Source organism: Canis lupus, chromosome 10, assembly GCF_003254725.2.
Source record: "Canis lupus dingo isolate Sandy chromosome 10, ASM325472v2, whole genome shotgun sequence".
Classification (NCBI taxonomy): Eukaryota; Metazoa; Chordata; class Mammalia; order Carnivora; family Canidae; genus Canis; species Canis lupus.
In genome coordinates, this window is record NC_064252.1 from 40,629,481 (window position 1) to 40,701,569 (window position 72,089).

Sequence of the window (72,089 nt, forward strand, 5' to 3'; positions counted from 1 at the left end):
GTCAGTTTTCTCCATACTGATCTATAGATTCACTGCAGTACCAAACAAAATCCCAGAAGGATTCCTTTTTTAAGAAATTGACAAGCTAATTTTAAAATTTATATGGAAGAGCAAATGAAGCAGCATAGCCAAATCAATTTTGAAAAAAGAACAAGTTGGAGGAACTCATATTACCTGATTTCCAGTTTACCATCAAGCCATGTAATCAAGACAGTGTGATATTGGGGAAAAGAACGACACACATGACAGAGTCCAGAAAATGGCCCACACTAAAGGTAAATTGATTTTTGACAAAAGTGTAAAAGTAATTACATGGAAAAAAAAGAGTCTTTTCAACAAAAGAACCTGGAACAATGGGATATCCAAATGCAAGAGAAAGAAAAATTTCTTCCTATTCCTGCATCACATGCAAAAATAAACTCAAAAAGAAACATACAGCCAAACATAAAGCCTAAAATGATAAAACATGTGAAAGAAAATATAGGAAAAGATATTTTTTGACTTGAAAGAGGCAAAAACATTGTTAGATATAACACCAAAGCGTGATCAATAAAAGAAAAAATAATTGATCATTGGACCTCATCAATCTTAAAATCTACTGCTCTTTGAAAGATACTATTAATAAAATGAAAAGATAATCCTCAAGACAGTGAAAAAAGATTTGTCAAGATACATCTACATATATATTCAGAATACATATAGACTATCCAAATATCATAAATAGGAAATCAAATAACCTTGTGAGAAGAATAGTCCAATGATTTGAACAGATGTTTAACCAAATAAGAGATGTGGAGAGCAAATAAACACATAACAAGAAAAACCCCTCAACACCATTATTCATTAGGGAAATACAAATTAAAACTATGAGCTACCACTCCAAACTCTTAGAATGGCTTAAAAAAAAAATAACTGACAATACCAAGTGCTGGTGAGGATATAGAACAATTATTGTAAGTTTGGTGGTTTGACCACTCTGGAAAGAGCTTGGCAGTTTTGTATGAGGTTAAATATATATTTAGCATGCAGTCAGCAGACTCACCTCCAGGTGTATACCAAAGAGAAATAAAAACTCATATTGAGAAAGAAAAAAAAAAAAAAAACTCATATTGGCACAAAAAACTATATGTGAATATTTTGAGAGTTTTATTAATAAATAATCAAAAACTGGAAATAATCCAAATGTCCTTTAATTAATGAATGGAGTGGAGTGTCTGAGTGGTGCAGTTGGTTAACATCTGAACTTCAGTTTCAGCTCAGGTCTCCATCTCATGGTAGTGATATCCAGCCCCCATCAGACTCCATGCTCATTTAGAGTCTACTTGAAATTCTCTTCTCCCTTTGCCCTTCCCACTCATACTCTCTCTTTCAATCTCTGAAATAAATAAATCTTTTTTAAAAAATCAGTGAGTGGAGAGGAACAGAGTACTGACACTCAAAGCAATATGGATATATTGTGAATGTAATATGCTAAGTAAAAAAAAAAAAAGAATTGAGATTGCATCCTGTCTTATCCCATTCATATGACATTCTGGAAAAAGGAAAATTATAGACACATAAAAGTCTAGTGTTGCCAGGACCTTGGGATGGAGAGGGGAGCTTACCCACAAAGGAGCACTTGAGAACTTTTAGTGTGATTGAATGATTCAGCATCTTTTTCTGTGTGCAATGCTGGTTATACAACGTTATACATTTTTCCAAATTCACAGACCAGTAAGCTAAATGGTTGGCTTTTGCTTCATGTAAGTTATACCACAATAAAATAAAAGTGAATGGGTAGAATTTAGAAAGAATTCAGAAGGTAAGAGTAATACCACTCTAGAGGTAAAAGGTAAATTTTAGTTAAAAAAAAATTGACTACACTATGGGACTATGGAGGCAGATTTAAGAAAATTATACAAAATAAAGTGAAATAAATAATGTCATACAAAGATTATCATGATGGATTCTAGATAGATCCAACATGCAAAGATTGGTGTTTCTGATGAATAAAACTGAAAAGAGAAGAGAAAAAAAATTATTAAAACATATTAGAAAAAAACATGTCTTGAATTCCCAGTATGTCTCTATAACCCAAAGAGAGTTTTCTTTTCCAGTTTTTTAAAAAATGGGGAAGTCACTTAATTTCAAATCTACACAATGGAGCAATTAAGCAGAAAAATAAATCACTTCAACTGGCCAACATTATCTCAACCGAAGCTTCTCCACAACCAGAGTCAATTCCTGTATACAGTAAATAGGTCAGTGTCAACAAATATCCAAGCAAAGAATATATCAAGAATTTTATAAGCAGATGAATTTTCCTTTAAGTTAAAAACTGCTAGACTGGCACCAATAATCCTTTCTGAAGAAAATAAAATTAGTATTTGCAGATGACATTCAAGTCGCCCAGTAACGAACTAAACACTGGGAACTCTATGACAGGTGCTGGAAATGAATGTGGACTTGGTAAAAGTGCTAACACTCTGGATGTACAACATAATAGTACTATTAAATATGTTTACAATCTAGGGGTGTCTGGGTGGCTCAGTTGGTTAAGCATCTGCTTTCCACTCAGGTGAGGATCCCAGGGTTCTGGGATCAAGTCCCACATCTGTCTCCTTGCTCAGCCGGGAGTCTGCTTCTCACCTTTCCTCTGCCCCTCCCCACCACTAGTGCTCCCTCTCCCTCTGTCAAAAAAAAAATAATAATAATAAAAATAAATAAATAAATAAATAAATAAATAAATAAATAAAATCTCAAAAAGATGTGTTGACAATCTAAAAATAAATCCACAACTAGTACGAATCAGAAAATATGAGACCGGATTGTATAAGAAAATGTAACAGAATTTATTACTTCATCTTTACTCTCCCTTCATTGTAGGTAGACAGTAAATTCTGCTAAAGTTGAAATAAGTTAAAATTACCAAATAGAAGCAAGTAGCCCTAACCACCAGCAGCCCTCCCCCCAAAAAAATTTTATTTTATTTTAGAAGTATCCTTTGTAAATCTCTCAGGTAAATAAATATCTACTTGTATGCACAACTAGTCCAATTTTATTTTCATTCCTTTTTATGTTATTCACATAAAATAAAATTTAGTATTTCTTATGAAATGCATATACATTGTTTTGTTTTTGCAAATTTTTTTCTATGTATGATTCCACCTGTATATTCATTTATTACTCTTTTTATATACATGAAGGCAGAGATATCTAAAATGATCTGGAATAAATATTGAACATTCTTCTCTGAGTAGCAAAAAGGGTTATTTCTTGGCTTATTGTTTGGATTATTATGCATTGCTTGAATTTTCGGTAATGACCCTAATTTTTTATAAAAATAATATTCTATGTATAAAAATTATAGGAAGTATTTGTCTTTGTATAACATGGAGTTTAAATGAGAGGTTATGTCAAGTGATAATGTAAGACATCTTCATTATTTTGCTTTTGCATTCTTAGGTCTGTTTTTGATTACTATTATTACAATGATTATGCCAGATAATAGAATAAGGCACTAATATCTGACAAATAGTTTTGTTTCCATGTGCCAAAATTTAGGGGTTATTAATGGTAGCCTGCAGTACATTGCTTGGAATGATGGCAAGACAGTATTTGGGCTTATAAAGAAAGAGTGCCTTTATCAACTACACTATTAGTCCTAATTAGGAGAGATAATATACCTGGATTTATTTCAGAAAGATAATACATGTGTATTATGTTAGGGCTAAATTTATAAAATCATTAAGTTTTTGAAAGGATACGTTATTTTGTGAGGGATACTATACCGGTATCAATAGAGCTCACAACAGTTTCAAGTCAATGATGGACCATTAGAGAGAAAATCTGTACGTATCATCTGTATATGATACTTACATTGTCATAAACAGACTCTTAGGACATGATAGGTGCTGGTGTCTCAGAAGAAAGTGAGGAACATGTGGAAACCAAAGGAAGGGAGGTCCTTGTTATATAGTGGCAGAAAGTTTAACAGAATTTTGTCCTGTAGTTATGTGGAAGGCACAACTTGTAAAAGGATGAGTCTGGATAATCAGCTGAGGGTACTTCCAAGAAAAATGTTGAAAGCTTTCCTGGTTTCTTCATGTTTGTAATGAAATGTGGAAGGAGAGAGATAAATTGAGTGAAAAACTTTTAAACCAAAAGTAACCAAGACTTGATTATTTGGGAACTTCTTGGCCAATCCAGATGGCAAGAGACAATGAAATTAAGAGGTTAATTCAAAAACTGTGGCTCAGTGCAAAAGCTAAATTTGTGGCTGGGCCATGTTTTATGAAAACCTCAGAGACATCAAAAGACCACACAACCTGATTCAGACAAAAGGCTCTTTGAGGAGATTAAGGACGTGCCTCAGAGATCCTTTTCATCAAAGCGGAGCGCTGTAGGAAGCTTTAGAGTGTAGACTCTCAGCAATGTCAGCAGAAGCCAAAGATAGAGAAGGTGTTATCTCAGAAAGATTTGTGGACATGGCTTCTGTCTTATGGAGGGAACCTCTGTGAAATTACACAAAGCCCACAAGACTTATGAGAATTTTACACCAGTACTTGCTTGGACTTAAAGGGACAGCAATGAAAGAAGATTGTCAGACCCTCAAAATGCTACTGCAGGAAGCAGGCTAATGAAAATACTCATCTGCAAATATTGGACTGATTATGGACCTTAAGACAGATTCTCTGGGGTTATCTTGGTTGATCCAATCTAATCACATAAGCCTCTATAGGCAGAGAAAGTTCTTTGCTGGAAGTCAGAGAGATGGGAGAGAAGGAGATATCAGCAAGATTGAAAGTGAGAAGGACTCAACCCATCACTGCTGGGCAAAAGCACATGGAAGTCATGGGAAAGAACACAGCTTTTAGGAGCAAAAACGAGTCTCCATCTGACAGTCAGCAATAAATAGGGACCTCAGTCCTACAACCAAAAGGAACTAAATCCAACCAAGATCCTGAGATTCTTCTTCAGAGTCTCTAATAAGGAATTAAATGCTGCCAACGCTGTGATTTCAGCCTTGTGAAAATATAAGCAGAAGGCCCAAACAAGTCCACCTGGACCTCTGAACTACAGAAACTCTGAGATAAAAAACTGTGTTGTTTTAAGCCACTAAATTTATGGTAATATATTACTTTATATCAGCAATAGAAAACTAATACAATCCCATATTTCTTGAAGGAGTAAAATATTATTTAACAGAAAATAGAAGAGCAACATCTCATCCGAACTGTGTGGAAAGGTGTACAGATATGAGATTCTGTACACTATTTTAATCAAGTTTAATCAAATAATGAGGCAATATGGTGAAAATCATTATGTGATTTTGTTTTGTTAAAAAAAAAAACAAACATTGATTGTGTTAGCTACCACAAATAAAAATGTTAAAGTTTTTCTGCATTTAGAAGTATGAAAGCTTTAGGTGTCAGTAGACTCAGGGGTGATCTCCAATGGTCCCTGCCTTCTGGTTGTTTACACCCTTGAATGGGATGCCCTCCCACACCAGACAGGATTGTTTTGTGTGACCAATAAAATATGGGAGAATCAGTGATGTGCCATTTGTACTTTCAGGTTTGAAAAGGCACTGCAGCTTTTTTCTTGGGTCTTCACCTTTGCCCTAGTTCATTTGTTCTGAGAGAAGCCAGCTGCTATATCCTGAGTGGCCCTATGGAGATGCTTATGCAGTGAGGAACTCAAGTCTTTAGCTATTGGTCCCAGCAGTGCACTTGAAAGTGGATTGCCCACCCAGCCAAGCCTTTGATTAACTGCAGCCCTGGCTGACATCTGGACTGCAACCTGGCGAGAACTCTGAGCCGGAACCACCTAGCTAAACTAAACTTGCATTCCTGACCCACAGAAAGTAAATGAGATAGATGTTTGTTGGTTTTAGTCACTAAGTTTGAGGTAATTTACAACACAGCAATAGAAAACTGACGTACTCCACTAGGTCAAAAAAGGATATTATCCCTTTCACAAGCAATTATCCATATAAAATAAGTATTAAACTCATAGATCCTACCACAGAACTCTTAAAAAATCGTATCAAGAGTTAATTGGTTCACCCCCAAATCAAACTTACATTAACTCTGGTTATGAACAGATATCGAAAGTCAATACAGAATTGCCCCTGGGATGCACTGGGACAAAGTGGTCAACTTCAGGTTCACCACTGTCTTCCCACTGTCTAACTTCATGCCTACCACATGCACACATACATAAACAAAATACTCAAATAAAAGTTTTGAACAAATGATTGATTAGATGAACGCATACAGAGACTGTGTAACCTAGAAGTTATTACCTATTACTGTAGTTTTCCTCTGTCACGATAGTTATATCTACTACAACTTCATTATATCTACTACTGAATAATTCTCCTTTCATTACCTGTGTGCTTGTTGACCCTCCCATCCAGATTTGGCAACAACTTATTACCTTATTTATCATCTATTGCCACCGATCAAGTCACTTAACAAAACCTGGATGCTTGGACAAAAATAGATGAAGGGCCTAAAGAACCCAATGGTGGTGGGCAGGAGGACATGCAGGATTGACTTTAAATTGTACCAAAAATATATATATATATATTCATTCATATCTATGAGACTGCCTAAAAATGGCATTAAAGTTCTAGAATTTTGGGTGGTGATCCTCCATGTTGCTACCACTTGGCACTTCTTGATTAAAATAATCACTTCAAATTTTACCTTGGGGATGCACTTTGCAGGCGTGCCTAATGGAATAACAATGAGGTCAAGGTCATATTGAGTCATTACTGACTATCACTCAAGGAAGATGAGTTTTCCAAGTCTCTTCTAACTGCCACTGTAGCGAGAAGATACATATCAGGAGTTATTTTGGGTTTTGCCTCTTAGCTCTTTAAATCAAAGCTTATCAAGGAAGTCTGTGCCTATGGCGTCTTTGACACCTCTGCCACCTTTTATGTTCTTTCTTTCTTTTTTTGTTTCAATAGACCAGCAGCAGGAAAAGAAATGAATATGGCTCAGACTCATTAAAACTGATTGCCAAGGCACCTGCTAAGTAAGTGCTATCAATATCAATGACCTTTGATCAAAATTCTGTTTCCTGTAACACAGCTGTTGGAGCTGCAGCTCTATGGGCTGCAAATGATAATATTAGGAAAGAAAGGTGATTGTTCACCGATACTGATGTGTGATGGGTTACTTGACTGAAAGATTTTTATTCAAAAAGCAGGAGATTCATCAGGAGAAAGGCAGGCCATAAAACATTTGCAACAATATGTTTCAGCTACAACATTCTCTAACTGCTATTTCTGGCACACAACACCCCAAAGGCAGTAGATTCATAGGGGGGTAAATCATGAAAATATGTTGTGGCAAGTGGAATTTATCCTTTAATCATTGTCTATTTCCTCCTTGCCCTATTATGATTCTCTATCTATATGTCTATGTATCTAAATATTTTGCTAAGTGGGAGTAGGTTTCAATGGAATTAAATTGCACAGCTGTGCTCTTGGGGGAATGCTTTATATATAATAATGAATAAGCTCCTTTTAAAGTTTGGTTATTCGAATCAGACAAGCCATCTAACATTTCATTACTTAGTAGAACCTTTTATAAACGCTCTGATATAAATAAGCAATAACAATCTTAGATATATATTTCTTCTTACAACTAGATTCAAATATTGCAAGAAACTGGTTAGCTTCTGTGGTTATATCTTTGTGTATGTGTTTCTCTGTGTGTGTGAATTCACAAAATAAAATAATGATAGGAAATGCAACAAATCTGGAAAAGAAGAATTCAAATTTAAAAAGAAATAAAGTCAAATTTGCTGCCCTGGTTATTCGACTGCATGGTCTTCATGAGAATGGGAACATTAAGACGGGTTAATCTAACCATAATTGAAACTTCTATCGCAGTAGGTGCCAAAATACTGGAATTCCAGTGAGTCTCCTGTCTTAAATAGAGTTGCCAGATAAGAGAGGACACAGCTAAATTGACTGTTGCTTGATAAACAACAAATGATGTTTCTTAGTATCAGTATATTTTAAATATTATAAGGGACATCAAAAAAAATCATGGTTTATCTGAATTCCAAACTTAAGTGAGAATCATATACATTTATTTGCAAAATGTGTCAGTCCTACCTATCTACCCCTTCTATTAGGCCATACCTTGCTGGATTTGCTTGATTTTGGATCAGATGTAGTACCTATGTAATTGTTCTTTGAAAAGATTTTTACTTGTTTAATATTATTTCTTATTCATAAAACATCTCCTTTCTTATGACTTTAGTTGCAAAATTTTATACACTTTTAAAACAGCATGAGAAAACAATATGGGATAAATAAAAATATTAATCATATATCAAAATAAGATGTTGGTGGTTTTATATGATGGCATCATAATAATAACATAAAGACAAGGAAAAGTATTAGAGCATGTCCAATCACAACAAGGTAAAGAGACAACATCTGGACAGATTCTCTAGCTAACATTCTTACCTTTGTGCAACTCTTGGAAATCTAGGCCCATATAACAGTCCCCTCCCAAGGCCAATGTCATTTCCTGGCAGCACTAATCAATACCCCTATGATTGACTTTGGGTTATTTCTACGAAGTTGCCATCTAGCAAATATTTCTTCTAAAACTCGTACTGTTGCCCAGGACTAAATGTGAAGAATGCAAGTGATATTTAGAAACTCTTTTCAGTAAAAGTAAATTAGAATGTAAGAGTGAAATCCAGAGCATGATTTAAGAGAAAATACCCTGTATAAATTCAGGAAGGATATTCAGTAAGTTACAGGGGCCACCATTAACACTCATCAAGATACATTGAAAGCAATTTATAACTGTGTATTGGGAAATTGTACTGAAATCTGAAATAGTAAACTGGGAAATCCTTCTATCTCTGAAGATTTTTATTTTAAAGCACTAACAGTGAAAACTTGAACTTCTAACTGCTCCAAAGTTGAGGAATATTTATTTTAAATTTTATCAGCGTTGACACACAATGTTATATTAGTTTCAGGTGTACAGCATAGAGAATTGAAAGTTCTATACATTACACATGCTTACCGTAAATGTAATGACCACCTGTCACCATATGCTATTACAATATTATTGACCATATTCTCTATGCTGTACTTTTCATTCCCATGACTTATTTATTGGATAACTGAAAGTTTGTATGTATTAATCCCCTTAACTTAGTTAAATTGGTATTATAAACTCCTTAAAAATAATTTACCCCAAAAAGTGCTTAATTAGGCATAGCCTATGAGAAAATTTACTATGCTAAATTACATTTGATTATTAAATGTAGAATTATATATGATAAAGCAAGTTCTGAAAGAGATTATGTGCCAAAAAGTTACATTTACTGAAGTTACAGAAGTGCAGTTAAATGCAATTTAAATCTTATATTTAAAGCTTCAGTGATGTATTATCATATTGGTTTTTGTAATTACAATTAAATTTTTTTTTGCTTTTTTTAGAATTTATTTATTTATTCATGAGAGACACAGAGAGAGAAGCAGAGACATAGGAAGAGTGAGGAGAAGCAGGCTCCATGCAGATAGGTCGACACAGGACTGGCTCCTGGGACTCTGGGATCACACCCTGAGCCAAAGGCAGATGCCCAACCACTGAACCATCCAGATGTCCCTACAATTAAATTTTGGGTTATTTTTTCATACTACAGGTAATATTTCTGGAAACTACATTTATATACCAAATATTACCTTAAAACAGAACACTGGCTTCCAAAATCCGTTTCAGACTTATTTTTATTTTTTAATGTATCATGAAAATTTGGTACAAACATCCTTTGAAATTCACAGTTGTTGTGCCTATTCTTTGTGCCATTAATTAGAGTCACAACCAAGCTTCATTACACTCGTAAATAAATAAGAAATCTGAAAAGACTATCATTTTATCTTATATATTTTAGCTAAACAAACTAACTAATCTCACATTAGTTGCACCAGAAAATCTGGGACCAAGTGTTTGTACCTAGAAGGTAACAGAGCATTACTAATAATTATTTTCTAAGGAATGTTGTCAGTCTTTGACATAAAAGAGCTAATAGCACTAGAGCCACAAATGAATGCAGCAAAGCAATGATTTTGAAATCACAGCGGCATTTGCAATTTAAAATATGTATTATTGTAATCTCTATGAGACAAAATACACTATTGAACTGATAATTGTGCATAGTACACCGGAAAGGGTGTTATCCAAAGTTTAAGTGCGCTGGAGAACTAAAAATAGCAATTTAGTATTCCAGACTTAGAGCAAGGTGTCAAATAGGTAGAAATGCAGGCTTTGATCTGAGGCAAATCTTAGGGCAGTGCTGGATTGATAGATAGCCAGTGGTTGGTGTCCTCATGTATGCCATGAGAGGCTGTGCATCTTTCTCTAGAGGTATGCACCTTTCCAGACATTAAATGGCACAAAGTTGGATGTTGGGGGGGAGAAGGGACCACTTAGATGATCTTTAAAAATTGGTTAGTTTCTGAGTTGAAGGTTTCTGTCCCACTTATTTCTTTATTCCATTTGTAGTTTAAGGAATCTTAGTGTCTACATGTTTTGTCTGTCAGATGTCTCTGATGATTCTTTCTCATTCTCTGATGCCAAAGTAGAGTTTTGCTCCATGATTTCTAAATCTAAGTAGTTTTCTTTTCTATCTTACTAATCTTTGGAAGGCACTGTTCATTGGGCTCCATTTTTTTAAAACACAGCTTCAAAAATGCCATCTGGGATCCATAGCACAGTTAGTCAATGATTCAAATTCACACCAGTATGATAAAACCAGTCTGTATCTTTTTAGCAGTGGTTGCCACAAGAATCTACATATGCGATGAAATAACGGAGGTATAAACCTACATTGTACCATTGTCAATTTACTAGTTTTGAAATCGTACCACCACTTAAGTCGTAATCCTTGGGGGGAACCATGTGAAAGGTACATAGGATCTTCTTGTCTTATCTTTGCAACTTCCTATTAATCTCAAATTATTTAAAAATACAAAGTTAAAAATAATAATATTACATAATTTTATTTCTTTATAAACTTTATGACTTTGGCTTTTTCTCCTTCAAAGCAGCCTCTACCCTCCTACCACAGGATGGTGGGGACACAGAATGAAACAGAGAGTTCATTTCTGATTAAAAAGAAAGATACTTGAGATTCACAATACAAAGGGAAAAAATACAAGAAAGTGTCTTAGACAAAAGAATTTTAAAATAAAAAAATGAGAGGAAAAATAACTTAGGAAACAAAGATACATATGTATTGTGAAAATTCAGAGAAGTTAGAATTTCAGAATTAGAAAGGTCTTGAGTTTTTCCAGTACATCTGCCCCACAAGGGCAAAGTTGTGGCATTATTCCAATTGAAATAATAGCTATCCAGTAAATGAAAACCTGGAAGCCAATGGACAGGCTTAGAATGCAGGAAACTGGTAGATCAAAGCTATATTTTGAAAAAAATGAAGTAAATCATGCACCTAAATTTTGAACAATAGAAAGTCAAGCAAGCCTAAGTTAAATGCTGGTGTCATACTCATTGTATAATCTTAGGCACATTACATAATATCTTCAGGCCTCATCTATAAGACTGGGTAAAGATACCAACTTTTTCCTATGACAATGTGAAAATTGAGTATGTGTTGAACATGCAAGGCTATATGTATATGTATGTGTATATTTTTGTGTGTATATACATATATATAGTAGATATATTGAATGCATTTAATAGCTACAAGTTACTCTAACTAGTATTATTTAGAGCAATGTTTCCCAAATCTTTCCATTACTTATTGCCTCACAAATGTAGATCGGTGCCCTGCAAATAAAGAAATGAAACAAAATAAGCAAACACACATACAACTATTGACTTAATTTAAAAACAACATATTATATTCCTCTCCTGAATTTTCACCATCACTTGGACTACATTGTTAAAATTCCTGGAGTCAATAATATTTGTCGCTTAAGCACATATTTCTTAAACTTATTTAATTACACCACTGTTTAAAAAATGCTTTTTTCCATCTTGTGGGGCACTGCCCTTGTTCAAATGGCCCAGAGAGATCATCCAGAACCGAGATTTTTCAAACACTTTCAGCAACAAGATTCTTTTCTTCCCCTAACTTCACTATATAAAACATTTAAAGGTGATGAATGCTTTCCTCAGGCAGTCAAAATCTTCATTATTTGATAGAATATATTTTATTGTTTGCAGAATCCCTAAAGCAACTCAACCTGTCAGGAAAACAGTTTGAAAATCCTGATAGGACATATCCTTGTGTTTCAGAAAAAGAATTCATCTCCATCAGTTATTCTTAAACTAAGGTTCACAGACATGTTCTTTGAGAGACTTTTTAGATAATATTATTTTCGTTTTGACTACTCCTATTTTCATTTTGACTACTCCTTAAGAAAGTCAAATATCTTGAATGAACTTTGTGGCCATCTTATCACCCCATGTCCCTGTGTATTTTTGGCATCACACAATCTCCTACAGCATCAATGTTTAACTTCGGATCCTCTCAGAATTTTGCCAGATGTTTTTCTTTGCTTAAAATGAAAATCTGTTCCTTTTAAATATAAGGAAATGTTATATAAACTATGTTAGAAAATAATTTTCTCCCTTTTTTTAATGATCAAAAGGAAAAATATTCCTTCTCACATTAGGAAAATATTAACAATGAAAGATTCAATATTTTCCATCTTCTATCATATTTCCTTTTATATGCTTATAATCTCCCTATTTCTTTATTCAAAGGGTGCTCACATACATCCTTTGCTTCCCCCCAACCCCGTGGCATAGTCAAAAATATCTGTACTCTGTGAAAAAGAAAAAAAAATCTATGCTCCAGAACTTGCTTGAATATAATTTTTCTTCTTATTCCAGTCAAATATCCCTTTGGTCACAGTAGCTATCTCTCAGATTTTAAAAGAATGAAGTTTGGTATAATGATAGAAAACACCAGAAAGAAATGAGTTCAGACTTTATTCTTAGAGCCATGGAAATCTCTTGAAAGGATTTTTAAAGGAAAATCAGATAATTAAATAATGTTTAAAAAGTAATTTTACAGGGTGCCTGTGTAGCTCAGTCGGTTGAGTATCCAACTCTTGATGTTGGCTAAGATCATGATCTCAGGGTCCTGGAATCAAGCCTTGCATCAGGCTCTGAGCTAGTGGGGTCTGATTGAAGATTGTTTCTCTCCCTTTCCCTCTACCTTCTCTCTCTGTCTTTCTCTCTCTCTCTCTCTTTTCCCCTCTATCTCTTAAATAAATAAATAAACCATTAAAAAAGCAATTTTGGCTGCTACGTGAAAAACAGATTGCAAGAAGACATTAGAATAGGAAAAGACCAATAATAGAGCTTTTGAAATTTTTTTGGCAAGAGGGGATTGTGAATTTAACTGAGATGGTGGCAATAGGGAAAAATATGATGCAGAAACAATAAAAACTTGCAGATAGACTTTCTGCATGGGGTAAGCAGTGGGAAAGATCAATGGTGACTCCAGATTTATGGCTCAACTCCAATAGTCGTGCCATTTATGGAGAAAGAAAGACTAGCAAAGGAACAATTTTAGGTGGGGTTAAGGAGTCAGGTGTTTGATTGTGGATATGCTAAGTTCACTATATCTATAAATGGCTTACCCAAAAGGAAGTTTCATATAAAACTTATATGGTTGATTATAACAGAAAAGGTTGGGCAGCCTGGGTGGCTCAGTGGTTGGTGCCACTTTCAGTCCAGGGCATGATCCTGGAGACTTGGGATCGAGTCCCACATCGGGCTCCCTGCATGGAGCCTGCTTCTCCCTCTGCCTGTGTCTCGCCTCTCTCTCTCTGTGTGTCTCTCATGAGTAAATAAATAAAATATCTTTTTTAAAAAAAGGTTTAGGTTGGGTATATAAGTTTAGGAGATTTTATCATATGAATAATTTTTTAAAGTCATGAAAAATGATATTCTTATGAAAAAAAAAGAAGGAAAGACCCACTACCAAGTCCTGTAAAACTTCAATGTTTAGTTTGATAAGGGAGAAATAAGAGAAAGAGGCCAGCAGAAGAGGAAGAACATCTGGAAAATGAGGTGTCACAGAGGTCAAGATGATAGGACAATGAAGTTTTCAGAAGAAGAAAGTGGGAATTTATGGTAAATGTCACTTAGGCACCAAGATGAAAACAAGCATGACCATGAGTGTTATGGTGACACTGAAAGAACATTCCATGGAATATGTGGCTAAAAAAACACTGGGAGATTTAAAGACTTAAAAACTGAAAATCAACAATATCCTAGACTCTTCAGAGAACTGAGGTTACCACAACTCTAATATCTGGAGCAACAGGCACATTTTGAGCATACTCAAGATTTGCTTACATGGAATCCACTTGTTGGTAGGAACACTTAAATGGTAATTACAGAATTCCTGGAAGCTGAGGGTGAGCTACTTTGCATCTGAGAAACTCCAGCGGACTGACGTCATGGTTGTGGGGAGCTCTATACTTTTGCAGACTTTCTCTCCAGAAACCCCAGTAGATCTGCAGGATGTAGAACTGAGAAAGATCCCCTCATGGGTCTGGCAGGGGAGTGGAAGAGTAGTCACTGTGAGATATTCTGAGACTCTTCTCTTGAGCTTCAAGCAGAAGGAACTCTGAAAACTCCGAGGGCAACTCTGAAAACTTATTCCAGTGAGAGGAAAAGAATGCTGCCTCACCCCCACCAGTTCCAGACTTCTTGCCTCATAAAGGGCTGGGTTTCAAGGAAACAGAAAGGGAACACTACCGCCGTGGAAGGAAGCGGGAAAGAGGAGATAAGGTGAAGCCTGAAAAAGGTGTAGAAACATTTCTGAAGAACCACCTGAGACATGCTGCCAAGACTGAGACTTAATCTGTACACTACCACACCAACACGTTTTGGGAATATTAATAGGGAGCTAGAAGAGCAGTCAAAGGCACAGCCTTTCTCTAAGGAACAGTAAAAAGGGAAGCCACAATCCCATGAAGAAATATGAAATCAAAATGATGAAGGAATTTGAAACCTTTGGTACCCCTGGCCACAACAAACCTTAAACACAGCTCGACTTCTAAACAGATTAGCATAAATCCTTGTGCTAAGTGTCTGTGTTATTATCTATTGCCCAGTATAGCATGTCCAGCTTTCAATAAAAAATTATAGGGCATACCAGAAGACAAGAAAAAACATAATCTGAAGTTTCAGACAATTATTAGAAATAGACTCCTGTAAAACAGATATTGGAACAAAAAGAATTTAACATAACCATAATTAATATGCTAAGGATACTAATGGAAAAAATAGAAAGTATGTGAAACCAGACAGTAATAGTAATAAAGAGAAGAAAACTATGAGAAATAATCTAAAAATGAAAGACACAGTAACTTAAATGAAGAATGCCTTTGATGTATTTATTAGTAAACTTAACACAGGTGTGGAAATAATTTGAATTTGGAGATCATTCGATCAAAACTTTACACAGTGAAATGGAGGGAGGAAAATACTAGGAGAAGAAAGAATGGAGCAGAAGAAATATTTGGAGGAATAGTGGTTGAAAACTCTCCAGTATCACTGACAGATACGACACCACAGATCTGGGAAGGTCAGAAAACAAAGGAGGTTAAATGTAAAGAATAAAACAAAACACTAAGGTATGTATCAAACTGCAGAAAACCTGAGACAAAGATAAAATCTTAAAGGAAGTCAGAGAGAAAATATACTTTACCTATACAAGAACAATGATAAAATTTGCATTGGCCTTTTCTTTGCACAAGAAGAGAATGGAATGAAATATTTAAATTATTGAAGAAGAAAAAAAACAGTGAGCTAAAATTATACATCCAGTAAAATAAATCTTCAAAAGTGAAGTAGAAATAAAAACTTTCTCAGATAAACAAAAACTGAAAAAGTTAATTGCCAGTAGACTCATCCTGAATAAAATATTAAAAGCAGTTCTTCAGGCAGAAAGAAATCTAGGTCAAAAACATGGATCTACGTAATGAAAGGAAAAGCACTTGAGAAGTAATAAATTAAAGTATATAAAATCTTTTAATTTTTATTCATAATTAAAAGATAATTTTAATATAATAGTAAATATGTATTGGACAATTATAACATATGGATAAGAGACATGAAAGACAGCAATGTCAGAAGGAACAGAAATGAAATATTGAAAATACTGTTACAGGGTAATAATATTAAGAGCTCAATTAAAAGCAGAGAGGCAGAAAAAGACATAAAGAACAAATGCAGTACATAGAAACATTTATAAAGACAATAGATTTTATTCCAACTATATCAACAGTCACTATCATTTGTGAATGGTTTCAACACACCAGTTTAAAGGAGAGATTGTCTATTGATTTAAAACAACAAAAGCAAGAAGATCCACTATATGCTGCCTATAAGAAATCCATTAAAAATGTAGAATCCAGGTGAAAAGTAAAAGAATGGAAAAAGGTATGTTAAACTAATACTTGTCAAAAGAAACCAGGAGTTGCTGTATTTTTTTTTTTAAAGATTTAGTTTAGTTAGTTAGAGAGAGAGCATGACCAATAGGGTCAGAGGGAGAGGGAAAGAGAATTTCAACGAGACTCCATGCTGAGCATGGAGCTGACATGGGGATTGGTCCCATGACCCTGAGATCACGACCTGATCAGAAACCGAGTCGGATGCCTAACTAACTGCACCACGCAGGGGCCCAGGAGTTATATTAATTTCTGACAAAGCAGACTTCGGAATAAGGAAAGTTATGAGGAGAAGGACAGAACATAAAGGTAAAGAGGACATTACTCCAAGAAGAGGTAACAATCCCAAACATGTATGTACATGTATGCACATGGTAACAGATCATCTCCATATGTGAAGCAAAAGTAAAAGAACTGAAAGGAGAAACAGATACATCCACATATCTATTGATATGTTGTTGAATTTGATTTGATATTATTTTCAACAACATATCTTCCACATCTCTCACACATAGTACCAGCAGGTGGAAAGTAGTGGGGATAGAGAACATGAACAGCAGGATAGTAATATCAATCAACATGATCAGAATGATGTTTGTAGAATACTCCGTCCAAAACAATGGCATACACATGGGGCATTCCCCAAGGTAGAAATCCACCATAACAAATGTAAAGGAGTAGAAACCACATAAAGTATGTTCTCAGATTGCAACAGAATTAAACTAGAAATCAATAACAGAAAAAACAAACCAGAACATTATTTTTAATATTTAGAAACTATACTACATATTGCTATATAATGTATGGATTAAAGAAGGTCTTATGATCACTTACAAAATATTTTGAACTACATAAGATAAAAACACCACTTTTGGCTTGAAGATGTAATGAAAGCAATGTTTAGAGAGAAATTTATAGAATTAAATGCATGTGTTAGAAAAAAATCTAAAATCAATAAGCTAAGTTTCCCTTAGATAACTAGATAAAGGAGATCAAATTAAGCCTGTAGGGAGCAGAACTCAGGATATCATAAATACTGGAGCAGGAACCAACAAAATTGAAAACAGGAAAACAATGATGAAAGTCAACAAAACAAAAACGGTCTGTCTTTGAAAAAATCATAAAATTAATAGATGTTTTGACAGGTTAACGAAGAAAATGGAGGAAACACACAAATATTGATATCAGAAATAAAAGAAGTGGTAAAGAGTATTGATCCCTTGGTTCAGTAATCTGGAGTATTCGAAAAGCTTTGTGCCACAAATCTGATAGTTTAGATGAAATGAATCAGTTTTTTGGACAACATGATCTACCAAAATTCATCCAAATGAAATTAGAAAACTTAATTAGTCCTACATCTTTTAACAAAATTATCTTGGTATTTAAAAAACTAAAAACAAGATAAATGAAATCCACCATGCTCAGATGTTTTCTTAAATGAATCCTACTAAACAATTAAGGAAAAATAATACCAATTCTCTAGTTTCCTTCAGAAACAATAGAAGAAGAGGGAACATTTCCCAAAGCATTTCAATAGACCAACTTTAGTCTAATACCAAAACTAGATTTAAAAAATTACAAGAAAGGAAAACTGCAGGCCAATATCTATTATGAACATAGAAGTAAACATCTGCAAGAAAATAATATCAAATCAAATTCAACAACATATAAAAAGGATTATATACTACAACTAGGTGGGGTTTATCCCAGGTATGCAAGGCTGGTTCAGCATTCAAATATTCTTTTTTAAATTTTTATTTATTTATTCATGAGAGACACACAGAGAGAGGCAGAGACACAGGCAGAAGTAGAGGCAGGCTCCCTATGGGGAGCCGGATGTGGGACTCCATTCCAGAACCTCAGGATCATGATCTGAGCCAAAGGCAGGAGCTCAACCATTGAGCCACCGAGGTGCCTCAAAAATTCAATCAATGTAACTCAAAATACCAACAGCCTAAAAAGAAAAATCACAAAATCATATCAACAAATATAATAAAAACATTTGACAAAATCCAACACCTTTCATGGCAAAAAACCTTGGCAAACTTGAAATAAAGGGGACCTTTCTCAATTTGAAAATGGATATTTACAAAAATTCCTACAACTTATTTGTACTTGATAATAAGAAATAGGGTGCTTCCCCTCAAGATCAGAAATGAGGCAAGGATGTCCCCTGTCACTACTTCACCATCTATTTTTATTTTATTTTATTTATTTATTCATGAGAGACACAGAGAGAGAGAGAGACAGGCAGAGGGAGAAGCAAGCTCCATGCAGGGAGCCCGATGAGGGACTCCATAGTGGGCCTCCAGGATCACACCCCGGGCTGAAGGTGGCCCTAAACTGCTGAGTCACCCAGCCACCTACTACTTCACCATCTTGTTGGAAGTTCTAGCTAGCACAGTAAGACAAGGAAAAGAAATCAGAACTTAACAGGTTGGAAGAAAGAAAGAAAACTTTGTCTATGTAAAAAAAAAAAAAAAAAAATCTACCCCTAAATCAACAAAAATATCCCAGAAGCCAGTAAAGCAAGGTCACAAAATATAAGATGAATGTATAAAAGTCGATTCCTTTCCCACATATTGGCAATGAATATTACAATTTGAAATTTGAAAATAAAACAAAATGTACAACACATTAGCACCAACTCAAAAAGAAATACTTAAGTGTGAATCTAATAAAATGTGTGCAGGATACACATGTGAAAAATTATAAAACTTGGGAAAATAAATCAAAGATGTAAGTAGTTTCAGAAATGAGTAGAGAATATAAGACTGTAGACAAAAGGAACTATTCATAAACGATGTACTCTAGTTTATAAAGTTTTGACTATAGGGATATGAATTAATCATTCTGAAACTTCTGTACATGTATACACATATTAAACAAATAAATACATGTAGGATGATGGGTGTCAAGTGTCTCAGATCAGAGTGGGACATTACAGATAAGCAAGGGAGAAGGCTAGAATAAAACACGGTCCTAGATTAGAGTCAGAGATACAGCATACACTTATGTTTCTTTTCTTTTTTTTTTTTTTTTTGACTTTTTTTATAAAGATTTTATTTATTTATTCACAAGAGATACACACAGAGAGAGAGGCAGAGAGAGACATAGGCAGAAGGAGAAGCAGGCTCCCTGCAGGGAGCTCGATGTGGGACTCAATACTGGGATTCTGGGATCACGACCTGAGCCGAAGGCAGACGCTCAACCACTGAGCCACCTGGGCATCCTACACTCAAGTTTCTTTACTATAGATATAGGTAAATACATATTACAGAAGTAGTAATAGGAAGGAGGGGCAAGATGGCGGAAGAGTGGGGTCCCCAAGTCACCTGTCCCCACCAAATTACCTAGAAAACCTTCAAATTATCCTGAAAATCTATGAATTCGGCCTGAGATTTAAAGAGAGACCAGTTGGAAGGCTACAGTGAGAAGAGTTCGCGCTTCTATCAAGGTAGGAAGATGAGAAAAAAGAAATAAAGAAACAAAAGGCCTCCAAGGGGGAGGGGCCCCCCCGGGGAGCCGGGCTGAGATCAGGGCGAGTGTCCCCAGGACAGGAGAGCCCCGACCCGGAGGAGCAGGAGCTGCACCGACCTTCCCGGGCGGAAAGGGGCTCGCAGGGAGTTGGAGCAGGACCCAGGAGGGCGGGGATGCCCTCGGGCTCCCGGGGACAGTAACAGACACCTGCGCCGGGAGCACACCACACCCCGCGGCCGAGCTCCCTAAGGGGTGCAGCGCGCACGGCGGGACCCGGAGCAGCTTGGAGGGGCTCGGGCGGCGGCTCCGCGGAGGGGGCTGCGGGGCGGGAGCAGCTCGGGGGGCTCGTGGGGGGGCTCGGGGGCGGCTCCACGGAGGGGGCTGCGGGGCGGGAGCGCGAATCCAACAGCGCAGGCCCCGAGCACAGGGCGCCGGGACACAGCCCAGGATCCGGCCTCCCCCGGGACAGGCAGAAGCCAGGAGGGCCCAGGACAGCGAGGACGCTCCTGCCTGGAGCTGAGCAGATCAGCGGCCCCGCCCTGGAGCCTCCAGGCCCTGCAGACGGAGAGCTCCGGAGCTACTGCGGGGGCTGACTCCAGGGCTCCAGAGCTGGCCCCGCCACTGCGGTTGTTCCTCCTGGGGCCTCACGGGGTAAACAACCCCCACTGAGCCCTGCACCAGGCAGGGGCAGAGCAGCTCCCCCAAGTGCTAACACCTGAAAATCAGCACAACAGGCCCCTCCCCCAGAAGACCAGCTAGAAGGACCAGTTCCAGGGGAAGTCAAGGGACTTAAAGTACACAGAATCAGAAGATACTCCCCGTGGTTTTTGTTGTTGTTGTTGTTTGTTTTTTGTTTTGTTTTGTTTTTGCTTTTTTATTTATTTCCTTCCCCCACCCTTTTTTCCTTTCTTTCCTTTTCTTTCTTTTTCTTCTTTTTTTTCTTTTTTTCTTCCTTTTTTCTTTTTTCTTTTTCTCTTTTCTTTCTTTCTTTCTCTCCTCTCTTTTTCTTCTTTTCCCAATACAACTTGCTTTTGGCCACTCTGCACTGAGCAAAATGACTAGAAGGAAAACCTCACCTCAAAAGAAAGAATCAGAAACAGTCCTCTCTCCCACAGAGTTACAAAATCTGGATTACAATTCAATGTCAGAAAGCCAATTCAGAAGCACTATTATACAGCTACTGGTGGCTCTAGAAAAAAGCATAAAGGACTCAAGAGACTTCATGACTGCAGAATTTAGATCCAATCAGGCAGAAATTAAAAATCAATTGAATGAGATGCAATCCAAACTAGAAGTCCTAACGACGAGGGTTAACGAGGTGGAAGAACGAACGAGTGAGTGACATAGAAGACAAGTTGATGGCAAAGAGGGAAACTGAGGAAAAAAGAGACAAACAAAAGACCATGAAGATAGATTAAGGGAAATAAACAACAGCCTGAGGAAGAAAAACCTACATTTAATTGGGGTTCCCGAGGACGTCGAAAGGGCCAGAGGGCCAGAATATGTATTTGAACAAATCCTAGCTGAAAACTTTTCTAATATGGGAAGGGAAACAGGCATTCAGATCCAGGAAATAGAGAGATCCCTCCCTAAAATCAATAAAAACCGTTCAACACCTCGACATTTAACAGTGAAGCTTGCAAATTCCAAAGATAAAGAGAAGATCCTTAAAGCAGCAAGAGACAAGAAATCCCTGACTTTTATAGGGAGGAGTATTAGGGTAACAGCCGACCTCTCCACAGAGACCTGGCAGGCCAGAAAGGGCTGGCAGGATATATTCAGGGTCCTAAATGAGAAGAACATCCAACCAAGAATACTTTATCCAGCAAGGCTCTCATTCAAAATGGAAGGAGAGATAAAGAGCTTCCAAGACAGGCAGGAATTGAAAGAATATGTGACCTCCAAACCAGCTCTCCAAGAAATTTTAAGGGGGACTCTTAAAATTCCCCTTTAAGAAGAAGTTCAGTGGAACAATCCACAAAAACAAGGACTGAATAGATATCATGGTGACACTAAACTCATATCTCTCAATAGTAACTCTGAACATGAATGGGCTTAAAGACCCCATCAAAAGGCGCAGGGTTTCAGACTGGATAAAAAAGCAGGACCCATCTATTTGCTGTCTACAAGAGACTCATTTTAGACAGAAAGACACCTACAGCCTGAAAATAAAAGGTTGGAGAACCATTTACCATTCGAATGGTCCTCAAAAGAAAGCAGGGGTAGCCATCCTTATATCAGATAAACTAAAATTTACCCCGAAGACTGTAGCGAGAGATGAAGAGGGACACTATATCATACTTAAAGGATCTATCCAACAAGAGGTCTTAACAATCCTCAATATATATGCCCCAAATGTGAGAGCTGCCAAATATATAAATCAATTAATAACCAAAGTGAAGAAATACTTAGATAATAATACACTTATACTTGGTGACTTCAATCTAGCTCTTTCTATACTCGATAGGTCTTCTAAGCACAACATCTCCAAAGAAACGAGAGCTTTAAATGATACACTGGACCAGATGGATTTCACAGATATCTACAGAACTTTACATCCAAACTCAACTGAATACACATTCTTCTCAAGTGCACATGGAACTTTCTCCAGAATAGACCACATACTGGGTCACAAATCGGGTCTGAACCGATACCAAAAAATTGGGATCATCCCCTGCATATTCTCAGACCATAATGCCTTGAAATTAGAACTAAATCACAACAAGAAGCTTGGAAGGACCTCAAACACGTGGAGGTTAAGGACCATCATGCTAAAAGAGGAAAGGGTCAACCAGGAAATTAAGGAAGAATTAAAAAGATTCATGGAAACTAATGAGAATGAAGATACAACCATTCAAAATCTTTGGGATGCAGCAAAAGCAGTCCTAAGGGGGAAATACATCGCAATACAAGCATCTATTCAAAAACTGGAAAGAACTAAATACAAAAGCTAACCTTACACATAAAGGAGCTAGAGAAAAAACAGAAAATAGATCCTACACCCAGGAGAAGAAGAGAGTTAATAAAGATTCTAGCAGAACTCAACGAAATGGAGACCAGAAGACCTGTGGAACAGAACAACAGAACCAGGAGTTGGTTCTTTGAAAGAATTAATAAGATAGATAAACCATTAGCCAGCCTTATTAAAAAGAAGAGAGAGAAGACTCAAATTAATAAAATCATGAATGAGAAAGGAGAGATCACTATCAACACCAAGGAAATACAAACGATTTTAAAAACATATTATGAACAGCTATACGCCAATAAATTAGGCAATCTAGAAGAAATGGACGCATTCCTGGAAAGCCACAAACTACCAAAACTGGAACAGGAAGAAATAGAAAACCTGAACAGGCCAATAACCAGGGAGGAAATTGAAGCAGTCATCAAAAACCTCCCAAGACACAAGAGTCCAGGGCCAGATGGCTTCCCGGGGGAATTCTATCAAACGTTTAAAGAAGAAACCATACCTATTCTCCTAAAGCTGTTTGGAAAGATAGAAAGAGATGGAGTACTTCCCAATTCGTTCTATGAGGCCAGCATCACCTTAATTCCAAAACCAGACAAAGACCCCACCAAAAAGGAGAATTACAGACCAATATCCCTGATGAACATGGATGCAAAAATTCTCAACAAGATACTGGCCAATAGGATCCAACAGTACATTAAGAAAATTATTCACCATGACCAAGTAGGATTTATCCCTGGGACACAAGGCTGGTTCAACACCCGTAAAACAATCAATGTGATTCATCATATCAGCAAGAGAAAAACCAAGAACCATATGATCCTCTCATTAGATGCAGAGAAAGCATTTGACAAAATACAGCATCCATTCCTGATCAAAACTCTTCTGAGTGTAGGGATAGAGGGAACATTCCTCAACATCTTAAAAGCCATCTACGAAAAGCCCACAGCAAATATCATTCTCAATGGGGAAGCACTGGGAGCCTTTCCCCTAAGATCAGGAATAAGACAGGGATGTCCACTCTCACCACTGCTATTCAACATAGTACTGGAAGTCCTAGCCTCAGCAATCAGACAATAAAAAGACATTAAAAGCATTCAAATTGGCAAAGAAGAAGTCAAACTCTCCCTCTTCGCCGATGACATGATACTCTACATAGAAAACCCAAAAGTCTCCACCCCAAGATTGCTAGAACTCATACAGCAATTTGGTAGCGTGGCAGGATACAAAATCAATGCCCAGAAATTGGTGGCATTTCTATACACTAACAATGAGACTGAAGAAAGAGAAATTAAGGAGTCAATCCCATTTACAATTGCACCCAAAAGCATAAGATACCTAGAAATAGACCTAACCAAAGATGTAAAGGATCTATACCCTCAAAACTACAGAACACTTCTGAAAGAAATTGAGGAAGACACAAAGAGATGGAAAAATATTCCATGCTCATGGATTGGCAGAGTTAATATTGTGAAAATGTCAGTGTTACCCAGGGCAATTTACACGTTTAATGCAATCCCTATCAAAATACCATGGACTTTCTTCAGAGAGTTAGAACAAATTATTTTACGATTTGTGTGGAATCAGAAAAGACCCCTAATAGCCAGGGGAATTTTAAAAATGAAAACCATAACTGTGGGCATCAAAATGCCAGATTTCATGTTGTACTGCAAAGCTGTGGTCATCAAGACAGTGTGGTACTGGCACAAAAAACAGACACATAGTTCAATGGAACAGAATAGAGAACCCAGAAGTGGACCCTGAACTTTATGGTCAACTAATATTCGATAAAGGAGGAAAGACTATCCATTGGAAGAAAGACAGTCTCTTCAATAAATGGTGCTGGGAAAATTAGACATCCACATGCAGAAGAATGAAACTAGACCACTCTCTTTCACCATACACAAAGATAAACTCAAAATGGATGAAAGATCTAAATGTGAGACAAGATTCCATCAAAATCCTAGAGAAGAACACAGGCAACACCCTTTTTGAACTCGGCCACAGTAACTTCTTGCAACATACATCCATGAAGGCAAAAGAAACAAAAGCAAAAATGAACTATTGGGACTTCCTCAAGATAAGAAGCGTTTGCACAGCAAAGGATACAGTCAACAAAACTAAAAGACAACCTACAGAATGGGAGAAGATAGTTGCAAATGGCGTATCAGATAAAGGGCTAGTTTCCAAGATCTATAAAGAACTTATTAAACTCAACACCAAAGAAACAAACAATCCAATCATGAAATGGGCAAAAGACATGAAGAGAAATCTCACAGAGGAAGACATAGACATGGCCAACAAGCACATGAGAAAATGCTCCGCATCACTTGCCATCAGAAAAATACAAATCAAAACCACAATGAGATCCCACCTCACACCAGTGAGAATGGGGAAAATTAACAAGGCAGGAAACCACAAATGTTGGAGAGGATGCAGAGAAAAGGGAACCCTCTTGCACTGTTGGTGGGAATGTGAACTGGTGCAGCCACTCTGGAAAACTGTGTGGAGGTTCCTCAAAGAGTTAAAAATAGACCTGCCCTATGACCCAGCAATTGCACTCCTGGGGATTTACCCCAAAGATACAGATGCAATGAAACGCCGGGACACCTGCACCCCGATGTTTCTAGCAGCAATGTCCACAATAGCCAAACTGGAAGGAGCCTCGGTGTCCGTCGAAAGATGAATGGATAAAGAAGATGTGGTTTATGTATACAATGGAATATTACTCATCCATTAGAAATGACAAATACCCACCATTTGCTTCAACGTGGATGGAACTGGAGGGTATTATGCTGAGTGAAGTAAGTCAATTGGAGAAGGACAAACATTATATGTTCTCATTCATTTGGGGAATATAAATAATAGTGAAAGGGAATATAAGTGAAGGGAGAAGAAATGTGTGGGAAATATCAGAAAGGGAGACAGAACATAGACTCCTAACTCTGGGAAACAAACTAGGGGTGGTAGAATGGGAGGAGGGCGGGGGATGGGAGTGAATGGGTGACAGACACTGGGGGTTATTCTGTATGTTGGCAAATTGAACACCAATAAAAAATAAATTTAAAAAAATTTTTAAAAAAGAAGTAGTAATAGATTTATGTGTGCTTAAATGGGTTAGAATGCACACATTTATTTTCTAGTTCTATTGCTAAGAGAAACTTGAAGAAATGATACATCAGTAGCAAAAAACAAAGCCACCACTCTAATCCTGATTTCTAATACCATTTCCAACAAAAGGAACCAGGGCTCTTTGACGAAATGGCTAGTGTTAAGACTGGGGCAGGAAATATGCAAGATGAGACTGAAACATCTTGTAACTCCAGAAAGTATGGAAATGCTCAAAAAAGCCACAAAACGTTGGAGACATGTCAAAAGAACACAGGAGCCAATTGAAAGATTTCCCGATGGCCAGAGCACAAATAATTTGAGCAACAAAATAAGCATAATAGCATTGGAAGTCAGCTTAGGGGATAAATATTCATAAGTCCACATTGACATAAACAAATGATAGATAAATAAATGGAAGAGTAGAGACAAACTTTCTGTTCAAAATTTCCCAAATAATTTATAAAGATATTTTCCCTCAAGAAGATACATTATTCCCTGACCCTTAATTATGGGCTGTACATAGTGACTATGAAGCTGAGAAGCTAAAAGGACAAAAATCTTTAATAATTCCCTGGCAATATAGTGCACCTGGGTAGCTCAGTTGATTAAGCAGCTGCCTTCAGCTCAGGTCATAATCCCAGAATCCTGGGATCAAGACCCGCATTGGACTCTTTGTGGGAAGCCTGCTTCTCCCTCTACTTCTCTCATGAATAAATAAATGAAATCTTAAAAAATAGGACAGCCTGGGTTGCTCAGCGGCTTAGTGCCGCCTTTGGCCCAGAGCGTGATCTTGGAGACCGGAGATGGAGTCCCCCATCAGGCTTCCTTCATGGAGCCTGCTTCTCTCTCTGCCTGTGTCTCTGCCTTTCTCTCTCTCTCTCTCTCTCTCTCTCTCTCTCTGTCTCTCATGAATAAATAAATAAAATCTTTGAAAAAATCTTAAAATATATATCTATAAATGAGTAAATAAATCTTAAAAAAAAATTTTCCTGAGAATAAATAAAGTTGGCATTGCTGTAGGGAATAGAAGTCTGCCTACAATGGAAAGTAATCTGAAAATACATTAAAAAGCATGCATCATAATTGAGATAGGTTCATTTAAATCATCCAAGGATCCTTTAGGATTTGCTGTTATAAATCTCAGTGTAACTTAACAAATTGATGAAGTAAAAGAGAATAGATGTTAGTGCCTTAGTAAATGTAAAAAAGAGTATGATAAATTTCAACATGTATCTGAATGTTAGAAATAAAAAAATTCTTAACTTGAAGATCTTATTCCAAGTATCTTATCAAGCATTATTCTACTAATTGGGACTCAAAACAAAGATCAAAGGTGCTTCCTATTAAATTGGTTAAAAATAGTTCTATATAGCTTAACAAATGCAGTGAAATGATAAAAAAGTGACACAAACATTGAGAGGTATTACAAAAACCTTATTTATAGAAACTGTGTTTACCAATGTAGAAAATCTAAATAACCACAGAAAAGTGCAAGAATCTATAAGCACTATTCACTGCAATTGCCATACACACAAAAAAAATAAAGTGGGGAGGATCCCTGGGTGGCCCAGCGGTTTGGCGCCTGCCATTGGCCCAGGGCGCGATCCTGGAGTCCCTGGATCGAGTCCCGCATCGGGCTACCAGCATGGAGCCTGCTTCTCCCTCTGCCTGTGTCTCTGCCTGTCTCTCTCTCTCTGTGTCTATCATAAATAAATAAATAAATAAATAAATAAATAAATAAATAAATCTTTTAAAATAAATAAAATGCATCACTGTATTAGCTATGATCACTAAGAAAGTAGATACTAATTAAACAATAGAACTATAATTTACCTAAGAATTAAAATAATGTGGAATTCATAACACATTTATAGATTTTAATCTTATTAACAGACGTCTGAGAAACATAAACATAAAAGCAAAGAGATGAAACTTCCCCTAATTAGATTTAAATATACTGATAAGCCACTAACATCAAAACCAAAGAACTAAAAAAGCTAAATAATTTCAGGTGACATTATGTAGGAATAGGTCAAAACCAAATGCAGCAGAATAGATACATTGTCATATATCAATGATCTTATTTGAGTTTGTATCTAGAAGATGTGGTGCATAACAAAGAGGTTCTATAGTCAGTTAAGTAGGGGACAAGATTGATGACCAGGGAATCTGATGATGGGAATCTAACATATCATGGGGAGAAAAATATATATAATAAAAACATATTTAAACTTACATCAAATGCATACTTTAAAAAATAAAATCAAAATTAAGATAAGTAAAAAAATAAAAATTGTATCTCTTTCCCATTTTCTAACAGGATCTTAGGTGAGGCTGATACTGCTGGTCCATGATATACAAGTAGCAAGAATATGGGAAAGTATCAGTACTGTTGTGTGGAGACTTTAAATCATATCAAATTAGCTACTCTGAGGTCTTTCCCAGAATCTCATTCTCTGCTTGGTTCTGGGTTAGGATTGGCCACAAGAGAAATGATCTAGAAGGCAGAGTCAAAAACTAGCTCTCTTGACTCTGAGAAGGCTCGTGCAATGTCAGGGGTCATTACAGCTCTTACGTGTTCCTACAGATCAGCTGGCTTTCCTGGTTGGTATGTAGCTGCAGTCAGGCCTTGTAGATCCCATTGGGTCTCCTCATTCAGCTTCTCCAAATCATGGGCCAGGTTTGCATATGGTTGTATGTGAAAGACATGCGGTGGTTCTGCAATGGCATCCTTACCCAAATCATCAAAGTTGGAGACATGGAGGCAGTGAGTGAGCCATGTGGTGGACTTCAGGCCATACACACAGATAACAGTTTTTCCTGCTTTCCCCCAGTTTATGTTCATCACCTCTTCTAACTGTTGACTCAGCACACATCAAGGCCAGATCTAGAGGTAGAGGCAACAGATTTACACAGAATGTTTAACTAGCATCCAAGATTGCATGTGGTCAAATCTCTCCATTAACTATGTACAGATTCTGCTGTTCCACCCAAGACGAAACTAATACACCTTGGGGCTGATAGAAGTGAGAAGATAACTTCCTTAAAAAGACTCTAAACTAGAAAATATGAATAAATAATAATTGCCATGTTCACATTAAAATCTAGGATGACTCATTGTAGAGAAAAATAACAGACAGATGTCATTTAAGGAGAAGATATTGCCAACTTCAACCAGAGCACATCCACATTTAAAATATTTTAAAGAATTAATAAAAATTGACAAGAAATAGACAAGACACCAAAAAGAAAAGCAGTTAAGATATATAGAAGAGGCAATTTGCTGATGGAATAGCTAACAGGATTTAAAAAGACACTTAAACTCACTGTAATTAGATAGATTTTCTAAAAATGCAATGAGATAATCCTTTATATCCAAAAGATGAGCAAAATTCAGATAATACTAAGTTAGAATTTTTCCAAGCATTGGCAGAAACGGAGACCTCCTGGCACACAAGAATAAACTGCTATAGTCATTCCTGAGGGTCATCTAACTGGCACTTGATGAAATTTAATTTGTACAACCCATGTTACACCCTTGGAATTCTCATTGCCTCCTCCCTCATCCCCAATAATTCATGTAGCAAAGGGACTTGGATGAGGATATTCTGAGCAGCATCACGGGAGATGGGACAGGGAGCAACCTCACAGCCTATACTATAGGCACCCAGGCACCCCAAATATCATGTAATTCTTAGGAATAATTAACCCACTACACCAGAAGCAAATAAATCTAAGGAAAGAAAAAACCGTTGTGTGTAAGATCTATGGTTCAACTCTGCTTATGTGAGTTAAGATACAGATATAGGGGCACCTGGGTGGCTCAGTGGTAGAGCATCTGCCTTTGGCTCAGGTCATGATCTGAGGGTCCTTGGATGGAGTCCCATAGAGCATGGGACTCTTCCTCTTCCTCTTCCTATGTCTCTACCTCTGTGTGTGTGTCACTCATTAATAAATAAATAAAATATTTTAAAAAAATAAAAATAAAATAGATATAGAAAGTCACGCTTCTATATTTGTCTTCAAAATCTTATAATCTGCAGGCCCATATTAAACATTTTATAGTGGACTGTTTATGAGGAAGAACAAGGGGGAATGTGCTTGGTGCTGAAGGGAAAAGCTTAAGTAAGAGTCTGGTTAAATCCAGTACCTTTATCTGAGGTGCTAATAGAACAAAGAAAGAAAAGAAGGGAGAAGAGGGGAAGTCTTTCAACACATTTGCAAAGCAATCTGAGGATCAAATCCTCCTGGAGCTTCTGCATTTCTCCCAGTAGTTTCCTGTTCTAATTTTCAGTCTACTCAGACTTTCCTGGATTCCCCTTCACACACCTATAGGTGGCAAATTGATTTTCGAGCCCCTAGTCAAGCACACAGCATCACACAGGCTTCCATCTTGTCCTCTTCTTATGGTTCATCACAGGATCATAGGGATCAACCCACTACTTTGATCTCTGACACTTTGAAGACATGGACTAAGAAAACTATGTTTTAATACCCAGAACATACTACTTCCAAATATGTACTTCTTTGGTTTTTGCCCTTTCCTCAGCCATTTTACTTGTGGAAAATAGCCATCCCAAGATTCAACACACCTGGTCTCCCATACCCGCTCCAATCCTCACAGTCCCGAACACCCAGTTGCTGCCATGTAAAGTTTTTCACTGATGAATTAGGAAATGACACAACTGTCTGATCAGAAAAGCACACTCACACCACAGGAAGGTAGTTTATTATGTTGTTCATACAGACTGTGGACTTCACATGAAATCTGGAAGAGTGTGTAGAATCAGTAAAGGACCTTCCTCCTTACCTTTAGATAAGCAAGCTAGCTTCGGTTCAGCCAGCAGAGCATGGGGCGGTGAGCAATGTAAATTTTCAGAAGCAGTTGTTTCATAAGCTTTGCATTCAGTAGAAATGTCTTCCAGATTTTGGCAACAGATTTTTACGTTGTCTTTTTATACCTGGTTTGGGTTTGCAGAAGCTATTAGAGAGTATTACAGCATACTCGCCAAAGTCATTTTAAAAAGAACCTCGCTTTCTCTGATTCTAATCATATAAGCTTTTAGTACAAGCTGTAAACCATAAATTTCTACCTCACTGCTTCTATTTTTTTTCTTTATGGCTTTCAAAGCACTAGGTCTTTTTTCATTACCTCTTTATTTCATTTTTTTTTCCTTCTAAATCTCCTTTACTCTCTGCTAATTCAGGAACTCGCCTGTCTTCATTCCCATCTTCTCTCACATGGGCTCCAAGTTTTTCTGACCTCGATTACAGTTTGTTTTTGTCTTTTCCTACATAATAACAGCTTGAAATGTTCCCTCTTCTGCCGGCATTTATAGTTCCAGTTTCACATCATGGCAAGTTAATTACACAATATATACTGAAATATTGAAGAGTGCTTAATAGGGCCCCACAGCAGGTAGTGGCAGATTGGAATGTTGTGTTTCCAGCTCAGGCCAGCCAGTCACATCTTCAACCTTCCAAATAAATTATTTAGAAAATGCTATTCCTCTTCTCACCAGGAGCACAAGGTAGGAGAGGAAAAAAAAAAATGAAATCAGCATCTTTGACTACTCACTTGACATAAATCACTATTTATTTGAGGAAGCTGACCATTTGTGAGCTATATATGAGTCTGCTGTTTCTCGGAGTTATATTAGAGAGTCCTAACTTTTAAAGAACCACCATAATTTTTCCTTGAGAGATTTTGGCGATTACACCAATGCATGAGAAGTTTTTTATTTTGTTTGTTTATTTGTTTGTTTTTTACCTATACCTATATGTTAGCCTTTGCTTTAGTCTATGCATGCATGAGTCTCCAGAGAGGATTTAAACATAGTGAAGGAAGTCATAAAGAGGTAATGACTTGTGAATTTTCAAAATGACCAGGGCCCACGCCTCTTATGTTAGATACGGGTTCGTGTGTATCTCTTGGAACTCCTCCTGCTGTTCTTTACTTCTTGACAAATTACGAGTTGTCATCGTATTGTAAATAACAGTTGGGGAATATGTAATGAAAACTCTCATGGGCCGAGGAAAGCATCACATTATTAATTTGTCAGAAATGCTATTACCTAGAGAACCTATTTTAAAATTGTAGCTTTTGTAATGCAGCATCAGAGCAATGCACACTGAGCAGCATTTAGCAAAAGGAAGGAAATGTAGGGGGAGAACATGACTAATACGATCCTCCCTCCCTCCCCCTAATATTGCCAATAATATCTGCTGGAGATTAAAAAGGGCAAAAATATTTTTGGAAGAAATTTTCACTTAGAAATCCAGCTTTCTCTCTCATGTTTCTCATTTTAAATAATTTACTCTATAGAACTGCTGATATTTGGCGTACAAAAAATAGGGAAGAAATCACCCTGTTTTTTTGGCTACCTTCGTTTGGACAAAAATCATCTTCTCCTACTTCTCAGGAAGCATATTTTTTTTTTTCTGGAAGCATATTATTAGCCAAAAAGTTAGAAAGCATGCCTACAGTTCACAGAAAGTTATAAAGGCCAAAGTCAATGTCTGACTCTCAGACAATGGAGTATCAGTGGTACTCTCAGTTTCTATTTAATTCTTCATCCATGCTCACCAAACATCTATGGGGCAGTACTTGAAGTACTTCTCATGCAACAGCACCTGTTGCTTGAAATCATTAATCTGAGTCCTTGCAATGCTTGTTCCTTGGAGCTTTCAGATTACAGAGCTCAATGAAAGGAAAAAACCAAAGAGGTGAGTAAGAAATCTTCTGCTCTACCTAATGTCGAAAGACCCTTCCCACATAGAATAATGAGGCCTTGAGAATTATCTTATATTCTTATTATTTATTGAGGATTTCTACTACACCAGATAGAGTGTAAAAAAATTCATAATTTACATTCAATAACTGTTTTTTATAGGCTGGGATAAGTATATATTCTGCTTTTATAAAAGTGTATCAAGACCAATGTCAAGATTCTGATTATGACACTACATTAGAGGAAGCTCGCTGTACAGTGTGCAACTTCTAATGAGCTATCCACTATTTCCAATAAAAGTTATATATTCTTTTCTGCTTTGTCGAAGATGAGTTGACCATATGATTTCATTCATATGTGGAATTTAAGAAACAAAACAGATGAACATAGGGGATGGGGGGGAAAAGAGAAAGAGAGAGAGAAGCAAACCATAAGAAACTCTTCACTATCGAGAACAAACTGAGGGTTGATGGAGGGGGGTGGGGGATGTGCTAGATAGGTGACTGGTATTAAGGAGGGCCCTTGTTGGGATGAACACTGGGCGTTGTATGTAAGTGATGAATCATTAAATTCTACACCTGAAACCAATTTTACCCTCTGTTAACTCACTAGAATTTAAGTAAAAACTTAAAATAAAAAAACAGTTCTATATAAAGTCTCCTATAAAGTACTTGTAACTTTTGCCTTTCAACCTGTAACCATTTGCAGCTATAACACTGATTGAATATGCCAGAGTGAGACCCTCTCAAAAAGGCCCTAGAAAGAGGCAGTCTATTTTCACAACTGAATTAAATAAATCACATGTTACAGTTTTAGAGCATTTCTTATTGCTCTCAGTCCTTATTGCTTATTTCAGTAAGTATAGAAAGCAGGATTACCTGTCTTTTGCTTCAAAGCTGTACTAAAATTGTGTATCTTGGAAAATACTAATGATTTTTACATGAATTTCTACCAAACAAAAGAGAAACCTTTAAAACATTATGTGTGTGTATATATATATATATATATATATATATACACACACACACATATATATTTGTACATATATGTATATATATGCATACTGTGTGTGTGTATATATATATACAGTAAATTACTTTTCTTAATCTGTACCAAATATTCCTGATTTTCTTTTACTGTAGGGCAAGGTGGTGGGAATTTTGAAATTGTATTATATGACAGCAATAACAACAAAAAGTGATGCCTTTCTATGATTGTTTTTATTTTGATTCCACTCCCATTCTCCTAGGAGAAAAAATAAAGAGATACAAGATATGGGACTGTTATGTACTCCTTCCAAGATTATTTTGCATTTGGTAACTGGATCAAGTTTAAAACTTCTAGAGTCATAAACCCAATTATCACTCCTGAAAAACACCCAAAACTATGGATTTTATTTGAAGAAGGAGAGCTCTTGTGTTGATCCAATAAACCACTCTTTAAAGTGTCCTTAGAAAGGAGGAAATTCACCCACACAACACGGAAAGAATCAAAACACACACTTGAGTGCTTTTTTTAGACTCATCCTAGAGTCTTTGCTTAAGCAATATATTAGATTTATTCCTTTCTGTCTTACAAATCTTAGATTACCTAAATGAGGTCTTATCATATAATTATTTACATGAGATGTTGAGTCTGAGCTTACAACAAGATATTCTTTATAAAAATTTTAAATGTCTGAACAGAAGTCAAGAAAAATGATGTATTTAAAAAAAAATTATACCAAATCAAAAATTTATCTAAATACATCAGAACGATCATGTGTATACATCCTCTAGGAATTGAGGAAAGGTTAAGTTCTTAAGCCTTTGATAAAAAGAAAGTATGAATGAAGGAAGATAATGGCAGGATTCCCAGTTTTTGCTCAAACATGTAAGGACTTCGGTAACATCACTCTGGTACTTACAAGAAAATTTGAGCAAACTGAAAACCAGCAATTTTTCTTGGACTTTTTAGAGAACTACTAGCAAATCACTGTCCTCAAATCTGGAATGAGAGGCAAATATAAAGAATCCTTACTGAGATTTGTTTAACTGGAGCAGAAGCCACTGAAGTCATAAACAGGTGGGGACAATGAAATAAGAATGTTAATAAGTAGCTACAGGCTGAGTCTTGATCAGCATGAGAATGAAAAACTCCTGGGAGCAGCAGTCTAAGGGACTCTTCAAACTTTGATGGGTTTAACTCCAGGAACTCCACCTGGTTGTCACAGTGAGTAAGAAAGATCCCTTCATTGCTCTGGCTGAGAAAGAAGATTGATAATCATGGGGAAATACACCTAGAACATTTTCCATAACAAAGGCCTACACTCTAAAGGGAGAAAATAATGTAGCAGTCTTATCCCCATCTAGAAAGAACATCTCTCCCACTCAACCTCCAATAGACTTTCTGTCTCATATAGTAGAGGGAAAAGAGCAAGAAATACTTTTGAAGGTCACAGGTCAGGGACATAGGTCCATTAAAAAACTGAGATTGACTAATAAGATTATAGAATACTTCCTTTTGCCACAGCTTCCTACCAGAGCAAACAGCTCTACTGTGTGAACAGTGTTAGAGCTGAAAGAGCTGCAAGACACAAACTTAGAGAAGTCAAAAGTCAACAGGAGGGACAGAAACAAGGACATTAGAGGAATGCAGCTTCTAGCTCCTATTGCTACAGCAAATACTAAACACAGTCCAACATCTGGCTAGAATAACATAAAATCTTATACAACTCAGGTCCTACTACCTGAGCTTCTACTACCTGACACACTATGTCTGGCTGTCAACAAAAAAGTTACAAAGCTTGCGGAAAGTCAAGAAAAAAACACAGGTCTGAAGAAATAAATTAAGCATCAGAAGCAGATGCAGATATGACAGAGATGTTAAAATTGTCAGGTGAAGATTTAAAAAAAAAAAAATGATGATTGAGGCACCTGTGCGGCTCCATCAGTTAAGCATCTGACTCTTGATTTTGGCTCAGGTCATGATCTCAGAGTCCTGGGATGGAGCCTTACATGGGGCTCCAGGCTCATGGGGAGTCTGATTCAGGATTCTCTCTCTCCCTTTGTGCCCCCAACCCACTCACGTGTGCAGTCTCATTCTCTCTCAAATAAATAAATAAATCTTTTAAAAATATAAAATAATTTTTAAAAAATGATGTTTGGGATGCCTGGGTGGCTCAGTGGTTGGGTGGCTGCCTTTGGTTCAGGTCGTGATCCTGGAATCCATGATCGAGTCCCGCATTGGGCTCCTGCGAAGAGCCTGCTTCTCTCTCTGCCTATGTCTCTGCTTCTCTCTCTCTGTATCTCTCATGAATAACTAGATAAATCTTTAATAAAATTAAAAAATAAAAAATAAAAGATGATTAACATGTTAACGGTTCTAATGGAGTCAATAACAAAAAATTACATGTGGATAAACAAAGAAATGAACATTCTAAGAAACAAATGAAAGTATAATTAGTATTTTTTAAAGGAAAATAATTGATATAGTAAAAGGATATACAACAGAATCATATAAAATGCTCAATATAAACAAGAAAAGGCATAGCGGTGCCAGGTGGAGCAGTCAGTTACACATCTGTCTTTTGATTTTGGCTCAGGTCCTGATCTCAGGGTCATGAGATCCAGCCCCTTGTCAGGGCTTGGAACTCAGGGCAGAGTCTGCTTAACTCTCTCTCCTTTTTTGCCCCTCCCCCGACTTATGCCCATTCTCTCTCTTTCTAAAATAAATAAATATATCTTTTTTAAAAAAAAATGAGAAAAGGCAGAAAAAGTTGGGAAGTTAATAAAAATATAAAGAATAAGTGAAGCAAATAGAGAATAGTTACAAATATGCTAGCTGTTAATCCAACTATATCTAGAATCACTTTGGGTGATGGGCAAAATAGAGGAAGAGGATTAAGAGGTACAAACTTTCAGTCATAAAATATATAAGACATGAGATGCAATGTACAGCACAGGGAATATAGTTAATAATATTGTAACAAGTTGGTATGGTGACAGATGGCAACTAGGTTAATGGTGGTGATTACTTTGTAATGTATATTGCTGTTGGATCACTATGTTGTCCACTTGAGACTAATATAATATTGTATACCAACTACACTGCAATACAAAAAGAATCACATTAAGTAGAATGCTCTGAATAAACCAATAAAAGAGAGAGATTGACAGAGTAGATTAAAAAACAAACAAACAAGAACCACCTATATGTTATCTACAAGAAACCCACTTTAAATATAAAGACACAGCTAGAGGGCACCTGAGTGGCTCAGTCAGTGAAGTGTCTGCCTTTGGCTCAGGTCATGGTCCCAGGGTCCTGGGATCGAGCCCCCACATTGGGCTCCTGCTGCTCACTCTGCTTGTGCTCTTTCACTCTGTCAAATAAATAATTTTTTTTAAAGACACAGATTAATTAAAAGGGATGGAGATAGATATTTCACACTAACACTAATCGAAAGATGATAGCTATCTTAAGGCAAACATGACTTCAGAACCAGGAAAATCATCATGGGGAAAGAGGGCTATTACATGGTGATAAAACAATTAATTTTCTAAGAAGATATAATAACAGTCTTAACCATATGTGCACCTAACAACATCATCAAAATACGAGAGGAAGAAACTGACAGAATTGATAGGAGAAATAGATGTCAGTATTCCCCTTTCAGTAATTGACAGATCAAGCAGGTACGTAGTCAGACTAGAGTTGACCTAAACAGTACCATCAGCCATCTAATTGACATTTATAGAATGCTTCATTCAACAACAGAAGAACTCACATTGTTCTCAATCTTAGGTGGAACATTTACCAAAATAGACCACATTTACCACATTCTACTTCTCAAAACATAGCTTATATCATTCAAAATAAGAGAAATTCTACAACCTATGTTCTCAAACCACAATGAAATTGACCTACAAATCAATAACAAAAAAGATATTTGGAACATACTTGAATATTTAGAGATTAAACAAAGAATCCCTAAGAAGTATCAAAAGAGAAATTTTAAAAATCATAAATTGCAATCAGAATACTTCTATCAGATGGCAACTACACTCCTGGTGAGTACAGCATAATGTATAGACTTGTGGAAGGACTGTGTTGTACACCTGAAACTAACATAACATTGTACGCCAACTATATTTAAATAAAAATAATTAATAAACAATTAAAATTACATATTGCAATAGTACATAATGTATTTAACTATATAAACCTGAAAATCACCAACTTAAGATATATTCTAAAATTCCTGGATTTGAAAGAAAAACATTTGGGAACCTAGGCAAAAACAACAAATTATATAAATGACAGAAAATTAGATTATCATTAAACTTGTGTCAATAATGGTTTCTTCCAAAACAAAATGGAGTAGTAATTCAAGGTACCAAAGAAAGAAAATATTGAGTCAAGGATTTTACAACCAGGAAAGAGAAAAAACAAAAGCTATTATTATTATTTAAGATTTTATTTATTTATTTATTTATTTATTTATTTATTTATTTATTTATTTATTTATAGTGTAGGGGGAGAGGCAGAAGGTGAGGAGGAGAGAGAATCTCAAGCAAACTCTGAGCTGAGCATGGAACTGGACTCAGGACTTGATCCCACAGCCTTGAGACCGTGATGGAAGCCAAAATCAAGATTTCAACACTCAGCCAACTGACCCACCCAGGCATCCCAAAAACAAAAATTATTTTATTAAAATTTATAGGATCCAACAAAAGTAGTTCTTACATGAAAATTTAAAGAACTAAGTGAATATTTCAGAAATGAAATTTCTAAAATCAATATTCTCAGCTCCCACCTTAGAAAGCTAGAGAAAGAAGAAAAATTAAATCTAAGCAAAAGAAAACAAATAAGAAAAAAACAGATTTTAATTAAAATGAATACAAGAAAACAATAGAGAAAATAACCAAAACCCAACCTGATTCTTTGAAAACATCCATAATGTTGATAAATTCTAGCCAAGCTAACTCAGTAAAAGAAAAGAAAGAGATGAAAAAAAAAATGAACCAATAATAGAAATGAAAAAAAAAAACTTACTACTATTGATTCCATGGACTTGAAAGAATAATAAAAATATAAACAACTCTACATCCAGAAATTTTGTAGTTTAGATGAAACTGAGTAATTCCTTGAAAGATACAAACTACCAAACTAACACAAGAAGAAAGAAATCATCTGAATTCACTGACATCTGTTAATCAAATAAAAACTAATAACTTTCCAAAAAAAGGACAAGATCAAATGATTTGATTGGCAAATTCCATGAAATATTTAAGAACGACCTGATATCCATTCTCCTCAATATTTTCCAGAAAATAAAAGTAGAGGAAACACTTCCTAATTCTTTGTACGAAGCCAGTATTACTCTAACTCCAGAATCCAACAAAGATGTATGAAGAAAACTACAAGCCAATGCACATGCACATAGATCTAAAAATTCTCATGAATATAGATGAAACATACAAATATAGATATAAAAATCATTAATAAAATAACAAATCAAACCTCACAAAGTATTAGAAAAACTTCTATACCATCACCCAGGGGGATTTATCCAAATATGCAAGGCTGATTCAACATTCAAAAATCAGTGCAATCCATAACTCCAAGAAACTAAAGATGAAAAAGCAAAGGACCATATCAATAGATACAGATAATCTTTGACAAAATCTAACATCTACTCAGGATAAAACTCTTAACAAACAAGGAATATATGGGAACTTTATCAACTTGGTAAAGAACATCTTAATAAAACCTACAGTTAGCATCATACCTAATGGTGAGAGAGTGGATACTTTCTCCCAAGGATCAGAAACAAAGTAAAGATGTCCTCTCTTCCCACTTCTAATTGGCACGATACTAGAATACCTAACTAGTGCAATGAGACAAAACAAAGCAGAAACAAAAGGAAATAAAAAACACATAGGTTGGGAAGGAAAAAATTAAACTTTCTTTGTTCGCAAGTGACATTATTTTTTGTGTGAACCCAAGGAATTGACAAAAAATTATAGGAGAAAGCAATAAAATAGTATTGAATTACAACCCAAGTATAAAAGAAATAACTACAACTCCATACTGATATAAATAAATATTTGAGTAAATACACATCTTGTGAAAAATAATTCTAAATAATTTAATTGGGTACGTAAATAACTGTAGCTTCAAGGAGGTAGTACAGAACCTCTTACTCCTTAAGTGAGTTACACATAATATCTCTTTAAAAGGGAAAAGAGTGACTTCACAGTGGAAGAGCTAACACTACCCCAGCTAGGTAATCATGATTAACATCAACAATGATCTGTCATATTGATGACAGATACCCTGGGAAGATGTAGTAAGAATGGCACTTTATCCCTGTGGTCTTCCTCCCAACAGCCAATAACCATGATCTACCCATGAAAAGTGTATCTTATGGATTCCACTGGAGGCACTTTCTAGAAAATACCTGACTAGTATTTCTCAGGATTCTCAAGGTCCTCAAAATATGGAAAGTCTGAAAAATGTGACGCCAAGAGTAGCCTAAGGAAGCGTTATGACTGAACGTAATATGGTATTCTGGATAGAACTGTGAAACAGTAAAAACTGTTACTACATAATGTGTGTATTTTAGTTAATGATAATGTATCAATATTAGTGTGTTAATTGCAACAAGTATACTATACCAGTGTATAGTATTACTAATAAAGGAAAGTTAAGTGCGGGGCTATGCGAATCTCTGTACTCTTGTCGCAATTTTTTTTTTGTAAATATAAACTCTTCTAATTAAAAAATACTATAAAGTCAAAAAGAAAAGATAATGTCAAATACTACTCTGAGGACTTGCTGTTCATTCCTTCCCTCAGACATGGCATAGTATGAGACACACGCACTATAAAATAAGTCCTCTATGATAGTAGGTGGCTGAGTGGTAAGTTGAAATCCATAATGTCGTACAATTTTATTTCTGAAGATCATTTAGAATCTGTGTTTTCTAGTCACAGTCAATAACTGGCTTTTACTAATCTAATGATCCAAAGGGTGTTTACTGGAAACTTAGTATGCTAAAGGCACTTTGGTAGACCCTATAGAAAATTAAGAGAATTCAGAGAGATCCTTTATCCTCCAGATACCTCTTTAAACCAGCTTTTTAAAAACACAAAAAATAGTATCCAACAAATGCCTTTTTTTTTTCAAAGCTGTGGGTCAGATTTTGCCTTCCCAATGCTACTTATCAGAGAAATTCTGCCTCTTGATTGTAATAAGTATCCCAACAAGCCTAAGATGGTATATAATGAGGATCACTGTTCTTTTATTTTCACAATCAGGAAAACCAAGGTGATTTGTCCAAGGTCAAACAAAAATAAAGAGAAAAAACTGAATTCCAATGTATTCACTCATCCACTCAGGCCTCGCTTAGAGTTATTTCATGTGAAAGTGATTATATTGCAATTAAAAGAAAAGTCCTGCAGGATGGAACCTTGTCCTGAAAAGAATACACCACTTTTGAAGTTAATCCTAATACTTTATATTTCTTTTTTTATTGTAAGCATTAAGAGTAAAACAAAACAAAACAAAAAAAAAGAAACTCTAGCAAAAGCATTTTTCATTTTAATGCATTTTTAAAAGAATGTATTCAATTTACAAGAAAACATTAGTGACATTTTTCACTTAAAATGTGACACTATGACAAAGTGGAGGTCTACATCTGCTGATATTTTAGAATGAAAGAAAATCAGCAACTTTTCTGAGAGTCTTTGTAGATTTATGTAGTTCAGATGTTTTAAGTAATCCCATCATGGTGTTACATTCTAGCCACACATTTTCCACCTCCTGTAAGGGGAAACCATGGAAAACTATAGAAAAATTTGTCAATTTTATTGAAACAAACAGTCGTTGAGATTCTCCAGTATTCTCACGTGCTTGTGGCATCTTTCAAGGAAATACTGTCACTCCGTACATTTCAGCATTCCTATTCTTTTAAAGCCTCTGGAGGGATCACAATCCTATCACCAATCGGTTTATCTGTAACATAAAGGAATTTTACAGGAACTCCTCTGAATATCATAAGCTAGAACTCTTATCCAGAGCATGAGAATGTTTTGAAGCCAACATGAAAACCTGTGTTTCAGACATAATCACTGTGGTGAAAAACTCAGATCAAAACCCCTTAAACAAGGGAAAACTGTATGGGGCATTTTGGAACATTTCACAGGGTAGTGAGAAAGGCAAGTAACCTGTAGATGTTCACTTTTCAGGCTTGGTGGGCCTTGATCTCACAATCTCATAATAGTGTCTATGCTACAGATCACCAAATGGTTAGCAGGGATAAGGTGTATACCTATTCTGTTCATGTGATTTGATTTGGAGTGTTTATCAAGATGCCTCATATGCATAGTTTGTGGGGGCGGAGAGGTGTGAGGCCATTATAGCAAGTGAAAAACATGTAAGATTCTCACTAGTTAAATATTTCATTGAACAAATTACTTTTTGTGATCACTGTGATTTCTGCCACTTTGGACCTCAGTATCCAGGGCATAATCTTCTTTTCATTGTCTACCCACCCTAAAAATATTGTTTTTTGAGCCACAGTTTTCTCATCTGCACAATGGGCTTCACACCAGGGACCTACAACATATGGTCGCTGGGATAGTAAGTGAGCTGATACATTGCACTTTCTCCTGACGGTGCCTGACTCAGAATAAACACTCAGTAAATGTGAGCTATTATGATTATCATTAGATACAATACATTTTTCGTCAGGAACATTAATTGATGTATTCTGCAATCCTATTTAATGACAAAATGTGTGGCAATTAAAAGAAACTTGTCCTTAGAATCTTTAGAAAGACTTCCAAACCGTCAGAAACCTAATTCCAAGGGAAAGCTAATAAGCATATTGCTGTGTTGCCAAGATTCGAACGTGATTTCATTCCTTTAGCATGAGGAAAAAGAGTAAGACTTCGCTTTAAAGTGTTCTTTAAAGTTGTAAGAATGAAACTTGTCATAAATTAATTCCAGCATTTCAGGTTAGAATAAATTTCATATGATAACAACTTTGCATCTTTTCATTATTAATAAGATCATTGGACTCTTTCAAACTGTGTTGTATTCAACTTGATCTTTTTTGTCTTTCGTGGCACATGACTCTCCATATTTTGATTGAGTGGCCTTTCAGAAATGATTTGTAATTTTCCTAAATTAATACATTTTATGCAAACAAATGACACAGTGATTCTTTGAAAATTCTGAGACCCACAAATGGTTTTCCTTTTAATCTTTTGTTTCCAATCACTGAGTGATCAAAGATATTTTATTGAAAATGAGTCATTTAATACATTGGGCCACCAGGTACAATTTAGATCATCTGTGGCCACTGACTTATGTTTATATTTAAAAGAGCTACATAAATTTATCAATGGATATAATATAGAACTTTTACATTATAGTCTTCCTTAACATCCTACAGCCTCATAAATTTTCTTTGACTTCTTTTGAAAAATACAAATGGAAGGAGCATGAACATCTAAAGAAAGATCTTTCAGTTTCTTAAAATCTAGACCCTATTTCTGAACAAAATTATGCTGCTCTCACAACACTTTCCTTTTCCAGCCTCTCTCCATTCATTTAGTCTCTGTTCATTTACATTTTCTTTTTCTTAATTAGTCTTCCTACATCCTATCCCCAAAGCTCAGAGCTGCAGATGGAGGAGGAGAAGAGATAGAGGGAGAACATAGTCAAGCCTGCGGAGGATGTCTTTAGTCAGAATTGAGTGAGGGAGAGAGTGTGAACCACCCCATTAATGATAAGGTCAGGAGACAATGCTTTTTGTTGCTATTTCCTATCTGGGAATATAAATAGGTATATATACCTTCACGTTCACGTTCATCTTGAACTAGCTTTCTTATTAAAATAGATTCACTCCATGATTGTATGCAGTCCCTCTTATCTTAAAACATTTTTTAGATATCTTCTACTTGATATGCAAAAGGTAATAATCATAATATGTGAAATCTATTGATGCTGGACGAGGCACAAAGGACGAAAATTCAAGCAGCACATCACAATGTTCTCAAGACTCCTGAGAAAGATTTTTCCAACAGTAATCATCTTTGGGTCAAAAGCAAAATTGTCAGTGGCAAAGTAAGAAAGTAATTCTTTTTATACAAAAGCTTTATTACCCTATTTATTTTGAAAGCCATGCAATGGATATTTATATTTGTGTTTCCAGGGTGCTTCCAAGACATCAATAAAATTTCCCAAGACTCTGTTAGCCAGAATATTCTACATTTTTTTTTTAAAGGATGATCCAATACCAAAATGGCCTTGGCTCTTGGAAGAGCCACAAGGATTGGAATGCTTGGTATTTTTTCATTCTTCAGTGCTCGTCATACTCATGTTGCTTCCCCAGAAGGTTTAATTTATTTCAGTATGTATTTGAATGCTTATGTGTGTTTTCTCACAGATCACATAAGTGATCGTATTGACATTGAACACTATCTGTAAAACATATCAAAACACAATTCCCAGCCTGAGAAAATAGAGTTTACCTCAGGAAGAAGACACCATCAGTTCTGAAGATGCCTGAGAATCAATGCCTCCACTAGAGAAATATATTTCTAGGGAGAAAAAAAGTGTATTTTCTAAAAATAATCTTTTATTTTTCTATAGGACTATTATGATTATAGATTTCCTGTGAGATATTGCATATCATTCAATATTCACTACTGGTTGTTAGAGTGTACTTCCACTAAAAATCTGTACTCTCAGAAAACCCATTATTAACATGCAGTGAAAAATTTAATTAGAACTATTTTGCACCCACCGGCAGGTCTCTGTGATTATATTATAACCCACACATACCATGGATACCAGAATTAAGTACAAGAAAGAAAAATATTGATTAATGCTACATAGATAATGGAGCCTAGTAAATAGCTTCTGAGTCATACTCAACTTGAAAAGGCTTAGAATACTCTAGGTGCTCAGTAAAAATTTATTGGATTGAGCAATGTCTTCTTATCAGGAAATCTTTTTGTTTTTTTTTTTTTACTTTTTTATTTTTTTAAAAGATTTTTATTTATTTACTCTTAAGAGACACAGGGAGAGAGGCAGAGACATAGGCAGAGTGAGAAGCAGGTTCCCCATAGGAAGGCAGATGTAGAACTCGATTCCTGATCCCGGGATCACATCCTGGGCCAAAGGCAGACGCTCAACCACTGAGCCACCCAGGCATCCCAGGAAGCCTTTTTTAAAAGATTTTATCTATTTGAGAGAGAGAGAGAGAGCAGAAGCAGGGGGAGCAGTAGAGGGAGAGGGGGAAGCAGACTCCCCACTGAGTAAGGACCCCCCACAATGTGGTCCTCGATCCCAGGATCTGAGTGGAAGGGAGGTACTTAACCTACTGAGCCACCCAGGCACTCCCTTATCAGAAAGTCTAAAAAAATCTCTCTTTTTACCATGACACAGCTGAGGAGAGATGGAATCCAAGAAAAGCCACAAAGAAGAAAGAAAGTATACTAAGTGAGTAACTATGGCTGACATTTGCAAAATGTGTATCAGAAGAAAAGGAACCCCTTCAGTTTTGAGAAAATTTCCATAAGGAGGAAGTAAAATTCCAGGCATATAATACATGGCAATCACACCTCAAATGGATCATGGAGATTATAAGGTTTAATAACCAAATATATCTACTGGTGCCAGGCTCTGTGCTATATGTAGGATTCTTTATAATTGTAGTAGAAGCTCCAGAACAAACAAACGACCATTTTAATAGTAATTATCATGGCACAAGGACATTTGTCAAATGATCCAGGAATATTACCAAGAGTTGCAATGGATTCTAAGGAGGCAAACACTGGGATATTTCACTTGGCTACATTTAGCTAAGATTTTCAACTGTGACTTGCAAAAAAAAAAAAAAAAAAAAAAAAATGAACCTCAAAAAAGTAATAGCTGTTTAGGGTCTAGTATTCTTATAGTATAGTATAGTATATATAGTGTAGTATTCTTAAATGAAGAAAGTTTACATCTACCTATAATTTCAGGAAATATGTTGGTACCCAGGACATTCAGATCATACAGACCAAGATAGTGAACGAGTGTACAGTACATGGCTTAAAAGTCTACCTCTGTCACTTATAAGCTGAGTATTTTTAGTCAATTCCCTATTTTTCATAGGGAAGTCAACCTTCCCTTCTATCTCTGCATTTCCTCCTCAGTAAGATAAGGAAAATAAATAGCCATTTCATAGGTCTGTTTGGAGCATTAAATGACTTGCTCTATGGAAACTTAGAACAGTGCTTGATACGTGTCTAGTGTTCAGTGAATAGTGATTACCATTTTTATTATGACTGTGAAACACACTTAGAGAATTCTGTTCCAATAAGGCACAGCCCCGCTGGCATGATTGAAATATTGATAGCAATGGGTATATAATACCACCAAGGGGAATAAAAGTTTTCACTGTTTAGTGGGTCTTATGAAATTAAACTCGATCACATGCATATCAAAAAATGTATAAAAACATCATCTATGCTGACTTTAAAGAATCACTTTTAAATCTGTTTCAAATGAATTTACTATTTGGAAATAAATTTTTGGGACTTATGTATGTGTTCAGTACCCAGGGCAGGAAGTGCTGGCAACTCAATACCTGAGTCTCCAGTGAACCACAATAGAAATTTTATTTCAAGCCCACTGTGAGTAGTTCACATATCACCTGGCTACATGTGGTCATGGAGCTGAGAGTCCAGATGGATTCCTTTGCAATCTCATACACCTAGCTTTTCAATCAGACCAGAACTTAAAGATTTGTTCATCTGGGGTGCTTGGGTGGCACATTCGGTTGAACATACAGCTCTTGATTTTTGGCTCAGGTCATGATCTGAAGGTTGGGAAATTGAGCCCTGTGTCTAGCACTCTACTATACATAGAGTCTTCCTAAGATTCCCTGTCTCCCTTTTCCTCTGCCTTTCCTGCCCCATCCCCCCCCCGCCCAAAACTTGTTCAATTAACTCAACCAAAGACAAGAAAATAGAGATTGAGAGAGAAAAATTAAAATGGCTGATACAAAGTCATCCAGTGGATTAATGCAGAAATGAGAACAGAACGATGGCTAGTGGGAGGTTCTTTATATCACCCCATATATCCTTAATTATTCTCTTCTATCACTTCTACATTCCTGCTATTAAAAGTGCTTCAACAGCAAATTTGATACGTATAGGATTATTATTAGACCTTTTATTAGTTCTTATCCATCTAGCCACAAAGTAAAGTCTGGATACAATGACCATTCTGATTCAGATTAGGAAGAGAATGTTAATCTTAGGTGTAAGCATCTACCTTCCTTTTAACGATATGACTTTTGTTAAACTCACATTGACTATTAGCATTTACAAATATGATTGATTCAATCATCTAATAAAAATAATGATGCATTTAAGCCAATATATAAATGCCACCAGGAAGTTCTAATCACTCTGAATCAGGATTGTGCATTAATCTTACTTAGTTGGGCTTTATATAGAGTACTGCACATGATCATTGCACAAAATAAAAACAAATGCTTACATTTGACCTGTGACTTACACTTTATAAACACACGCACAATCAGTGATGTAATTGTGTAATTTTTCAGCTGTACTTATCTAGCCAATACATCTAGATTTCATGTCAACCTCATTTTTCACCATACTGGGATTTATTTTCATCCAGACTTTTTTATTAATTGTACATAAGTAAACATTGGTCTCAATTTCCTACATATTTTGTGGTACACATTTGGGTGTTTAGAAACATATGTACCCTGTTGTGGAAATGAAAACATATCATTTTGATTAACTACAGTCAGCTCTTCTTCCATCCCCTTGAATAGGAAAACAAACTGATTTTTAAAAATAAGATAATTAAGCGTTTTGGTATGTACTACAGAGCATTAGTTTGTACAATATGGATGTTTTCCTTATCGATCATGTGACTGGTAATGCTCTCCCCAGCTTTAAAGGTCATGTCAACAGAGTGACCTGTTCATCCAAAAAGATGTTTAACGTGAGCTTGGGTTAGTCTCCTTTCATATTTGATTGGTGTCACCAATACATGTAGTTGGATCTGTGGGAGAGTTTGTTTTCTTCTCTCCTAGATCTTCTGAAGTGGCAGACGTGGTCCTCTAGAAGAATTTTTCATGTAAGTCCATAGCACCTGAGAAACATCTTCCCTTCTACTGCTTATTAGACAGAAAAAAAGGTCACTGTAAAAATTTTAATGGTGTCCTGAACTTGGCAATCTTCTTTATTTCTCTTTTGTATCAGATAATGCTCAAAGAGACTTGGATGAGAAATATTTTAACTTCTACACCTTCCTCATGTGAGTAAACTCAATCAAATTCAGGATCAAGGCCAGTGTTTTTCTTCGATCCTTCACATGTATGTGGTAGTGACTGTCCAAGCAGTGAACTATTTAAAGTCTCTGTATTCTTTTTATATAAGTCAAGAAGTCACAGAAAGACATGCAATATATTCTTCTGAGGTCCTTAGAATACATACTTGGTTCTCTCTCCCTCTCTCTCTCTCTCTCTCTCTCTCTATATATATATATATATATATATATATATATATACTTATTTAGGATTACATGGTTCGCATCTTCACAATCATTTCCTCAGCTCTCTACTTCCTCTTGCTGGAGTACACATGGTTGTATAACAGACTTACAAGTTTTCACAGATATTGTATTCATGGAATTACAATATGATGTCTCATTAGAATAGAAATGCTAAAACTTAGAAATAGAGGGATTTCCAGTTTCCTGTCTGATATGGTCTTCTGACAACCAATCAAAGATATCTAAATAAATGGAGAGATATTCCCTGTTCTCGGATGAGAAGAATTAATATTGTTGTCAATTCTTCCCAACTTGATCTGTAGATTCACTACAATCCCAGTCAAAATGGCAGGGAGTTATTTTGTGGATGGCAACCAAGTAATTTCTAAAGTTTATATGAAAAGGCAAAAGACCTAAAATAGTCAACCCAATATTGAAGAGGAAGAAGAACAAAGTTAAAATAATGACACTCTCTGAAGTCAGCAATCACTATAAGGCTACAATAAGCATGATAGTGACGTCTTGGCAACACAATAGACAAATAGACCAATGGACCAATGGAGAGCCCCGAATAGGCACACACAAATATAATAAAATGATCTTTGACACTGAAATAAAAGTAATTTTCACAAGGAATAAATCTTCTTTTCAGTAATTAGTGCTGGAACACCTAGATATCCACACTCCAAAAGATGCAGATTTTACATCCTTTTGCAAGACTTAATTCAAAATGGATCATAGACCTACCTGTATAATGGTAGATAAGATAACATAAGATACAATCTAGTAACCCTGGATTTATTAATGACTATTTAGACACAACACAAGAAGCATAATCCATGAAGAAGAAATTTAATAATTTTGATGTTATTGACATTAAAAAATTCTGTGCTACAAAAGCAACTCATAAGGAAATAAAAGGACAAGCCACATAGTGGGAGAAAGTATTTATAATACACATTAGATAAAGGGCTTGTATCCTAAATATACAAAGAACCCTCAAAACTAAACAATTAGAAAACAACCCAATTTAAAAGTGGGAAAATATATGGATACCTCACAAAGATATATAGATGGCGAATAAGTATATGAATGGATGCTCAACATTGCATGTCACTAGGGAATTGTGAAATAAATAGCAATAAGACAGGACTACACAGCTAGCTCATCTATCATAATCTCCAAATCTAGATCTGGTGCAGCATCAAATGCTGGCAAGTATGTGGAGCAACAGGATCTTTGTATTCACTGCCAACGGCAATGCAAAATGGTAGTCATTTGGGAAGAGGAAGATAGTTCAGCAGTTTTTTTACAAAACTAAATATAGTCTTATCATCCAATCCAGAAATCACACACCTTGATATTTATCCAAAAGAATTAAAAACTTATGTCCACACATAAACCTGGATACGAATGTTTACAACAGCTTTATTCAGAAATGTCAAATACAGTAAGCAACCAAGCTGCCCTTCAGGGAAAACACACTATGGTATGCCCATACATATCACCAGCAATATCACCAGCAATAAAAAATATCACCAGCAATAAAAATATCAAGCCAGAAAAAGATATGTAAGTAAATGCACATTACTTAGATTTTTAAAAAAAAGCCAAACTGAAAAAAAAAAAAAAAAAAAAAAAAGCCAAACTGCATGATTTTAACTAAATACCTTTCTGGAAAAAGAAAAAATACAGACACAGCAAAAAGATTGGATTCAGAGAGGGGAGGAAGAATGAATAGATTGAGCACAGGAGAGTTTTAGGTCAGTGAAATTATTGATATGATAATAGTAATAGGTACACGATATTATGCATTTGCAAAAATCCATAGTGTTGTACAATACAGAGTGAACTCTAATATAAACTATGTACTTTAATTAATAACAATATATCAATATTGATTCATCAATTGTAGCAAATGTTCCACCTCAATCCAAGATGTCAATAATAGGGGAAATCATGTGCAAGATGGAGAGGGGGGGTATGGGAAATCTATCCTTTCTGCTCAATTTTTCTGTAATCTTAAAACTGCCCTAAAGTAAAGTATGTTCCTTTTAAAAATCAGGTGTACAATTACAAGAAAATTCTGTAACATGTAATTCTGGAAATCTTTACAGAACTTATTGTTTGTTTTAATAGCAAGGTTTTGTAGGTTTGTGATGGACAGCATCTTTATTAATATACAAAATTCAGCCATGACAGATATTCATCAATGTTTTATATTCACAGCTGGATTGTGATATGCAAATAAAGAATATCCCTTTTCCTATTTGCTGTATTGTTCATTGGTTCATTTTTGTCATAAAAAACATGAATTCACCTTCCATATAGTTCATATATATGTCACCAGTTCTTCACACGCTATATAAATTGATCTTGGAACATCTGCGAGAATCCTTAAACACTTCTCGTGCCCCCAAGGGAGTAAATATGATTCATCTATAAACAGACACCTTTCTTAATATCTAAAATCCCTATCAATTTCATGGCAACTATAAATAACCATTAATTTACAACCCTAAAACTAGTTTCTTCGATTATGCTTCATATAATTATATATATTTTAAATGCAAATATTTGTTTATAAATATTATCCAAAGAACTAATAAGCTCTTTTAAATACCAAAATATCTCACTTTCTCTAATTATGATAATTTTATAGCTGGATAAATAGCATGTCAGACTGCTTGCTCCTCCTTTATCCATTGTGGTGTGCTCAAACGGGAAATCTAAAAAATAAAGTCTGTGGCAGATTTTCCAAGTGCTTCTGGTTTTGAACATAGAATGCTAAGAAAATGTGTGCTCCTCTGTGTAGTTACCATATATAAAATCATTTAAAGTACAATATCCATGATTCTACACTGTAAAAAATACTTCTGGTGGTTTACCTATCACATGTTATTTTACCTTCAGTCTTGTTTTCTTGTTTCATTAAACCTGATTAGCATACAACAGATTCCAAGTCCATAACTCAGGAACTTAAGACCCTCTAAAAGACTGAGATAAGTTTTACATTAAAAGAATACTTGTGAGTGTCAACACTTAGTAGAAAATATTCCCACCGCACACTGGGGAGCATGACAGAGCAGAGTTCCTCCAGGAATTCAGTTCTAGTTGAAGAGACAGAAGTATAGGTAAAATTGCTCAATGCTAACGAGTCCAATGGCTATGATAGAGATGCAAAGTCCTTTGGGAGTAGAACAAGGGAACAATTCCATGTACATAACCTCCATGTTGAATTTGAAACATTCAGCTGAAACATCCTCACCAACCTTGGACTGTTGTTCCTTGAGGGCTCCACCTTGTCCCATTGCTTGTGGTAGATTTCCAGATATCCACTCATGATGTTCCTCTTCCTTCTAATGACACAAGTGTTTGATAAAATCTACTTCTGAAATTTAGCACAAATGCCCATCTTTCACAGAGGCCTTCCTTCATCAATATAGCCCTTGCTGCTCCAGGCGTTTTCCAGCATTTACTCCGTCTTTCTCATCAGTAGAATTTATTATATTGTTGATTGTCATGTTTATTGATTAACTTTTCATTGTGCTGTCTTCCTTTACTCCAATGAAACTGAAGTTCCTTGAGGGAACCTAACTTGGTTTAAGTAAGACATGAATCTCAGTCTGGAAGATATTCTGCCTGGAAGACTGGGCTCAGTTGATTGTTGATTGACTAGCAGATTGACTACTCTAGGGCTTCAAGCCCACATAAGTATTTTCTTGGTACTTTCTTTTATAAAAGATTGTATTTATGTATTTATCTGAGAGAGTGAGAGAGAGCACAAGCAGGGGGAAGGGGGCAGAAGGAGAGGGAGAGGGAGAAGCAGTCTCCCCGCCTGAGCATGGAGTACAATGCAGGGCTGGATCCCAGGATCCTAAGATCTTGACCTGAGCTAAAAGTGGACACTTAACCGACTAAGCCACCTATGTGCCCCTCTTGGTACTTTCTTTCTGTTTTAAAGATTTGTTTATTTATTTATTCATGAAAGACACGGGGAGGGGGGTGGGAGAGAGAGAGAGAGAGAGGCACAGAGACACAGGCAGAGGGAGAAGCAAGCTCCATGCAGGGAGCCTAACATGGGACTCGAACCCGGGTCTCCAGGATCAGACCCTGGGCTGAAGGCGGCGCTAAACTGCTGAGCCACCCGGGCTGCCCCCCTCTTGGCACTTTCATTAGCAGTTCAACTCAACAACTACAAATTACCTCAAAATAAATCTCTACCCCAATGTCAGACTGAAAATGATATAATAGACAATATAATGAAAAACAATAGTTGCACTATATATCAAAAATATTGTTAATTCTACCAATAATATAACAAAATAAAAGCCATGCTCTACAACAATTTGACAGTGCATCAGTCAAATTTCTGTATTAGAGAATGCTATTTCTACATTGAGAGGAAAATTGGGCATATTTCAATTATAGTACGATCATATGCATACATCAATACCTACTTTATTTTACTTTACTGGGGCTAGAAAAAAAAGCTATTTGACCTAGTGTTTGAATATTTTATGAGTTTCTGCATAGATTTGAGAAATAGAATGAATTTAAATGTTGTCAATCTCTTATGTTCGAAGACCCAGATTTTATGTAAAAAAAAAAAAGGCCATTCCATGAGTATAGTTAAAGAAATCATAATGACAAAACTTTAAAGGTTAGTTTTATTGACAATTATTTTAAAGCTGAATGGCTCACATATGATCAGATGTTTCTGATGTTTTCCATGGTTATATGATCACTGATAGTTTTCCAATAATAAAAATTATAGCACTAATGTGATTAGTTACTAATTAGGGGAAGGCATTATAGTGCTTACACACTGAAACATGCTCTTGCTAAAAGAGATAATTTTGCTTAATTGAAAAAATGATATCCAGCTTTTAATACCTTTTATATCTTTTCTATAGGAACTCTGTTCATGTTAAGCCCATCACATGATTTCCTCTCTATTCCCTTTTGTACCGCCCCATATTTGCCCTTCCTCTCCGGCAGAGTCTTTCACAATTTGGGCAACTCATGTAGTGAGAAATAAACATAGAGCTCAAACACAATCTCTCTGTCTCTGCCTCTCTCTGTCTCTCTCTCTCTCTCTCTTAGATATACACATACACAAACTTGTATGTAAGGCGGCATTTCCCAAAGCAATACTTAAACTTAGCATGTGTAAATGCCATTATACATGGTAATTTAAAAAATAGGGTTAACTGAGGCAGAGTATATAAAATATAATGCCTGACTTGGTAATTCTCAATAAACAATTATGAATGAGATTGCTGAACATTTAATTTTTGGCACTGCTATTTACAGTATACAGATAATTAGATATAAATTTCAATATGCAGGGGTTATGGAGATTATCTTGCATACATATTGAATTTAAACATACCAGAAGACCTCTAAGAGGCACATGCACAGGACAGACTTAAATAAATGTCTAGTGAGTATCTGTTATTCAAGGTGTAGGAAATACACACAACTGTGAACAAAAGAGACAACAGTCTCTGCCCTTGTGGAGTTAACATTCCAATGGGCAAAGGCAGATATTGAAGAAGGTAAATGAGTAAAAGGTGGCACGCTGATGAGTGTCATGAAAAACAGAAGCACGGCAGGAAACCATGAGGGCAGGCCACTGCCATGTTAGTTAGGGTGGCTAGCATGGAAGGTCTCACAGGGATGTCAGCATTTGTGTAAAGGATTAAGTGAGACCACTGTGTAAGATTCAGGGGAAGGTGTGGTTCAGGCAGAGAAAACAGCAAGTGCAAAAGCCCTAAGGCAAGAAGGTTTCTGGTGTGTTGAGAAACAGCAAGGAGTCCAGTAAGGCTAGCACAGCGGAAGGAAAAATGAGAGTGCTAGGAGACAGAGCATTAACTGGGGAACAAATCCTAAAGAACTTCGAAGTCCATTTTACATAATTTGTTATTATCTCAGAGAGAAACTGGAAACCATTGGAGGATTCTGAGCAGAGGAATCAGATGACCCGACTTGAGATTTTAAGAGACTGCTGGAGAAAGCAAGCAAAGGGTTATGTAATGTTTCGAGCCATTGGGTGGTCTGACCTAATCCATACATGAGCTGTGATATCCCAAATAATAGTCCATTAAAGTGATCTACATTCTCATCCCCAGAGCTTGTGGATATATGCTAGGTAATAGGAAATAAGGCTGCAGATGGAATTGAGATTGCTAATCAGCTGAACTTGAAGAGGTTATGCTGGACTACGTGGGTGGACCCAAAGTAATCATGAGTGTCCTTATAGATGCAAGGGGGAACGAAGGAATAAATCAGGGAGAGAGCTGATTGTGGGTTTTGATGTGCAAGGAGCCACATGCCAAGGAAAGTGAGGAAACTGAAAAAAACAAAGAAATGCATCCTCCCCTAGAGCCTCCAGAGGAAAACAGCTCTGCCAGCACCTTGCTGTTGGCCCAGTGGGATCCATTTCAGATTTCTGACCTCTAGAACTGCAAGAGAATAAGTTTCTGTTAAGTCCCTTAGTTTCAGGTGATTTGTTACAGTAGTAAGAGGAAACGAATATATAAAGCATCAACTATCCTAGCTTAGGAGAGCAACAGCAAGGGGTGGAAAGAGTCCTGGAAAAGTCCTGTGTTGACTCCCAAAGGTCTTTTTGTTTCCAGTGTATCACTTTAGGATATGGAGGATTTCTTGGATGCTCGCACCTCTGCCCCAGTTTCCTGCTGCTTGTCTCCAACTACTGGTTGCCTCTGGTAGTTTCATTTACCTTCAGAGTCTTTTTCAGTTCTGGTCAATTGAGTCATTTAGACATGTTCTTCACCTGATCCTATTGCTATGAAATGTGTGTGTGTGTATATGTACATGTTCATGCATGGGCACACGTGTGTGCATGCCTGCCTGCATAAATTTGAAAGGAAAAAAATCCTGGACAACCTATGCAAATGTAAGAGATGGAGCAGGTCATGTGTAAGTGAACCTCCATGTCCTACTTTAGACTTTGCTTGGCTGGATATCAGGCATCTGGAGAATTGTTTTGGCTCTGGGAAAACAGAGTAAGATTTTTTTCTCTTGCTTAATTATAAACAAAAACGAGTATAAAAATGTAGTTATGTAGATCTCAAAATTACACATTCCTTGTACATCAAAACAAATATTGGCAATTTCAGGTGGTTCAAGCTAAAATGTTGCCACAGAGAAATCTTGAAAATTCATGATATGTTATTTTATCAAGGTGTGTGCATGGATGTCCCTGCATTGACACAGTCTTACTGCATGAAGAAAGGAGATGTTAGCTGGGTTCTTTGGTGATGGATCAATGAAGAGGCCTATAAAGATGAGTGTATTTTCGGCACCAGAATCAGCATAAAGCAAGATGAAAAAGAAAAAAAGAAAGCCAGCCACTGAAATGGGGCTTATCTATTTACTCAGCAGTTGATAAAGGCTGACAAGTTAATTAAGTCACTTTTATTAAGGTTGCAATACCATGTGAGACCAGTGATAATACACTTAACTGATGTGGTCAATATTTTTAAAAAATACTACTGAAAAAAAATATCAATTAAAAGTTGACTCTTTAAAAATCATTTAAACCAGTGACCTAAATTAAGTGAAATGAATTAATAAAATTTTGCAGGGGACAGGCTAGATAGGTGATGGGGATTTAGGAGGGCACTTGTGATGGGCACTGGGTATGATATGTAAGTGACGAATCACTGAGTTCTACTCCTGAGACTAATATTACCTTATATGTTAACTAACTAGAATTTAAATAAAGATTTAAAACAAAAAAACCCAAACACATTTTGTAAAATATCAAAACACTCCAGATTGATGGCAGAAGATCAGGAACGGTTTAACATGTTCAAAAATGGGAATGAGAATAAATATTGTATAACATAATAGAAAGGTATCAATAATTAAAAGCCTTCACCATTTACAAAATTCTTAATGCAATTTATATTTCTGAAATGATGATATCATGTTGATACATTTCTTTTCAGGTATTTCAGCAGATTAAGGGTATATGTTTATTATCCCAAACCCATCTTAACTAATTTTATTCTCAGGGTCAAAAACTTTCAGAAAATAACTGCTCTGGGATGTTCATTATTAATAGTGTTCCTCTCTCGTTAATAGTTTATGGTGAGCTTCTCAGAATATTATGAGACTGTAAAAATTCTATCCCAATAAATGTGTCTATAGTAATAAATTGAATATAAGTTATAGTCTGTGAGTTTCACCCTGATTTATGCCTGTCGTAACAAGTAGCTGCGCATGGTCTGAACGACCTCACTGAGTACAGCATATGGTTTACTTTCTGCAGGTGCATAAGATCCAGAAATAACCCCAATTTGGAGAAAAGAAGTATAAAATGAGATCAGAAATTATTATTCCATTTCTAAACCAAACCCAAGTAGGAAACCTCATTTTAACCAATGATTTCTCTTTCCAGAATACTCTTTTACTTGACATGGGAAACTAGAGCCAATAGAATGTGTTTCTGGAAGTGATTAAGGATTAAAGATGAGAGACATACAACAGAGATTTTTGGTACACATACATTTGGTGCATTTGCCACTAATAAAACCTGTCATCTTGTCTTCCCATGGCAGGGCTGTTTTACATGTTTTACATGTCACTGGTATAGATTTTCATATTAAAATTGAAGAAAATCTCTTTAAACTTTAATAATGAAACTGCAAATTATATCTTACACAATCTAAAAACTCTGAATCTAACAACCTAGTTCCAAACATCAGGATAAAAACTGAAAAGTTCAGTTTACCATTGTCATGATCTCAAATGTACTCATGCTCAGTATTTTCATAGTGAAGATAAAATATCAAATAATGGATTATATTTACCCCAGCTTTTTGTTGCATTCACTTAGCCCTTGTTAGTTGCTTTGACACCACATGTTTTTCCTCTCTTGAAGAGAAATGTGAAGCAAAAATAACTGAAATATTTTGAACTGCTTGACATTTAACCTCTGACTATTTCTAAATAATGGGCTGTAATTTCTAAGACTATGCAAATGGAAATATGTTTCTTTACACATTTTGGCATGGTTTTATCTTAGATCTAAAGAATGCCATTAGTAAGAACACATTTAAGTAAGGACATATATTGTGGGAAGAATAATACAGAATATTTTAAATAGCTTTCTATGGTTTATCTTCATACAAATATGTCATACTACAGTTGATAGCAAGTAGAACACCTTACCCACAGGTGAGAAATGAGAAATTTTAAGGCCTATTGAACACAACATAATTTCACAGTGGGTCAGCACAAATTTATACAGTGCAGGTGTTTCCATAATTGGAGTCCATTGGAAAAATGCACAGTATTCCATGCTCAACAATGTTCAAATGCAATTCCATCTGGGTACTTTGCTGATCTCATAATAATATGCAACTTATTGAAATGTAAAAATAATACAAGTAAACTCCAAAATTAATTATCTTGAAAAGTGCTTTGCCTTCTTGCATAAAGAGTTTTGGGATCCCTAATATACTTAAGGCAGTATGCTTTTTAATTATCTATGTATAAATATTTTAATAAAATTGTGATGATGATGATGTCAAATTTCAAGAAGATATCATTTAAAAAGTTTCATATATATCAAATATATACATCAATTATAGATGTATCATTTATATATCCCACTTCTCAGTGAGGAAGTGGCAAGGTCACATTATAATAAAAGCATATGGAATGGGAGATATCATGTTGGTCATCTTTGGAAAATACAACCTCTCTTTCTTGAGATAGATTCTTCTCTTGCTATCCAGGCTGCCATCTTGGTTTTCCTGTCTACCTTAGTGATTGCTCTTTCTCAGTCTTCTTTGGTCATTACCATCCTCAGCTTGACCTCAAAATGAAAGCGCTGCCCCAGGCTTCCTTTCAGTTGACTCTGCTCTCTCAGTCTTTACTTTCTGACCTTTGATAACCTTGTCCACTTGAATGACCTTAAATTACAACTTCCAAATTTATATCACCAGGCCTGACCTTTCCATTGAATTCCAATTAAAAAACAAAACAAAACAAAACAAAAAAACAAAAACAAAAACAAAAAACAAAAAACAAAAAAACGGGGGAGGGGGGAAAGGAATGGGAAATTTCCAAAAAATAAAACTGTGCTTTACCAAGTTAAGGAACCTATATATGTTTATGTTGGAATTATACTATCTCTGTAAATCATAATATTGTGAAGCAGCAGCCATTTTTTTTCCCAAAACATATATATAACAGAAACATGTTTCTCAAGTAATAAATCATACCAGTAAAATCAGCAATACCTTGTAAAACCAGTTTTTGACATCTTTTAACCAGCAAACACAATCGCAGAGCCACTGTTAAATTGAACTTAATTAAGTGTCAATGCCTATTCTGGAATTCGAGTAACGTTTCAATCCATATATGATTTTTAAAATTGTCAAAAGAGGAGCCGAGGACTTTGCACTGATGTGAAGTTTTATAGAAGAGGAAAGAAATGATATAGTAACAAATGAAAAGCCAAAGGCCCTCAGATCACCACACCCCACACTTTAAACCGACAGCACACAGTTGTGACAGTAGGGAAAAAAAAAAAATTCCCTTTGTCTCTAGCTGAAAGGAACGAGGATGAAGAAGGGTTTCTGAGTGATACTTTTTATTAATGTATTGAGGAACTAAATATTTCGTTTCCTTCCCGGTTGTCTTTTTGTAAGCACTTTGAAATACTCCCCCTTTTAAACTTTTGAGTTCACTTTTGCTGAACCAGATCTCTAACAATGTGGAAACTGAACATTGGTCCATGCAGATTTCTCTTTTTAAAATGATGGTTGAAATTGTACAAAAACTTTCACTTGAAAAATTCTCATTTCATAATTTGCCTCTATTGCTGGTGAAACAGGCAATGATAATATGAGGTTTGTGTTGAATAAGGATTTTGTTATAAAGGGTTAATTAAAATGTGTTCTGCAGTTTCCAAAATGTCAAAAGTATAACAAATTTGGTCAGTTACGAAAACTTTATAACATTCAGAGGAATTAAATTTGATATATTAAAAAATGATTTTTTGGTATTGGTAATATGACCCTAATCATTTTGATTATAGTAAGTCTTCTTGCTTTTAAACGCAAAGGACTGTCTATAAAAGCTGTGTCTCTGCCTATACTATAATGACACACAATAAATAGGTAGAGTCTTTCAAGCAAACTTTTTGCTTCGTTCTAAGAAATCATGGCAAGAATTCCTTCAAAAGGTGTCATTTTCAGGGCACTTAGGTGGCTCAGTTGGTTAAATATCAAACTCTTGATTTTGGCTCAGGGCTGTGGGGTTAAGTCTACACCCAGGCTCTGTATTCAGTGTGGAGTCTGCTTGAGATTTTCTCCCTCTCTCTCTGCCACCCACCCCCACCAAAATAAATAAAATCTTTTAAAAAAATAAAGGGTGTCATTTTTTACTTTATATTATTATATTTTTAGTTTTCAGTTGATTGAATTAATCTTAATCTACAGAAAACCTTTGTAAGGGTGTTCCATTTTTTTTAATTTAATATTTTCCTTAGTTATTCTTCCACAATTCTAGTGCAAATGGAAGAGGCCAAAGCACATGTCGGGATATCTGTGCACTAAAACATTATTCTCATATGTGATAAGGATATGTTGAGAGATCTGACATAGATTTCTAAGCTCAGTTATTCTCCTGCCTTACTGGAAAATCAGATTTCTGAGAATAGTTGTTTGGATATTCAAATGACCCATCCATGCCAAATCTCAAGGTAGGTCTAGATTCACCAATATTTTCTCCGTGTGTGCCTGTGCTGAAGATGACCATTGTTTCAGGAAGTTGGTGTTAACTTGCCCTTCTACATAAAGGTGGGATAAGAAATTTCTCTCTGTAGTATCATAGGTATGAGAAGTACCGTGTGCTTCTATTCACCTTACTTCAAATGTTGATCATTTTTGTGAGTTAGCTATAAGGCAGAAAGAACTATGATTTGAAGTGAGGCTCCAGAATCTCTTAGGGTTAAAGCAACTCTGTCAGAACACCATATCCTCAGCGAGAAGAATGCTGTAGCCATGATGGGCTTCCACAGCCAAATGAGAGGATAAGGAATAATTGAGTTATTCCTGTTACTTCCTAAATCGGAATCTCCTTGGGGGCTTTACTTAAATCATTCTAGCTAGTGAAGCCACCCGGAAAGAAGATAAAATAAACCATGTTGGCTTCACTTGACAAATGCAGTCACATAAGCCAAAACAGAAAAATCTATCTTTAGACTTTACACATCAAATAATTATTAAGCATTTGCTAAGTGTAGGTGTTCTATGCTCTGGGAAATCTGAGGTGAGAAGATGGACCCTTTGCCTACACGATGCTCACATTCTAGAGGGAGTGATAACTGGAAAGGGCTTTTAGTACCTTTGGTTGCAGATGCTCATTCAGGCTTGACTTTACTTTCCTAATGACCCTTACACCGTGACTGCATTTCAACAAGAAAATTTTACTTCTGGCCCTATCTTCAGGTTAACAATAGAAAGGACAAATGTCCCTTCATATTAGGAGATACGTCGACATGTGTTTTAGAGGATTTTCAGCAAGACTTCCCAATAAAAAAGAATTCACTCCAAGCTTATAAAGATGTAATCAAGGTGGATCAAGATTCATCAATAAATTGAACATAAAAGCTCCAAGACATTTGCTGTAGAATCTATTTTGTTCTTTTAGCAATTGTGAAGGGCTTAGGTTCCCTTGAGGAAACCTCTTTTGTAATTCCTGGAGGTATTAGGAATCCTTCAAACTGAGTCTTGTTTTAACAAACTTGACCATTATGATTCTCACTTTTAAAAACTTTGGGTTTCCTAACAAGGAATAAGATTGTACCCCTGTGACCCATGATCTAATGGTATCCATTAGGGGATCTTAGTACTGCTTTTATTCTTTACTTCACACTCAGAAGCAGGGAAATTACTTTTATACCTACATAGAAAAATTTTGTGCAATTTTTGGCTGTATTAACTGCTTATTTGAGAAAGGAACAAAACCTAATTATTTTTGGTTTTAGGAGAAAAATTTCTCCTGAATCCTTTCTTTACTATTTTACTTTTCTTTATAATGTAACTCTATTAATCTAACAATTACTGGGAATCTCTACTACATTTTTTGTTGATTTACACATACCTGTACTTTGCAAAAAGGCATGTTGTACTCTAAATATCCAATGGTCAGAGTCTAGATCACTTTAGTTCTTAAAATACACTTCTCATAAACAATGAAGTTAGATATTACCTTTTAAAATGCCTCAGAATAGGGGGCCTGGGTGGTGTAGTCGGTTAAGTATCTGACTCTTGTTTTTTCAGCTCAGGTAATGATCTCAGGGTCGTGGGATAGAGCCCCATGTCTGGCTCTGTGTACAGCAGGGAGTCTGCTTGAGATTCTCTCTCCTTCTCCCTCTGCCCCTCCCACTAGTGTTCTTTCTCTCTCTAAAATAAATAAAATTCCTTAAAAAATTTTAAAAAATGACTCAGGATATCATTTATTCAGTGATAGGATAAAGCCCTCTCAGATCTGAATCTTTCCATATTTGTGGGGAAATGCCCTATCTTTGAAATATTATATATTACTGCTCTTTTGGTTCAGTTAATAATATGCAGACAGATATGGGTACAATTAAGTATAACCAAGAGGAAAATTAAAATAATTTAATGGGCAAAAATACCTTTACTGCAGTTTCTATCCTCACATAGTAGTGTGTGTGTGTGTGTGTGAGAGAGAGAGAGAGAGAGAGAGAAATTGACAGAAGCAGAGACAAAGAGAAAGGCAGAAAGAGACCAATACCAACACAGAGATGGAAACAGACACGGAGAAATAGAAAAAGAGAGATAATGAGGATTTAGAAAAAAAAAAATTAGGTAGTACAAAAAGAAAGAGATGGTCATGTTTCTTAGCAAGGGAAAATAACTTCTGAGAATTCAAGGTCAGAGGTGCCCCTGGGAGTGCTATCATTCATGCGCTACAAGCCTGGGTTTTTTTCTCTAAATGTATCAGCAAAAAGATGGGCCTATGATAAGTAATATTTAAACCTGATTTTATTTTATTGTTGCACACAAGATTCTGCGAATTCCTTAATTCATTGTACAATCTAATTAAAGCTTGATTTCTCTGAGGGAAAATATATTACCCTATCTTCTCAAGTTACTTTTTGATTATTTTCTTCCATGGCTACTGCAGGTCTGGATTCCGCCCAGCCATTTCTTTCGTTTAGTCCTGTCTATATTGGATACTGAGTATTGCAGTATATTTTATCACACAGCATTTAATATTGATTATGGAGACTGGCAAATGCAGCGCAATACTTAAGCTCGGATGTCGTGAATGCATTCACAACCTGTACCCACAGTAATTCATCTCTGCTGTTGGTCTAGTAAGGCTGCAAGGAAGGCTTCATACTTAAAAATCATTGGGTTTACAAATATGATGATGATAGAAAAATAAAACACCCTGCATCCAATTTTTTTCTGAAATATTTTTCATGTATAATTATTATTATCAAAAAGTATGTATTTCAACCCTGTGAGTATGATCTTTATTGAGAGTGGCTTAAATTTTTTTTTTTTTTTGACAAACCTTCTGTGCCCTCCTATGAACCATGGTTGATGTCAAGATCAGTGCTGACAAAGGAAATGATACAGGGTTTCCTGTCTTGGAGAAGTGGCCAAGACTCACCAAAGGGATAAAAAGGAAGGGAAAAAAGAATCTTGGAATTCCTTCTGTTTCTTTTTTGAGTTCTGTGTCTCTCTTTTCTACCTTTCTGTCTCTGTTTCTGGAACTCTTACTTTACCATACCTCCCTTCATGAACCCAGTAACACACTTCTGGGGCATTGAAGACTGGGCCTTTGTGAAGCATGTACCACTCACTGTCCAGAAAATAGTCTCAAGAACATGAGGCACTAAGTGTTCCTGTCTGCTGCCCACCCCCTCCGGCATCTGTTCTATCTGTCTTCAAACCAATGCTCCTAACGTGGCTCTGAGTACTTGGGAAGGCTAAGGTTTCTGCCAGGAGAAACATACAATTTCAATAGTGAAGCCACTGTCTAACCACAGAGTAACAAGCCCTTAGATCGATGGGGAGGACCTATGTGCCCCCTGTCACCTGCAGGCCACCACCTGTTGCCACGCCACTCCAGTGACTCCGATGCTATGTGGCACTGAGCTGGGGTCATGGGCTAGAGGGACTTCCTGGTTTCTAAGGTTTCTAATTACTCAAGGGTCTCTTTATCATAAAGCTACTGTTTTTCTTCTTAAATTGAATTTTCTACCTTTCTCTTTTAACTTAACAGTGCTCTATCTGGCTGTGCTTTTGCAAAAGGTCCTTTTTCTTAGTTAAAGACCTAAAACTAAATGTAGGTCACTTTTCTAGACACTGGGTAAGATTTTTTTTTCCATTGAGTAAGATTTCGAAAAACTAATCCCATCGTGCACAGCATAAATCTTGAATTTGTTCATACCCATAATGCATGAACTCGAGCGATACATCTAATTCTATAACATTGACTTCAATTGCACACAAGATTTGTTGCATTTGACCCAAGTCAGAATTCCTGCCCTATTCGAACCGAAAATATTTCATAGGTGCTATGAGATAATTTTTAGTTCACTTAAAAAAATACCTTTGATCAAAAAAATCGAAATTTCTGTATGAATCTCTTTGAACTGCACATGAGTGTTGGCATTCAAACTTATTTTTACTATAGTTTTCAGACAAAACTTTAAGGAGGGGGTACATCATTCACTTTTTAAGTCCTTTAGCAGGCTTTTTGAAAATTCTTTAAAAAGAATTTTCCACGAACTGAAGTTTTATTGCATTTCCGATTAGAGATGTAAAGAACGGTTAATATATGCACAGGAAAAAGAAGCCACCAGGAAAAAAAAGAAAGAAAGAATAAAATCCTAAAAAGGTCCAAGGTTGGTTCAGTATCACACGATAGATAAGATCTCAGTGGGGCTGAATATCAAATGAGACAACTGTCCATTCTAACAAAAGGAAGGGGATATTTTTGAAGACATACCTGTCTTCCGCTTAAAGGAGCCATCTCTACTCCAAATTGGATGAGAATGTCCTGCTTAGCGTGACCTGAGTTTGAAAAATTTTGGAGACCATAACAGTTCGGCTTTTTCTCTGCACAATATTTGAGGCTGTTTATTCTCTTGTATACGCAAACAGAGGCCTTTGGCTTTAGTTTCTCAAAAGTATTTTTGACCTTACAAATGCAGGTATGTTTTTTTAAAAAAAAGCCCCCTTTCTCTATTATGGACTTTCACTGACAACATTTGGTTTCACTGCAAACATTAAATCTGTGTCAAAACACAACTGCCCAATGTTAACTAAAACTGCAGAGAGGGCCCGCTGATTCACAAACATATTTTCTTTTAATCAAAGACACCTGGTTTTTTTTAAGCTCTGACTACAAATGATTCAGAGTAATTTCTTTCTTTCTACCTTGCCTTTTATTTCTTTTCTTCTTCTTCTTCTTCTTTTTTTTTTTTTTTTTTTTTTTTTTTTTTTTTTTGAATAGAGGACCTTCCTTTTCTACAGCTGGCACCGGCAAAATGCACTGGTTTAGTAAACAATATTCATGTAGGGGGAATATAGCTTAAGCAATTCACAGAGTACACAAACATTTATTGGTACAAAACCTGCAACATGAGTTTTTTGTTAAATTTTAACAGTGTTTTCTCAAATCTTCAAAGCTTGCCTTGATGGTTTGCTGAAGTAATTGAACCACTCTTGAGTTGTTTTATATAGGACATCTTATCTTTCTTTCATTACCCAGGCTGTGGCTTCTTTTCTATTCCCATGAAATCCATGTACACACTTTAGAAGCCCTCCTGAACAAGCTCGCTTCTAACTTTCACGGAGCCCTTAGTACAATTTGAATACGAAAGAGATACTGAATAAAAAGCTTTAATCTCTTGTCTGTTATGTTGCTTTCTTGCCTCTCTTCATCTCCTCCTCTTCCAAGGGCTTTTCTGTGGGAGGAAAGTGAACACTTTCTGTTTAAAGTGAAGTGTGATGCTCGAGAAGATGCATTCGCTAAGGCTGAGATGGGAAAGCAGCTCCTGTAAATCTTCTCTGTCAAAATTTAGCTACATTTGTGCCGCACTGCCTTCTGTGTAAGCCTTTGCAGGTAGAAGATTAGCAAAGAGCTCTCGGTGAACAAAAATCATTCAATCAGCAGAATGTACAGGGAGTATCAAATGTGCCCTCCACCTCAAATACTGTGGGGCTCTCCGCTCTGATACCTCTTCCCCTCGGTGAGCTGGAACTGCTTGAAAGGGTTTTCTGTTCTCTGCTCTCTTGTCAATTTGAATGCCAGGAAATGAGCCCCCTTTGTGAGATTAATTAATAGCAGGAGCGGATCGGCCGAGCCCAATCGCCACGCAAAGGAGCTGTAATTGCTACTTTGTGGAAAGGAAAGGGAAAGAAAAAAAAAAAAAAAAGTTTGGGTTGCAGTTTTAAGAAGAGGGTTTAAGGAAAGTTCTTTGAACTAGAGGTCTCAGTGCACTGGATTAAGGCAAGAAGCAAGGAGGCCTTTGAAGTTTGCTAAGAGGTTTTGGAAGGGGAAGAAGTTGGGTGGCAAATGGGAGCTGGTAACATCAAAAGCGTTCACACTGCTCCTCACCTGCTCGGCCCCCGGGCTTCGGGGGCTTCAGGACCGGGACCCCGGGAGAGCAGCGTGCAGGTCAGCTGACCAGCCGGGAAGGGGTGCGGGGTGGGTGCGTGGGGCGGGCCGGGGCTGCTGCCAGCCAGCCGTGCTGCAACGTACGCTCGTGTGCAAGGGCACGCTCGGCTCAGGGGTGCTGTTGGAAGACTCTGCACTTGACGGCACATGCGGAATGAACATGTGACCCCCAACTGAACGCTCACCTTCTTTCACGCCAGGACCTTCAAAAGCGGTTTTTAAAGTTTCTCTGTTTATCACTTAGCGATGATGTACTGATAAGGGGGAAAAGAGATGTGATTGTTCCAGAAATCATATCCATACCCTGTCTGGAAATAAGAATTAGCATAGGCCAGCCATTCTCGACAGGGGCAATGTCGCCCCCAAGGGGGTGAAATGGATTCTTGGGGGGTGAAAAAAAAATCTTGGACATTATAATGGTTTATGGGCTATCCAAAAGGCCACATTGCATCACCAGACACACAGTATATCTTTGCTAATAAAATGTCATGGGAAGGGCACAATTAGAAATAAAATACCTCAAAAGGCTCCTCTGGGGACATCATCATTTTTTTTTTTTTTAAGAAAACACCACCACCCAGGATCACTGGTGTATGCAAATTTCTAGAAAGTAGCATGAATTTCATTGTATATGAATTGTATATTGACCGGAAGTTAAGCATGTGTGTCTCCTATTTTGATTTTGGGTGGGGTTGGCCCTATACCAAATATCTTTTGTATCTCCAAATTCTGTACTAAATATTTTTTTTTGTTATTGTATTACTCTTGATGGAATGAGATCTACATGCTTTAACTGGAAAACTGGAATATACCATTACAGTTTGTCCATCACTGCAGATATTTTTTTAAAATAAATTAATTTTCTTCAGGTTTCTTTTTTTTTTCTTTTTTCTTTTCTTTTTTGCTAACTTGGGAAATATTACAAGTTCTAAAGACAGGATTTAAAAAATACCCTGGCAGATCTACATGATTTATAAATACAACTTATCCTATCCATTCAAACTGTGTATATTTTTTCTAAGCTAATATAGTTAAGGATTAATTTCAAATGATAAGCAATCTTTAAGGAAAAGAGTAGAAAATAAAATAAAAACTGTCTTACATTTATTGGCTGATGGGACTATTTTAGACCTCTTACTAAATTTAAGAGTTTTATTTTCATTTTGAATTCAACTTCCAAGATAAATGCATAAAATTTTAGTTTTACCAAATGCGTAATATTCAGAGATAATCTTTACTAGTAAGAAAATCTTGGATTCTTATGCTTTTAGTCTATTACTATGCTGTATTTGTCTCCCCTAGTAATGACCAGGAATGTTTGAAGATCAAGAACCAATGCCAGCCTGGCCAAATAAACCAGAAACTTGTCAAGGCCTGCCCCACAGCTAGATGCCATGTTTCTGAGCATCATCACTGTTCAGAGTATCTATTCTCTGCTGACCTTGAGAAAGAAGTTTTGGAGGCCTTCGGTGAAGGGAAATGTACACCCATGACAATACGCATAGGGAGCCATGTCTTGCCTTTTCCCATGTCGTTTGTCTGTTGTGTTCAGAAAGTCACTCAGTAGAATGGCAGCTCCAGCACAGGGCACCAGTGACATTTCGGGGCTGCCTTTTCATTGACATCCAATACCAATTCATGCTGCACAAGCAGGTTGGCCCAGTCTAGCCTTCAGCGCACAGTGAACAATCAATAAACACTGTTGACTGACCGCATTGGTGCACCCAGCACATCAACCCATGGACTTTGCAGCCTCATTACAAAACCATCTTGGGAGACCTGCCATTTTGAAAGTTTAACAAATATTTTTAATACAATGAGTGAGTGAATGAAGTAGCTGGTGATTATGAGTCCATTGCCAGAATTCCCAATCCCAATCCTTCCAAACTGGCAGGAGCACATGTCTCTGTTTGAGATGAATGCCCACATCTAATGGCTCACCTCACGTAGAGGAGACCTTTCCACTCTGTGCACAAAAGGAATTAGGCACATAGAGAAATATGTCCAGAATAAACGACTTGAAATACATCTCTTACAGTAATGCCTATACCCTAGTCTACTGGCTGTCAAAAAGCTGTACCTAATTATGCTCATTAAGAAAAACAGGCATATATTCAATTACCTCCCTGCTGCCAATGCAGGAAACAGAATAGTTTTCTCTTTTATTATATCAAATATCTTAGTTTATGCCACGCATGTTAAAGTTTACCACTCCTTGAGGCTTGCAACTGCAACATTTTTTAGCTATCTGGAGGATTATAATTGCGTGCACGCATCAATTATGGATTGGATTCAGCATTTTCAGATAACTTCCCAAATCACAAAGAGAGCATAGTGGTCTCCAGGCATTTCGAGGCCAGTTTGATTACAGGTGTAGTACACGCAGCCTTGTTAGTCCTTCGTGATGAGAGCTTCCTTTCCCTGCTGGGTCTCTGGGAGAGGCACTGACCATTGCCTTCCACTAACAATTTCTTCACGTTCCCCAGAGATGCCTTAATGAGCCCCTTGGACATGGCCAAAGGCAATCTTGTTCTCTGGGCCAGTGAGGTGAAAAGCCAAAGCTTTACCTACCAGGCAAGCAATAATTAATAAGGTATCTTTGATTCATCTCAATTCATTAACAAAGTTACAAGTTTGGCGGCCTCATGGAACACAGTGTTAAGTCTGTCATTTCATTTACAAGTATTGAATGAAACATGCGTGCCAAGGTATGTTAAAAAAATTAACTTACAACGAAAATAAATGAATGTAGAATACTAATTGGGAAAAAGCAACTGACAGATACTGCAAAAGATTGATTTTAGGGAAAACGGAGAAATCTGTTTTCTGTTTATTTTAAGGACAGGAAATGAATACTGATTAGAAATGTATAGGCAGTTGCGTTGTGCAGCATTTGGTAATGTTTTCACTGGATATTTGATTTGTCTAAGTTTTTCCCAGATTCTAGTTTGGATGCCAGTTATCAGAGTTAGTTTTGGTCTAATAGTTAGTTGGACTTTCTTAGATACATGGCTCTTAAATTGTGAGCATTTGCCATGCCTCCCTGTAGAAAAGGAACTCAAGCCCAAATGTCGCATTGCCACAGCAAGAAATGCCGGCTTGAAGTAGGCAAAATAAGGCTGAGACGAGGTAGGTGGTCACATTTCTGTTGGCCTGTTTTTTTTTTTTTTTTTTCCTAAGAAAGTGCTGTGAACTTGAGAAATATTACCCACTTGGGTCTGTAGGAATCTTGAAATGCTGCGCTACTATTTCTGAAATGTATTATCTGGAGCTATATATAGATTTTTTTTTTTTTTCCCGTCTGGGATAAAAGCAAAACCAAACCAAACAAAAGCCATCTTCCTATATGAGAGCTGTGAGTTTTAAATGAGTATAATTGAATGAAGCTGCTTGGAGAAAGGAAGAGGAGTATGGATGACTCTGGACAGACAGGAAGCTGTTTCCCAGCCCAGCCATCCCAGTAGATGGGGGCTGGTGCATCTCATTTGCATGTGCTGTGTTAGGGCATGGTCCTGCTCCAGGCCTGTCTCCACTGTGAATAAGGTGGCTTTGGGCGGTGGTTTGGGGCTGCCAGAAAGGTTATGGTGAGTCAAGCTCCTTCCCAAAACAGCTTTACTGGGACCACTCCACGATAGCCTCTGTGAAGAAATTTCAATAATAATCCACAGCATCTCCTGCAACTGGCTCTGGTGATCTATGGGCTGGAGTCAAACTAGTCTAATCCTTCATGGGAATTTCGGAAATGCAGGAGTGAGGTTGTAGTGACATCTAAAGGCAGACTCTTCACTTTGAGCTGCACTTCTGGACAGCTTGCTCCTTTTTACAAATGTTCCTAATCGGAGCTTCTGACAGATTTCTCAAGTCTGGACACAGCAGTTTACCCCCATCTTCTCTTTCTTGTCTACTCTCTTTGGGAGTGGAGATTTTCTAGCTGACAGTGAAAGCCCCTGTTGTGTAGACCATCCCTTCTACCACCAGTGCAAGGTTAGCTTCTCCTCTGCACCTTACGCCCTTGAAAATCATTTGGCCACGTGTCTTGAGAGCTAACTGGGCATAAGAACACCAGCCGCACATTGGGCAAGAGCCCCCACTGCTATCGTACTAAGGTACATCCTTCTGTACCCGGCTTGATACAACCCCCCCGTCTCCCACTCTCCTGGAGTTGTCTGGGTCAGGACAGGCCAGAAGCTGTAGGGGTTTTCTCTGAAAAGTAGACCCTGGCCAAGCCAACACTGCTTTTGTGAATTGGGGATGACTGCCTTGCCAATCAGGACAAGGAAATATGCATTTTTAATGTTGGGTGCTCATATCTGAACTAGGCTCTCTTCTTTGAATAAAACGACCTTTCTCTTAGCCAATTCCGTAGAGCTTTTTCGCCCACTCCACCAAGCATGGAGGATAAATACCATCCTGCAAAGGGGGCTGGCTTCCCACCACCACCTCCTCCAGCAACCCGGCCATTGGACATGTCAGCAACCTCCCCTCTCCTTTCACGTGTGCCCCTGACTGAGTCCCTTGTCAAGCAGGTCAGTGAATCTAAAATGTCTCATGCTTTGATTCGCCTTTACCATCCTTAAACCACCAGATGCATCCACGTTGGTGAACTTGGACCAGGGTAAGAAAATTAGACCATGTACACAAGGCGACAGGGTATTTTGCATGCAGGTGATCCCCAACAATATTAGAACCTGAATGTGTTTTTTAGCTGGCCATTGAAGGGATGGGGGTTTTTCTTTTCTTTTCTTTTTTCTTTTCTTTTCTTTCTTTTCTTTCTTTTCTTTTCTTTTCTTTTCTTTTCTTTTCTTTTTTTCTTTTTTTCTTTTTTTTTTTAATGGCCTTGATGAAAGACCTATAAAGTTGAATTGAATGGTTGGAAGATAATAACTCTAGTGGTAAAGGTCCCTGCATTCGCCTACCACCCTGCCCCTGGCAGTAATCCTGGCTTTGGGGATCTGAAATTTCCTAAGGATGTATTAGTGTCGTATACACATGTGCTCTTGTATGCTCATAATCCTTTTCACTGGCTTCTTAGCTGCATGCTTTGTATTTAAATTTTCCTTCTGACCAAGTAAATCCCTTTGGATGAAGTGACAGGATCTTTTCAGCACCCATAGCTGGTGACAGCTGGTGGAGAGGCTCTGAAAGAACTGCAAAGTGTTCCTTACTAGTTTTCTTCAAGACCAGTGCCAGCCACCAGCTGAGCGATTTGTTCATTCTCCCTTCAGGCTTCAGTCAGTTGAAGAGGTTCACAGTAAATGCTGGAGAAGTATAATAGATATTAATATAAAAGACAATATCTGTGCTTCTGGCTTAACCATGCCTTTAATTAGGTACTTATTTATTATATGTGAACATGGAACCTTTTCATTAATCTCGGTGTAACCCTTTATTAATACTGTATGAAGTATATTCTGGCGTCTGAAATGCAGTAAAAACTGGGCTTTGAAAGCAATAATTGCCGATAACCTTTGAAAGAACAGCTCGCAGGGCCAGATGCGTGCTGTTTCCCCCGCCCCGGTAAAGTTTCCTGGTGAATATCGCCCTCGTGGTACATTTGGTGGTTTTAAGTGAAAATTGAAAGATGTCCTTTTTTTGGGGAGGGGATCCTGTCTTGCAAGCTGCATTGTTAGAGCAAGTAATGAGGTAATGAGAAAGAGTCCAAACGAGTAAGAAACTAGACTCTGCCTTAAATGTGGGCACTGGCAGGAGGTTGGCCCTCATGTGGAATTATTTTGTTTCAAATAGTTACCTAACCAAGCAGTCATCTCTGTATCTTTTGGAAAAACAAAAGAAAAAGAGTACTTTCAGGCGAGCCGAAGATGTTAACTATTTGAAAGCAACATCGTGCTGCTGTGCGATCCCTAACGTACAGCATCATCCTTCTAGAAATTAAATATTGGCTCACGCGTAAAACAAAAATAAAATGAAAACTGATAGTCCCGCTTCTCAAGGTGTGTGGCCACAGATTCACTTCCACACAGGCCCCTCTTTTGGATCTGAACCCTTTTACCTAGTCCCCCCCCCTTTAATTGTTTTAAATATGAAGAGG